Genomic DNA, 72,089 nt, shown 5'->3' on the forward strand with positions numbered 1-72,089 from the left:
TTAATAAAATGGGGGCTTTTTAATAAGTTTGTTATACAATCCAGAAAATCTTTAGGACTTGAACTTGGGGGTCTATAAACAATACCAATCATAATATTTTTACTTTGCGGAATGAAAATTTCCACAAACAGGGACTCTAAAATATCATTCATGATATTAAATTCATCACAAACACCATATTCAAATTTTTGAGATAAATATAACGCAACCCCACCACCCGCCCTGTTCACTCTGTTATTAACAATAAAATCATAACCATTTAATGCATACGGCAAATTATCATCAGATGATAACCATGTTTCAGTTAAGCCTATTACTGAAATTTGATGTTTATTTTGGTTATCTAATAATATCTGTAATTCATCAAAATGTTTATTAATAGTCCTTATATTCAGATGTAATATAGAAAAAGTGCATTGTGAAAAACTCTTTGTAAAATCTTTGAATTGATCAACAGTGACATACTTAGAAGGAGTTTGAGTTAAGTCATGTTCAAAATCAAAAGCATTATATAAATCTTTTGAAGATGCGTTAACATTGTTGGCAATAAAATCATCAAAAAAGCAGACGAATGTAACTTATTACGACTTAATTCCGAAGGGAAGCGTCTAAACAAATCAAAGAGTTCATCATCATCAAGGGAATCAAATGCTGTATTGAGTCGATTAGCCATAAGGAGAGTCATAAAGTATATGAAGGCATGTCAACTGACGAGTTTGTAAAGGAATGAAATATAATGGCACAAGGGAAGCACTAACAGCCCCGGGTTCACGGATAGTACAGCGAGTAGGCAAATTCACATAGAGATAGATTTCTGGCAACATAAACAAAAACATAAAATACATAAACAGCATAGGAAAAGAACATAAATTACATAAACAATATAGGTAGAAAGCGTACACACAATCAGTCAAAGTCTGTAGGAAAACTTTGACTGGACCAGTACAAAGCATGTAAACGGACATAGAAATAGCTCCCGAATTTGGACAGATTTGCTGTTTGTAGGAAATAATTATGAATATTGTCTAAAAAAAAATATTGATTTATAGGATGAAAAAAAAACATCTGTAAATTCATTCTGTATATCCCACCCTCGCTCCCGATTCCACCCTCCCGGTGTTCAACGCACTGATTGCATGTGTATAAAAACTACAGTTTAATTTGTAATGATTGACAAGGTGGGAAAAATAGTGGAATTAAACGCACTCGCGTGTAAAAAGAGCAAAAAATAATCAAACAAACAGAATGTTTTGATGAGGAGGGTGAAGAAGGCAAAGGTGAGATAGACAAGTATTTCATAGGCATGTGTTGAAAAAATCAGCAAGAAAAATGCTAAGGCTGTTTAAGCACACATACAATTCAGTTTTTACTGGGTGGCTGAATTTTCGTGCAACCAAGGCAGACTAACGACCGTCAAGTTACACCCGGCATTGGCTTACAAAATAAGAGAGCTGAGAAAACAAAATGTGAAATCAGTTCATGCGTCATGTTACATGACAGGCAGAAAAATGAGAAAAAAAAATGTGAAAACAGTTCACGTGCACTGTTACAAAACAAGGAGGAGTATAATATACACAGGGATATACACAGGGGTATACAGGACTGGTCGGATCAGAATGTAGATTGAAATTGTAGCTAATCTGAAGGACTGGTAAGTAGCTGAGGTGACTGCCCTCGATTGGCGGGGGGTGCATGGTAAAAAGAACCTACACTTAATGATCCTCTGGTCGTATTGTAGCTCGGGTTGAAACAAATATAATTTTCAAAGAATCCATGGACATTGTGAAAAAGAATACCACTAAAAACATTATGAGTATAACGACAAGTTGAATTCAAATTGGGATACACATGTACCTATATATCATTAAATCATTTCACACTAACAATTTTGTCCGTTTGTATATTGTAAGTTCATCATGGTGTATCATTGTTATTCATGTATACAGCGCTTTGACTATTTTTTTTTATACCACGGTAACGCATAGATACAGACGATGGGGGTCTTGCACACCCACCTGTGATAACGGTCACACATGCCAAATTTGAGGTCAACTGCTAAAAAACTGAGAGTTGCTCGAGCGACAAGTTTTGCAACAGCCCGACCAACCGCACGGCCATCCGACCTCAGTGATTCCTATTATGTAACCCCATACACACGGGGTCATCCCACTAGACCAACACATACGAGTCATACAGCCCACGAGTTCGACATTGAAAACAGGTCCATGAATCATACAGCTCACGAGTCATACAGCCCATGAGTTCGACACTAGGCAATTGAGGCCCATGAGTTCGACACTAGGTAAAAACACCCCACGAGTGCGACATATACAACACGCGGCTTAATGTGTCGGTCTAGTGGGCCTTGTTAGCTAGTGTCGAACTAATGGGCTGTAGGACTCTTGAGCTGTATATCTCATGGGCTGTATGACTTGTGAGCTGTATGACTCGTGGGCTGTATGACTCGTGGGTGTCGGTCTCGTGACGCGCACCCATACACACTGATGTGCGGGTGGGTGTTATTAAAACAGCAAGATGTACAATAAATGCAGGTAATGATTACGTACACTACAACGAAAGGCGGTCTATTGTGTTGGATCTTTCACAACCACTGCATAAGGCTTCTTTTTTTCTTTGCTTAAATTTAAGTGGCATAACTTACTAAACAATATTATTTCATTCGATTCACACTTTCACTCTATTGAATAACAAGCGTATATTTATATTCTAATACCATTATATTTATGTATTGAACCGATAAGGACATGTATCGGTTTAAGTACTAATGGAAGATGACGGTTATTATATTTACTGTACATAGACTTGACTGTGTTACGTCTGTATTGAATAGACATAATGAGTTGTGTGCACATGGGCACATGTATTGTTGAATATTCTACGAATCTGTTTCTGAAGTGAAATAAGCCTGTTGAGTAATGTTCAAGGAGTATTTCTCCATGCTAAAACACCATGATTGGGATAATTATTAAGAGATTAGCATAATTAGCATTCATAGAATTGCTGGTAGTAGGACTACATAATGTCTAAGTTTGACTATGATCCCTTGCTTTTACGGGAGGTCGTTTAACAAAATATTTTCAATAAAAACATTCCCAGAAGATTGCCGTTTTTGAGAGACACGAGGGAATTTAGTGGAAATAACTTACCTTCTATAGGAGTATCAGCTAGTAATATTGGAGCGTGAACCCCCCCCCCCCCACACACACACACACACATACACACACTTTTATGCATTTAACTCAATTACTAACAATTGTTTTATTTACAAGTGCGTCTAAATGCAATGTATTCATTCGTGGATATGAGTCAACACCACTGGGATTTGAGCCACATTGCCGATCATGAAACATTTTTATTGTGTGTTTCGTTGTCAGTGATCGAAACAAAAATACCTGTGGACTTACGCCAGAAAACTAGTACTGGAATTTCCTGGTTGGGTCCATATCAATCCGGTCGATTTAGGCGATTTGCGAACTTGTGAACGTCTATTTGCACGCTATTTTCTAAATCTATTTCATGAGAAATAAGAAAAACAGCGAGACCTTTTTAATTGCATCGACTTATACAATATGTTGGTTTATGCATGGTTAACTGTAGGCCTACTAGCATTGCTATCTTACCAAGAGTCTTCATGGTATTGGTAAGATAGTCAGCTTTGTCAGATGACTGAAGTGACTGTATGCCCCATACTTTTTCATTCAGTGTATTAGGATCATTCTGTAAATCATTCCAATTTTACCACACAGTATCAAACAAACTCACTAGTTACAACAGCAAGTCAGAACCAAACAACGACAGTGATTGTTTGACCTCTTGTTATGCTTGTATATTCAAATCAGCAGCCATACTTCTTCCCTTGACGCACAAAATAATCACAAAATAATCAATAACTGGTTGATTTTCTGATGTAAAATTATATACGTTTATTTGTATTTCAGTGACATATTCATTTCATTGATCCATCTTCGCATTAGGAGAATAGAAAGACAAAGATGTAAATAAACTCAAGTTAATTCAACTATGTTTAATCACAGACATGGACACATGGAACAAAACGATGGACCTAATAATTGTCAACATAATCTGGTGACATAATTTACAATGCATTGCAGCTCGACATCTAAATCTTGTGTGGAAGTTACACGTAATTCTATCCTTTTGTTCTTCTATAGGTCTATTGACTAAACACTTTCTGAGTTAAAGTAGTTTCTTTCGATATATCATAACGATAATAATATCAATTTACAAAAACGCAAAACCTAATATGTAGGCTGCATATACAATTTGCTCTGCTAAAGCTTTTGATATGCTTGACAATAATGTACAGTTAAATGAACAGTTGATGAAAACAAGACAAAAAGAAACTGAATTGGGGGTCACAAATATTACATGGTGTGCTGTTAAAGACAGAGTTCAACTGAAAGTAAACAGAGAGATTGAGGATCCAATCCTTACACTATCGAGTACAACACACGAAACATTATACCTGTCTTCTTACATGCATCGTGCAGTAGGCCTATTCAAATTGATTACACGGTGTGATACATGTAAACCACGGCACATTCACGAGCTTATACTGCAGACAAGATTTGTCTTCCCTTCCTGTTTTTATGTACCATGCTTTGCTTCTATACAGGGGTACTTATACCACGTCGGAAAATCAAACTTTCCTTGTAACAATGGAACAATGCCGTTTGTTTTGTTTTACACAATCATGGCAATGGTATCAATTCAACATTCACATTATGCACTGTATTACTAGAACTCTGCTTGTTGCTACACGTTTGACGCACAGGTCCTAAGCTTCTAGAACATGAGCTTTTAGAACAACATAAACTCAGTATGCGACGTTCCGAAGTCCACAAATTGATCGTATCGAATATCCTCTTGTTTGTTTCCATCCAGTCAATGAGAGCCGCTAAATTATACTTTAACGCAACTGGTCTGACCACGAACACATCTTGTATATATTTCTCGCGCTCATTATAACACAGGTGTTACCCATAAACATGATATACTTTTCATCTATTATACAGGCACTCAGCTGTACGAACAGAAGAGATATTATTAATTCAAACTTAGTTTATAAAACCAAGTCAGGCCCCATATTACAGTATTTCTCATCATTTCCGGGTCGAGACAAAACAATGCAAGAAAATTGTTCTACTCACTGCTTTCAGGAAAATTAGAAATGTTCTACTGCAATAACGTCAAGTATATCAAAGTCCACATACTGTATTGATCGAACTGAACATCATCTCGTTTGTTTCACCCTGTGAAGTAAAGCCACTAAATTTACTTTACCGCAAACGATTTGACAACTGACTTGACGTTAATATTTCTCACGTACATTGTTGTACATGTGTTACTCACAACCATGTATACCATTTATAAAGGCATATAGCTGAAGCAAGTGGCGAACGGAAGAGGCAATATTTCAGATTCTGTTAGTCAAACAAATCAGGTCCCATATATCACGATCACTTTTGGGTCAAGACAATAAACAAGTTTTATTGTATGGAAAAAAAAAGTTACTCTTTGCTCACTGCCTTCAAGAATGTTAAAAAAAAAGATTATATGACATTGATACCATTGAACAAAACAATTGTTTAAAATTTTCAACAAAATCGGGTAGGATTGTTACATCACTCTTAATTCCAGCCTTTAATCTTGGTCTGTTATCAGCTTTAGAGATTTCTATTTGTTGATTCTTCTCGTTGTCTTATGCTGCGTTGCAGAAAACATATCAGGACTTTGATATGTATATAATATGATAAGCACCCTCAAGTTGACATACAATGACGTAGAAACTGCTGGGGCGTGTTCCAATATTTATTAACTCCCCGACAAAAAGATAAAGCCTAATTTAAACGGTGTTGGTTGTTTCTTTTGAATTGATTGCAGAAGAAATTGAATTTTCTCACGCAATTGAGGCTTTGAAAATGCATCAGAATATCTTAGAATGCAACTTTCGCAGCAAATGTCATCCACTGTCGATGCATTGTTAGATTCTTCACAAAGACCCTTGGACTTCATTTCATTATGATCAATAGTTAACACTGAAGTATGAAAATAATTATGTGTAATTTGGAAAGACCTAAAATGTAAAATCCTTTCAACAGTTGTGAGCATGATAATTTATTGAACATTGAATATCTCCCCAAACTCGAAAGCTCCTGTAATTCTGTCATAGCTTGATATTTACAAAATATTTCAGTGATAATTTCCTCATAGACAAAATACCCAAGTAGTCTGGTATTTCAGAGTTTATTCATGTGTTTTGTGTAGTTGCAACCTATATTCGAATTGACTTGTTCCTGAAGATTATGAACTCTGCAATAAACAACTTCTGCATGAAAAGAAAATAGTCTTTCCTCACGACTTCTAAGAACATAAAAAACGTAACAACATGATACCCGTGAAACAAGTTAAAATTTAAAATCAGGTTGAATTGTAATGCAACTCTAATTTCCAGCTAAAAATATAAGTCATCCAAGGTAATTCAATAAAGTGATATTTGCTTATAGTAGGGAATTTGTTAAAAACGACAAAAGTATGCAAACATAGGCATCTATTCATATTCATAACGATATAAAAGTGTGAATATCATTATTGATCAATCCAGTGACCTGCAATCTGGCGATGTTAGTGTCATTGAAGGAGATTACTAAGGGCAAGATGAGATCCAGATTTCAAACAAATTTGAAGTTTCATTATCCAGCTTGTGAAGGTTTTATTTTAGTGAAGAAAAACCAACCAAAAAATTGATCTTTAGCCCTTGTTGAATTCTGAGCCTGCTTTCAGACAGCATTGAGTTGGCATCCATTCGTCTCGAGAAACGAATGGATGCATTGAATGTTGAATATCTCTACTGTAAGAGGACGGTCGATAAGATATTGAAAATGTGAAAAGTGTTATGACTGAAAACAATGACCCGTCTATGGCTTTTTGACACCGCCCTATATAACATAAAGCCCTATGAACAATGTGAATCCAGCGACTTTGCTACACGGAAAATGGCGGGATAAACGATACAACGGTTGTGGACCAAGTCCATCATTTAGAAGGTGCGAAGGTTATGTCTGACGTGAATGCATCAGCAGATGTATCACTCGACAACGTTTTGGGGAATACCCAAACCCTGATTCTCGATGTAAATTGATAATACCCCCCCCCCCCAAAAAAAAAAAAAAAAAAACTAAACTAACAAACAAACAAAACAAAAAACAAATAAGCAAACAAAACATACAAAACTAAAAAACAATATCAGAACGTAACTCTTGTGGTCTCATCAGGGAGGCTAGGAGAACCCATGCACCTTCCTGGTTTGTATCACAGTTGGTGTCGAAAGAGGTCTATTTATCAAAGAAAAATGGAACATGCAATTTGGCCAATGGGAAGCGACCACACCCTGGAGACCAGATCACTTGAATCGAACGTCAAACTTGTTCCGCGGAATAGCCGCCAATTTCTTAAAATGTATGGGCATGTACATACCCGCATTCTCTGTTAATAACGACCTTTTTTTTTGTCTGGCGGATGAATACCAAGTCAAGGCATACGGTATATAAGCTTGGCGAAGGCTTGCTGCAGATGCTGGACAAAACAGTGCCCCACGATTCAGCATGGTCAGGTAAGTGCGAATTATTTGTAATTAAGTGTTCAGACTTCCATCGGATTTTGCATCTTAATTTCTTGAATCAGATTCTTTAATATTGTTTTGAGTTTTGATAACGGCATATTTCTATAATCTTATACTTTGCTAATGGCCTTAATGAGAATTCAGCCCATGTACTTTGTCGATTGAATAAACGAGGAGAGGTCAATAAGACAAATCAGTGAAGTTTTAGTTTTTAAGTTACAAATTTCACCCTCTTTTGCTATGGCTTAACGTACTGTCAGTCATGAGAACAAGATATTAAGGCAAATAAAGTGTTCCTGGCTTCACGATACACTAGTGGAACAATTATGAAATCTAAAACGACGAAAAACTTATCTTTTTTTTTGTGAGCCAGAGATAAAAGTTCAAAACGTTTGACCGTTCTATTACCCATAACCATTTTCCAGTATTCTTGAAAATATTCATATTTTCCCCCCTTTTTTTACCACACGGCTGAGGTTGGATTTTGGATTCTTCCTGACAGAGTAAACTTTCTTTTTATTGCAGCTGATAGACAACTTACTTATCATTGACGTAATAAGCTATGATTCATTTTTATTTTCTAAGTTTTTAGTTGTAGTCATGATAAAAAAAATCACGCAAGAAAGGGCGAGTCAAAGCACTTGAGTCAATCATGTACTTCAATCAAACCTTTTCTTCTCAAAAGAAGCTTGCCTAATTCGTTTAACTGCATGTCATGATTTTTTTTTTCAAAACATACATGAATATATCAACTGGCCTTCTCTTTGGGGAGGCTGCAGTTTGTACTGCAAGTGTACACTTATGCATAGGCAAGAGAAAAACATATATATATATTTTAGTAGCTGCATTGCCAAAGGAGATAATTCTATCTTACACTCCAGTTACTTTCAAAGATGACCATGCTAAAAAAGGAAAGTAATTTGAGTGAGTTAACGGCATGAAAGATAACCGAACCAACAAAAGTAAAAAAAAAAAAAAAAATAACGACCATAGGAAGCAACTTCAAAAACTGTCAGATCCTGTCTTGGTTTGTCAGTAGGCCCTAATCAATTACAATGAATAAAGGTGAAAATAACATAATGATGTATAGGAACAATGAAAAATAACAAAATTTGATGATAATGATATTATGGTTCTATGTACCGATGTCATCTTTATTAGTGCTAACTCTCTACTCTTCCGGACGTCGCTTTTATTATCATTATCAATCCTGGGGATTGCCTAATACATGTAGACATGGATTTGTCCAAGCCTCTGCGTAATATTTATACGTTTCATTTGCATGTCTTCTGGCAACGCCTCGTTCCATTATCTCACTGATTTCTAAGAGGAATATTTTTGGATATCTTATTGGCCAATCGCTTTGAAGCCACCGTACTCTCTAAAAAAATTGAGTAAAAATTTTCACTCCTGAAGGAGTGAATACAAAAAAGAGTGAATTTAGAGTGAAATTGGAGTGAATTTCGAGTGAAAATGTTCATTTTCACTCGTTTTAGAATGACGTCAGGGATCACTCCAAAATCTTCGAGTGATCCCTGAGTTCACTCCAAAATGAGTGAAAATGAACATTTTCACTCGAAATTCACTCCAATTTCACTCTAAATTCACTCTTTTTTGTATTCACTCCTTCAGGAGTGAAAATTTTTACTCGATTTTTTTAGAGAGTACGGTGGCTTCAAAGCGATTGGCCAATAAGATATCCAAAAATATTCCTCTTAGAAATCAGTGAGATAATGGAACGAGGCGTTGCCAGAAGACATGCAAATGAAACGTATAAATATTACGCAGAGGCTTGGACAAATCCATGTCTACATGTATTAGGCAATCCCCAGGATTGATAATGATAATAAAAGCGACGTCCGGAAGAGTAGAGGGATCACTCCAAAATCTTCGAGTGATCCCTGAGTTCACTCCAAAATGAGTGAAAATGAACATTTTCACTCGAAATTCACTCCAATTTCACTCGAAATTTACTCTTTTTTGTATTCACTCCTTCAAGAGTGAATATTTCCACTCGATTTTTTTTTAAGAGAGTACCGCCATCTTATAACGCACATCGCCTTACACTTGTGTAAGAACCTCACAGCCTCACTCGTTCTTGGTGACAGTCTCTGCTGGAAAATATGTCCGCATATCATATCATATCATATCATATCATATCATATCATATCATATCATATCATATCATATCATATCACAATCATATCATATCATATATCATCATATCACATGATATATGATATGATATGATATCACAATCAAAAATCATATCATACAATCATCATAATAGCCATTTCATTTCATTTCCTTTCATTTCATTTCATTTCATTTCACTTCCAACAAAATTATAAAGTACAATGCAACATTTGCTTGTACATACGAAATCAACGCAGTTCATTTTTACAATAGAGAAATATCTAAAAAGTGTGCGTGGTAACATGTCGGCTTGACATCTTTAATAATGTATGCTCAGCGTGAATTGGCCAATGCGATATCCCGATGTTTTACTGTAGCAATCAGTGCATTATCTCCTGTCTCTCTTTTCTCTCCGCAGCGTTCCTTTACCCCATCCCACTCTTCTGTCCATGGAGGGCAGAACTACAACTAGTACCTTGGCAGAGATACATGGTAGTATCATGTCTATGCACGAAAACGTATATAACGTGCTTAAAGGGATACCTGTAAGGTTTCACAAAACGCCTCAGGATGATGACACTGGAGAAGATCAAGTAGTCAGATTGGTCGCCGGTAAACTTGGTCAGTGTGGCAGAATTGAGGCACAATATGAAGACGCTAAGAGTATCCGAGGTATATTTGATTGTGTGATTGATCGTGGGGTTTTGTTTACATTTCATATAAGAGACAAGTTATATGAAGTAATTACAAAGCTTACGGTCATCCATGCTCCTATTGATGATGTTATGTTTCATCGTAAGAATGCGGTGAAATATTATGATGATTACGATGAGAAAGGTTACGAATGTAGCTTTTATTCACGAACCAGAGTGAGAAGAAATCTAGCGGTTTTGTCTGTACTTAACGACAGCGTTTTTTATGGTGATGGAAGGTATATTTACGAAAAGAATTTATGTAAGTCACGCGAGAAAAACATCACTTGGGAATACCATAGTGCAAATCGTTTCTTGACTGGAGAATCCGAAGCTTATTACGGCGATTACGATAAGAAAGGTGACGAATGTAGCTTTTATTCACCAACCAGAGTAAGAAGAAATCCAGCGGTTTTGTCTGTCTTTAGCGAAAGCGATTTTCAAAGCGATGGAAGGCATATCTATGAAAAGAATTTATGTAAGTCACGTGAGAAAAATATCACTTGGGAAAACCTAAGTGAAAATCGTTTTTTGACGGGAAAATCCGAAGCTTATTATGACGACTTCGATGATGAAGGTGACGAGTGTAGCTTTTATTCACCAACCAGAGTAAGAAGAAATCTAGCGGCTTTGTCCGTCCTTAATGACAGCGGTTTTCATAGCGATGGAAGTTATATCTATGAAAAGATAAAAAAACACAGAAACAACAACTCACTGAGTAGTCTTAAGAGATGGATGTTGCTTCTAGAGGGTTTGTATTCCAGGAGCCGGTCGACAAAGACTGGTCGCCTACATTTTATCGAGCAGAAAAGAGTGAGTATCGTTCATTCAGAGTTATATCCACCTGTTGAGAACAAAATCGACGTACCTGATAGTCGAAATTTCGGTCAGATGGTTTATGAAGGGCAACAAGGGCCACTTCCCTCGTTTGCGCGATTGAAAGACAGCCTTCAGTCTACCAAGAATAAGAAAGTAAGCGATAGAATTCTTTACAAAGATTTCAAAATGTCGAATCTATGTGAAGTCCGTGCAATTCCGTGTGGCATGAATGCACCGGAAAGTATATACGCATCATCTAGTAGCGTTGACTTGGTTGCGAAGGGTAGATATCCAAAGTCAGATAATGTGTACGAGAAGTTCCCGAAATTTTGCTGTGATCGTGACGAGAGCTCAAGATTATCAAAAAATGGTACTGGCGTCGAACACGTTAGAGTGCTTGAGAATTGGTACTCGGTCTGTGTCGGGGTTAAATCCCAGTCACGGTCGAGGATACAGCACAACGTGTGATACGCGTCAGTACTGTAAGAGAAGTAGCCTATGTATGGATAGGTGTAGATACTTTCCGTACAAGGGAGGTGGGTGGGTGCTCTTCGAACGATTCATGAAGATGTTATAGTTGATGTCAAAGAAATGAGTCGGGAACAAAATTTACACGATTGAGAGGCAGTGCCGTATCAAGCATTTATAGACACAAAGAAATCCTGCTCAAAGTTTTCGGTCATTTTGTCGTTGTGATTTGATTTTGCGCTTTTAAACAGAATGTCCCCTTTGTACCGCTCATATTTGTGACATCACTATGACATCACATGGATAAGTCCTACCTGCACCTTCCCGTGGTGAAGAGCGTTAAGGTAGTGCGGTAGTGGCAATCTGAAATACAGACAGTCAACTCTGCCTACTGACCGACGCAGGAGGGCGCTGGAAACTCATAAAGTTGAAAACACTATACACTTTAAAATATCACACCCAACAAATGCATTTTCTCTCTCCCCTCCTCTTTCTTTCCCTCTCTGTCTGTCTTTTCAACTCTATTTCTTTTTCCCTCTACAGATTCTACTCTTCATTTCAAATACCTATAAGGCCTCGTCACCCCAAATCCGGTTGCACGATAGGGCCCGTCTACCATTTTGACAGAAGTTGTAATCTATTAAAGCGGGGATATCTAAAAAGCAACAACAAAAACACTTCTTTTGTCATTGAAAATGGATTTAGTAATAAGCAAGGGATCTACATTAGTACTAAATCCATTTTGCATGAAAAAATGAAATCGAGTAGAAAGTACTAAAATTGAACATAAATCTGCACGACAGTTAAAAAAAAACATCTTTACACCTAGAGCTATAAACAGACACACGGACAGACAGACAGATATACAAAGAGAGATGTACCAGGTAAAAGGGGTATAATAGTAATTGTTTTACCTTGTCTTTTTCATGATTAGTGGGAATACCCATTCACTAACATTATGCGTAACAAATAAAACCAATATCCAATGTCTGGGGAAAAGAAACACACGCATACATGTACATACACACACAAACACAAACATACATGATGTCTCGATCATTATTCATTACACAAATGAAGGGACCGGAATATGTCACTGTTGAAATCAATGGTTCTCGACATCTTCACAGCGCCAAATTAAGGTCAAATTGAGTAAGTGATATCAAAATCGAAGAGAATGCAATGCTAGATGCAAATACTGAAAAGAGTATAAGATCAAACGAACGTTGTTCTCAATTTTGAGCATTGTGTAGCGATGGCATCATAGCAAATCAAACAAACTTTTTTTTTAAAAGAAGAAATCGCTTCTACATGTATTGTCATCGTTTAACATGAAAAGATGTAGCAATATCATCATATTTGTACATTAGCACGTACAAATAATACCGATATAGAGAAACAGGGAGAGAATGGGGAGAGGGATGTGGGGGGAAAGATAGAGTGAGGGAGACAATCAGACGGATGTTTTTATTTATATGACAATCAGACGGATGTTGATGTTGAGTGGTGGGAAAAGTAAAACAAAGCAATACTGATTGCAGTCACGTGACTTGTGAATCAAACTTATGAAATAACCTGCTCACAATAACACTTGCGATAACAACAACCAACACTCTAAAAACATCCGGGTCAGTCTGACCCGGAAAAGGGTCTGTTGGGGCCACACTCCGTTCCGGGTCAGAAATGACAAGGAATGGTGTCAGATATGACCCCATTCAGTGTCATGAATAGGGTCAGGGTGACCCCATTCCGGGTCTTCATGACTAAGATCCAAGTCATTTTTTTTTTTGCCTGGAACGGAGTGTGACCCCAACTGACCCTTATCCGGGTCAGTTCTGATCCGGACTTTTTTAGCGTGAACAATGACAAAAGTCACTCACAGATTGTGCTTTTACTTGTTTTTACGATTACGGGTGAGTATTTTCTTTCACTATTATTATGTTTAGCTCTATAAGCTTGGATAAAGAAAGGAATTGCCGAAACAAGTGTCTGATATTTTGATTAAAATAATATGCTTCACACTGTCATGACGATAATTCCAATATGAAGAGGAAGAGAAACACAGACACAGAAATGGATATGTAGTAAGGTACTAAGTAGACGTGGATGGGGGCTGTGGGGGTGGGGAGGACGGGTGGGTAGGGGATCACAGAGATATGGGTAGGAATTATGTTATGTTATTGGCGTAAACACTGTGACCTTCATATAGATGATCATAGAAACTGGATGTTGCCCACAACACAATTTTATCACGTCACGATTTTGTGTAAACATTGGGAATACCCGCTCATTTTTGTGTGACAAATACAGCTTACTAATAAAAGCGAGTTTCATTAGTTCACAATCAGCTATCGCCTACTGTTTTCTGCAGGCTTCCTTAGATTGGCGTTGACTCGCCGTAGGTGGGGTATCGGCAGTCTTACAGTCCGAGAGAATGGGAATGTACGCTGTTCGTAAAAGATAATTTGTATTGCCCCACGTCACGATTCATCATGTGTTCACGCCCCCGATGGATGTGGAAAGCTTCTCATATCCATCGTGTGAATTTTTTACTGTCTTTGAACACAATCTTGCTCTTTTTCCAATTAATGGTGTGGTTTTCCTGAGCCACGCGATCACTTATTGCTGAGTGAGATCTGCATCCTTCTTCTTGGCCCTCGTTAAATATGTCTTCCTCAGTGATCCTGCCTCTTGTTGATGTTCTGACTTTCTGACTCCAAATTTTCTGCCCGTCTCCCCATTGTAAACTTTACACACAATCCTTACAAGGTATTTGGTACACTACTCCTGTGGAGTCTTCAGGTGATCTTTTGTCCTCGGGGTGAACCAACAGTCCTGGTAGTTTGGAGACAGGGCGCATGGTGGTAGCAACATTGTAATTTATTTGTTGAAGATCCTTTGGAGTGCTTCAGACAGACGTGCCCTTTACATATTATGGGATAGTGACCATGCAAATATAAATTATCTTCAGCGTACATTCCCATTCTCTTGGAGTGTTAGACTGCCGATACCCCATCTACGGCGAGTCAACGCCAGTCTGAAGAAGCCTGTAATGCAGAAAACAGTAGGTGAAAGCTCACACAACGTAAAAGATTTTCGCTTACACGTGATCTGATGAAACTCGTTTTTATTAGAGATTGACCAATCAGATGAACCTCTTCGAAAGTACAACTCACGGTTGTCATATGAAAACATCATCATCCATCACGGCATGTGCAATATCATTGATAAAACACGGAAGTGATAGCTAAAAGTGTGTCCCGTGCACTGATTTCTACAGAGATCAATGGTTGCTTGTTCGACGAACTCGCAGGTGGCTGTATAGTCTGGGTGCCAAAATCAGATAATCGAGTTAATCGTGTTTTATCGTTTGCCAAATATTTTTGATGGTTTTTAAACTAGAAATCAAGAAAAATCTGAAATTGATGCATCAACTTTTTCATTATAAATTATGAAAAGAAATCATGATTTTACCCTATTTCGGAGGTGCTGAATCCGAATCTGAAACCTGTGAAGGTTTAGGGAGATTCAAGATGGCCACCAATATTTGATATTTCTATGTGTGGATTTCCTCATTATGATGAAAAAAAGAACGATGACTTTACTTCATTTCCAAGGTGCTACACATAGATGAGTGATAAAGCTAAACCATCCGTTACGGACTTTTTCGAATATATCCGAACCATGCCAGGCTTGCCTTATATGGCACCCCCCAGGCAACATCGGATCTTTACAACGCATGATCAGGCAGGAACAGTATACATAATAACGATGGAGTGAGTTTGTTACGGCACAAACTGTCGCCCCTGCATAATTTCAATAATGTTCAATGCATTGCAATATTTGAAAGAGATGGCTGCTATGGTGGGCAAGCCTGCTTTCTCTTATGATACGGACAGGGTGATGAATGCCGATAAGATGCTGGCAATAAACGACCTCTCAATAAGCAAGGCATAAATGGCTACTGAAGCTCAAATTTCGAATCGATTTTTAGTTGCTGCAGTTTCAGGCAGTGTTTCTAGTAGCTAGGTAATCAGTTTAAGGCATATTTTACCATTTGCAGATGAAACAAAAACCCAGCATTAGTGCTTTAAGATAGTTCTAAAATGTGAGTAAGGGATAGAAACAACCACTGTAAAAATTTAAGTAGGTAAAATCGATAATAAGTATTGTAAAATGTACAAAATGTGAACAATAATTACAATAAAAATGCTTCCAGACTAAACCGCCTACAGTTACGGCTTATTGAGAAAAATACAGATATCTCCTTATATTTTAGGCTTTATCGCGAAAATTTAATATGATAGGATGTTTTGTGGCACAACAGACCTACTTGTAATTATGCGCTAAATGTCATATCTTTATTTTTCTTAATCACTGTTTCCAAAAGGTAAACAAGACCTTTAAGCAGATCAACTGACAAAGGAATGGTAGGGAATAAGAAAGACGTATTTTTGTGTTCCTCAAAAACCTTATTAAGAATCTTGTAGAAGGACCTATAAAATCCCCTCCAGAGTGATATAAAAGATTTATAAGATTCAAGACATTTGCAGGTTTTTTTGTATAGTCATTTTTATTACCTATGGTTATGACTTAAACTAAGACCTATAGAAGAACTTCTTTAATGGAAACAAAGTTGTGCTACATGGAAAAACACACCTTCATTAGATATAGGAATTATTTCAAGTGGATTTATGCCCTTATGAAGAAAAAAAATGTCCATATTAAGTCGAATCGGTTATAATCAAGATAATGCTTCTTCTAATGTTTATATTGCATATTATTCAGCGCATGAAAGAATATCGTTGAACGTTATAGATAATCATCTCCAAATAAGCATGAACGTATCAACAAGGGGAATTGTGTTAAACTGCTGGCCAAGTGCAGTATCTTAGTGGTTATCATGCGACTGTACGTGATTTTAACAAGAAGAAAACAAAATCAATGGGAAACGGGACTACGTTCAGCACATGAAAACATACGTAATAGCATAAGCCACACCAAGACAAATTGGGGGACCCCCCCCCCAAAAAAAAAGAAGCAAACAGGAGGGTATTTCGAAACATAACATGTTAATCGTGATGCCAAGGAGAACAGTTGTGAGGAGATAGTAGAAGCAGAACTGACTCGAAGTCGATGCGAAGAGAAAATTTTCAGATATGGGGGGGGGGGGAGTTAAGCGACTATACCATATGTCTCCCCCCCCCAAAAAAAAAATACAACCGTGCCCTCCGCAAAGATAACTTTAAAAATAGTGAATCAATCAAAATGCAATTTCAGGGTATGAAGCTACTCATTGCCCACATCTTACAGAAAACCCCATTCGATTTGCTTCAGTGGTCAAAGAGAAATGAGGAATTTTGTACAGCATGTCAGAAGTTTGTCCTTTGTGTTCACACATTAATTTGCATTCCAAGAGCAGCCAAGTGCTAAACTTGGAAGAATCATACTCATGACATGCTTTACAACAATCCACATTTCTCTTTGACCGCTTAACCAATTGAATGGGGTTTTCTGCAAAATAGTGCTAAGATGCTATGTTTTAAGACCCTGAAGTAGCATTTAGACGGTTTAGTCATATTGGGTGTTTTAAGTGCGAAAAGTGGATTGTAATCTTTTTGGGGGCATACTGTATATGGTCTAGTTATGTTGGCAGCTTTACAATGCCACATCATTTTCCTCCTCCTATTTTACAATACATTTTTCCTACTCGGTTTAATTGCTGAAACTAAGAACGGACAGACGAGTCCAAGGTTCATTGTGGCCTCAGTCAAAGGCACTAACAGAAATACAAAACTATTACTACATTGACTACAATAATACACGGCAGAAATTTAGATACGAAGAGATAAGCGTAGCATTCGGCAATAATGGGATTGCTGCTCGTATAGTGCAAAATATCAAAATTTCATAAAAAAGGCCTGTTGCCAATATGAACATTCGAAGAAAATTTGTTGTTTACAGAGACATGAGGGAATTTAGAGGGAGTGACTAAATTTCGTTATACTTAAGTTTCAGCTAATAATATTGGAGCATGAGTCATGTTCACGCACACACGCACACACATACACATACATACATACAATACACTTGTATTATGCATTTGACACAATTACACATACATATATTTACAAGTGCATCTGCGTGTAATATATTTATTTACGACTTTGAGTCATCAAAGAAGGGATTTGAAACACATTAATTGCATGCCGATGATGGAACATTCTTCCTGCAGAGTTTCGTTGCCCGCGATCGCAAAGAAAATACTTGACGACTTACGCGAGGCAAGTAGCAAGAAAGCAATCGTGTCGATTTACACCAAGCGTTTCATAAGTAATAAGAGAAATACTTGCCCTGCTATCGATACCAAATGTCTTCATGGATGATCTTGATAACATGCTTAGTTCGGCAAATGGCCAAAATGACTGTGCGCTTTTTTTTTCTTTTTTTTTGTGTAATCCAGATGAGGCAGCATTTCAAATACAGTCAATAAGAATCAGGTCCCGTAGCCTATTGCAATTTTACTCATCATTTCTGATAATAAACTTTTGTTTTTCATCTCATATATCAAAGTTACTCTCTACTCCACTATTTCAAGCCCAAAATGTTACTCTGCGTTAATACCGTTGAGACAGATTTGTCCCAAATCTTCAACAAAGTCAGGTTAAACAATTATTTTGTCTTTTAAATTTCCAGTCTAAAAATTGGTCTATAACTCTTGAAATTGTATTTGCTGTTACCATCTGATTCTTCACTTTGTCTCATGGTGTCTACTGTTGAAACAAACAAACAACATTTAGCAGCAGTTTTATAATTTCGATATTTTAAAAAAAAACCTTATAACAGTTTGACATGCAATAACACAATAGCTGCAGGAGCATACTTCACTCTTCCGTATACATAAATCTCAGACAAAAAACTATAATGGACTATAATGTATCCCAGTGTTAGTTGTCTATCATGAACTGATTAACAGAAGAAATGTAGATTTCTCACTCAACTTAGACCTTGATATTGCAACTGAATAATCATCTTTACATTCAACTTCCGCAGCAAATATTGTCCATCCTCAATTTAAGGTCAGATTCTTTACTATGACTCTATCAATCTTGCGTCTTATTTCATCACGGTCAATGGTGAAGAAAGCGTCATTTGGATGGATGTTAGAGGCTGAATGGTTTTATCGTTGTAAGCACGATAATCCATGGACCATACAATATCTCCAAAATCTCCTAAATTATTGTAAGTCCAACATAACCTGACCTTTAGAAAACACCTCAATCTTAATTTCCTCATGGACAAAATACCTTCGTATTATGGTCTTTGAAAGGTTTTTCGTGTTCTATGTGTACTTTAAATATTTGTTTGATTCATATTACTTTGGGAAGTACCAAACAAATCAATGATCTAAAAAAAAAAAATCTTTTTAAAATTATCCTGCACGGTTTGCCTACTCAGTTGTGGATACAAAACTGCTCTCCAAATGTGCCCTGCTGTCTTACATGGATTCATACAACATGACAATACTTTCGAACTTTATGTACATGAATTACACAAATCAAGAAATACACAACTATCAAAGATAGTAAATCAAACAATATACATGTATCATGCAGATACAAAATCAGGCTATCAAATATCATAGTTGAAGCCTGAAGAAAACAATTTGTCTGTATACACTCAACCAAGAAAAAAAGAAGAAGATAGAAACCCAACTGCATTCACTGAATGAACACAGACTTGCGGATTTACTTCCGTTCAGATCAAGTCAAATTCTTTCTCTCAAAAGCTTTGCAATGTCTTTTGAAATTATTGGGGAACGGCCAATTCTGAAGATTATACAAAGGAATGCATTACAAGACAGCGTCAACTTACGTAAATAACTTTCCTTTGCACTCCTCCCAGGACAGGATATATAGAGGGGACACTTAACTGAATATCGCGTTCTATAGTTTATGCTATACCAGCTACGTTTGTTTTTCAATGATTTCAAATAGGTTGGTATATTAATCTTATCCCTGTACGATTTTACACAGCATCCCCAAGACATGTAAGATGAACGGCAGTAGTCAATCTAAAGCCCGCCGCACACTACACGATTTTGCCCCGATTCACCGGTCTTAAGACCTTAAGACTAGAAGTGTGACGTCACAGTCTTGCCATTTTCTAGTCGTACGACTGGGTCTTAGCGCCAGTCGTAGAGATTTGACATGTTGAATCTCTACGACCAGTCGTGAGCTTTCAGCCATTCACAATGCAGCAAAATGCAAACGCACGCGGTGCGCACTGCGCGCGCTTTACCGTCGGGTCGTATAGTGTGCGGTGTCCGGTCGTACGACCAAATGACGACTGGTCTTAAGACCCAGCTTGGCTTAAGACTTTAAGACCAGTCGGATCGTGTAGTGTGCGGTGGCCTTTAGGTGTAATCATATAAAGAATTCAGTGTTTTATGGAAAAGAAATTGTTTGATTCTCTTGATAGAACCTATCGACTGACATATCTTATCAATCATCAGAGAAAACGCAGTTAATTGGTTTGTCTTATCAAACGCAATATCACAGCGGAAAAAAGACCCAGAATCTACGTGTCTTGATCTGTACTTTATGACAGGAATGAACCATTATAGATCTCGCATATTGCAACGTTTTAGGCAGAAGCATGGTTTCAACCTGTCTGTTTAAATTTTGTGCGTTACAAATGATTGCTACTATACTTTCCTGCGTGTTAATTCAACGGTGTGGTTATAGTCCTTTCCGGCTAGAAACATGGTCTTGAACATGGTTTCAGATAGTGGAAGTGCGACTGAAAACCGTTTTTCAATGCAAAAAAGGCTTTGAAAGTCTTTTAAACGTAACCGCGATCTTAAACGCGGTTTAAAAGATGTCACAGTTGCGGGACCCTGATTGCAGTATAGGGAGACCCCCGCCCCGCATTCTCCTTGTACTGTACAATGTACTCCCTCCCCAATCCTGAAACATTGTCTCGAAGGCCCGCAGGCATATATAGTTCAGGGGTTCAACGCTTCTGTGGAAGAAATAATCGTTCTCATGGGCCTATCTCATAAAGATATTGACGATGGCTCTAATCACTCTGTTAAACCCAGGGAAGCTTCTCAGCAGTGCCATCTTTCGTTTACCTACGTTGATATGCATCTTATACAATTTTCTCAAAATATAGGCCTACGCTAAAGGGAAGATTCGGATCACTGACTTGCTGATTAGTTCAAAGCACTAATTACCATACCTCGATGCTCTTACATGCTTAATAGAATTATTACGCAACTGCAAAGAACATATTTCATACAAAGACCAAGAATACAATTGTCGTTAAAGGGAAAACTTGATCTGCACTCTATGTAAAAGAATTAGTAGATGTAGCATGGTTGTAACGTGTTATGAGCAGAGGCATGTCTGCACCTGACATGATGAAGATTGATTGTTCTTTGCCAATTGTGATTACCAGATGATGTATAAATCTAAGTCTCCAATGGCTATCACCACGTCATGTGAATGCTAGGAAAGATGGTGTAGGTCACCAAAGTGTTGCCTATCATCCTCTATCAGTGACTTACCTGATCGTCCCCTCCATCTCTCTCACTATCGACATCCTAATCGACTTCCCATCACTTTTGCCATCTCCCCCTCAATCGCTTTCAATATTTGATTCAGATCCCCGTTGCTTTCATTAAAATCCTCCCTATCGCTTTAACTAGAATCCCCCCTATCGCTTTCACTATAATCCCCCCTATCGCTTTCACTAGAATCCTCACTATCGATTTCACTAAAATCCTCTCTATCGCTTTCACTATAATCCTCCACATCACTATGGCTAGAATCATCCGTATCGCCATCACGATCACCCTCTCCATCGTTATCAGAGCCATCATTAGTCCTATTTGTATCGTTAGCTCGACTGCCGTCATCTGACAAATGAATCAACTTTTGATATTTGAGTTTACCAAGCGACAGACTCTCCTCGGAGTAGCTTTTCTCAAAACATAATCTCTCAAGACAGTGTATTTTCCTCTCTTTATCAGAAGTTCCTGGGATTTCAATATCCAAGTCCTCTCTCAATGTCCTGGCCCAGTCCTTGTATGACTCAACAACTTCCACTTTGCTCCCTTTGTCCAGTCTGTTCATCGCTTCGATGCGAGCCCTAGATACTCGCGAGGTCAGCATCTCATCGGCGGACAGTGCGTCATCCATGGTCTCCTGCATGCATCTTTCTTTTTCAGCGATCTTATTCAGTAGACGTTTCTTGTCCTCTTTCAGCAGCTTTCGCTTCACCTCATATTCCTTTCTGACATCCTCCTTCAAGCGCTTTAATATTTTATTTCCTCGCCACCTGAATTCATTGAGGGAAGTTTTATACCTGTTGTGCTTATTTTCTCGTTCACGACACTTAGCTATCAAAGATTCCATTTTCGTCGAAACAATCTCAGTCATTTCATCAAGACCCTTCGGAGGCTCGCCGTGACGAAAATGATCTTTGATGACGCAGTCACTGCACACCAGGACTTTACACTGCTCGCAGTAGTAATTCTTTTCATTTCTGGGATGGACGTTGCACATGTTCGAGGCGGCATTGTTCTGTAAGGAGTCTATGACATTGATGACGTTATCCACCATCCAGTTTCTTTGAAATAAACTCCAAGGAGGAGTCGGAACTCGGCACGTTGGGCACTCGATACCAATTGTATACCAGTCCCCTCTTCGCTTTCCGAATTCGATCAAGGAATCTATACATCCATAACAGAACGTATGGCCACAGTTGAGCTGTCTAGCATCCCGAGTCATGTCTTGACAAACGGGACACGTAAGCTGCTCTTTAAACTCGTTGACCAGATCCATAACTATTGCATCTCTCTTCTGTCCGTTCAGCAGAAAAATATTGACCTCTACTACGAACTCATTTAATGCTTGAGCCCATTGACGTACAACCGCGACGCTCGCTGTAGCAATAATGGAGGCTGGCCGTGTACACTAAAGATGATTCTTGGATGTGAGTGTCGCAACCTCGACAGACTAACACGTACCGTACGTAGTCACCGACATAGTTTCCTAAGTACATGTAGTTAACATCCTGTCCCGGATGCGTTTTTTTTTTTTAAGACGGCACAGATTGGGGCATGGCGCGTGTTAAACCTATGGGAAAAACGTTGGGTTATGGTTTTTGGTTATGGTTATGGTTAGGGTTAGGGTTAAGGTTGGGGTTAGGGTTAGGGTTAGGGTTAGGGTTAGGGTTTGATGGTTAGGGTTAGGATTAGGATTAGGCTTAGGTTTAGGGATAGGGTCCCCGATAGATTTTTAGTTTCCCCAATCTGCGCCGTCTAAAAAAAACACGCGTCCCGGATACCCCAACCTATATGTGAGAAATTAGTGTTCAGTACAGACGTATCTCTCGTGGTGGCTTGCAGAAACACTTATCAATACTTATTCTCAACTCTAGTAACTGGGGAAAAAGTAGATATACAACCACTTGCATAGATTGTTAGAAGATATACGGACATAAATTCATAACAGAGTGAACTATGCACGCATGTATGCATCCAACCTTTAGTATTTTTTGTTTATTTCTGTTAGTGCCTATGTCTGAGGCCACGTCGAACTTTTGATTTAACATTCATGTGCGTAGTCTAAGCTGCCAGTAGATCTGAAAAGCGTTTTCTTTGTGTATACCAACTTATAGCTTGCCCTGTGTGTTATACTATTCTCTCGCTATGTTCATGAGCATTAAAATCAAAACGTGAATTCTTTTCCAGAATGTAGTTATCGTGTGTATTTTTTTCTCTGTATGTTATAGTTGACACTGCAGTTATAACCGAAGTAAAAGTGAACGAACAGAATGAAAAACGTTTCATCAACATCGACAAGAAGATTAGGACATGGACAACTTTCACATGTTTTCTGTAAGCAGTGATCTTGGTGTAGTGGTAGTAACCAAATACACAGTTTGGCAGATAATATATCATTACAACTCTTCCGTTAATTTAAACACAAAAATATCATTATAAAATGTTTTTACTCAATAACTAAGCACATACTACTATTACGGAAGGGAGGAAAGTATTGGTGGCACAACAAAATGTCACACATTCTGACAACAAAACAAATCACCACCACCATGATATCAGACTTAAAGTAACAATAAAACTTTATTCTTCCCTTGACTACAAATGCGCCATCGTCCTCAGTCTCGAGCCAGCCTCTCCAATAACGCATGGGCCGAATGGACCACGCCCAATTTGCACAAGCTCATCACTGACTTCGTTATATACACAAAAGAGCAAAGATTCATCTCAACTGTGATTATCTGATGATTGCATTGTAAGGTGTGCGTGTGTGACGTTGCCCGTTGACTGGGAGAAACATTTTCTCGTTTATTGTCGCACAATTTCTTTGTTTTTCTCTTCTTTTTCTTTTCTTTTTGGTCCTTAAAGTATGTCGCAGTGAACGAAATCTTGATAATCTTGAGGTTGACATGTACAATAATGTTTCGATATGCGACGATTTACCTTGTTAAACTTAATAGCATCCAATCTCGCGTAAACCTGATTCCCGATCGAGCGTGTATAGCATAATTCAGTGAAGAGGGTATGTCCTTTTCAATATTTGAAGTCATGCGTGTATAAAACCTTGATAACCGCGAACAGTAATTATTGTGGTGTCGTTCTAACGTGGAATGTCAGTATACACACAGAGAGACACATACCTAATGGCTTTGACACAATCACACGTAGCGCATCCCATACATTCGACATTCAATATACATGTATCTGTTTGTGTGCCTACGTATGCTGTAAAAACTAGTAACAATGTATTTCATGCACGTCGTTGGTGTGATCATCATTGAGGATGAACAATACAACAGGGCAAAGTATGTGAACTATGTGTATATGTATATCAGGGCTCGACACTAACGGTGGCCCGGTGGCCCGGGGCCACCGAAATTGAAAGACGGGCCACCAAATTTCAAAAAAGGGCAAATTTGGTGGCCCGCCTCGGGCCACCAAAATTTTTTGAAAAGTGCGTCAATTAATTCGTAATTTTTTGCGCCGGAAATTAGCAGTTATATTTGTTTAAAGGATGGATCAAAAGGACTGAATGAGTGCCTGAGAGTGAGTGTTGCGAATTTGTTGAGGTTTATTTATGAGTAGATGTATGTCCACCTTCCAATTCTTACTACGACTGGATAAAACTTAAATATTTGACTCATTAATTTTTTTTTTTCGGGGCCACCAACTTTTCTCTCGGGCCACCAAAAATTTGAAATTGAGGATTTTGGTGGCCCCATCAGGCCACCAAACAAAAAAGTTACTGTCGAGCCCTGTGTATATGCAGTCAAGGCGGATCCAGAAGGGACGCACCGGGCGAGCACCCCTCCTTATTTCTGGTTAAAACAAAAGAAATATAAAGAAAAAAATAGGGTTGGTTGCGTGCGCCCTCCATCCCCTTTAATTTGCAAAGACGCCTCCTCTGATATGAACAGAATTCCTGGATCCGCCCCTGATTATGTGAATATGGGATGCTCTGTGGATGTGATGTATACATTTACTTGTGCTCGTGTTGGCCTGCATATGCATGTCACGTGTTCAGAAATACTTCCAAATATCAGGAAATAAAGTAAATTATTCACCATGGGAGAATCACTAACCATTTTCAAATACAATTTTTTTCATGACAACGTTCCAATTGTACTGATTCAGTTACATTGTCATATGAATTTAATTAATATTTGGTCATATTATCTTTTCTTATTTATTTTTTCAGCAATATATATTTTATGTATATATATATATATATATGTATATATATATATATATATAGAGAGAGAGAGATAGAGAGAGAGAGAGAGAGAGAGAGAGAAGCAAACATTGGTAATGTACATGTTTTGCAAGTGACTAGCAATTTAATCAACAGTGTAGTAACATAAGATTCATATCTCATGTATAGCCTCACTGGAAAACACAAGTTTGAATGTTTTTCCCCTTTATTTTAACGGTTTTATTTTAGTAAAGCAAAGCAAAATAAAAGATTGACCTCTAACCCCTGTGCATGTCTCCGGGCCTGCTTTAGACAGCAGTGAATGTGGAATAACTCGACCAATCGGTCGATAAAAGAATGATCCGCCTATCACTTATGTCACCGCTCTGTAACGTACGGCCTTTTAGATAACAGTGTGAATCCAGTGTAATTGCTACACCGAAAACGGCGGATTAATCGACGATATACCAGACCCAGCATTTTAGGAGGTGCGAATGTTATTGCTGACGTAGTCTTTTACTCAGTCCGAAGCAGTAGATATGATCACGTGATGTGTGCGCTTATGCTCGACACAATCGAAACAGTTGGTGTCGAAAAAGTCTATTTATCATATGTTTATCAAAAAATAATGGAACATGCATTTAGGCCAATGGGAGGCGACCGCACCCTGGAGACCATATCACTTGAATCACACGTCAAAATTGTTCCGCGGAATAGATGGGCGCCAATTTCTTCAAACGTATACGCAGGGTTGGCCACATTCTCTGTTGTATGTAGGCCTATAGGACTTTATTTTTAACTGGCGGATGGATACAGAGCCACAGCAATCAGTATATAAGGGAGTCTAAAACTTACTGCAGTTGCCGGACAAACCTGTACTTTCGTACCATAGTTCAGCTATATCGTTTAGTGGGTGAGTGTGAATCATTTTTGTATGTCATCTCTTAAACTTATGTCAATTCTTACATCTCAAATTCTTGAATCAGCAGCTTCTTCGATTTTGATAGATTTCTAAGATATCCATATTTCTCGTACCCTCCCGTGATGGGAAATGTTTGCATTGATAGTGAAATTTTGCTAATGACGCAAAGATAGATTCGATCCAAGTATATCTGTAGACTAAATTACTGTGAAAATATTGATTGAACATACCAGTGACGTTTGACAGAAATTGAACGTGTCTGCCTTGACACACTGATTTTATGGTTAAATTTATGTGCCGTCCTATGAATAAGATTGGATTTTAACTGGAGTGGCTGGAAAGGCTAAGAAAGATTACGTGACGGTACAGTAATGGAACAATATGAAGCATGAAACGATGACTTGTATAGATATTTTGCGGGACCGTTCTACTGTATGTGTCTATAAATTATGTCGTACCCTTTATCATTTTGCATCACAAAACCCATAAAAAGTCGCATGAGTTGATTTTCCAGTATTCTTGAAAAGGCATTTGTGCCAAGTCGATGATGTTTGGTTTGGGCTGCTACCTGACATAATACCTTTTTTTATTTATTTATTCATAAGTGCTGTTATGAAGCATAAATCAAGTGTAGATGATCTCTAGACACTTTTTGTCCATCTGCTTTTTATGTCTAAAGCCTAAATTATCAGCTTCAAAAACAAAATACCGGTAGCTTTAAAATTGTGAAATGATTATGATTAGTACATGTTAAAATGTTTAGGTTGATGTATATGTATAATCCCTATGCAGTGATTGTCTTGCAGTTTTAAACTTTTCTTTTCATTCCTCACACAGTCAAGGTTGATTCAGTGTCCACTTGAATATATTCTCAGTTTTAAAGCCCTTAATAAGAAGCTTGCCTACGTCTTCCTAGTCCTCATTCCAATTAAGTTACTAGGTCAGGAGTTACTTACCACTTTCAGTTTCAAACATAAATGTAATTATCGTCTGGCGTCGTTTTTTGTTCGTTTTTAAGGGTGCATTTTGTAGTGCAAATGCAAAAGAATGGATACGTATGAAAAACAAATACATATTCATGTTTTATTATATACTAGTATATAAAACTAATTCAAGTTCATATTTAATGCTCAACAATGCTCAAAAGATGAATGTATGAATACGTTAACAAAAAAGAAAAATAGGGATGGGAAAGATCCATCTTATTCAGTTCAGAAAGTAACTTTAGGGGATTGTGCCTTCAGCTGTGCTGCTCCAAAACTTTGGAATAAATTACCTGAGAAACTGAGGAAGGCATCATCACTTGTTGTCTTCAAATCTTTATTGAAGACTTATCTTTTTTTCAGAAGCCTTTGATTAATTTGTTATTTATTTTTCGTGTGTCTAATCAGTGACAGGAGCTCTGTTACATCACAGCGCAGTAGAGTATATTTACATAGTAGCTGCGCTATACAAATTTGTCTAATTATTATTATATCTCCTCTCTATCTCCTTTCTCGTCCTCAGCCTCCCTGCAACCATGGCGTTACTATAGCGCCATGGCGCGACCAATCCAACTAGTCTGCCGATGGAGGGCGGTGGAATTTTGATGGAGAGATCTGTGGAGGGCGACAGCGCGACTGACGGGTTGCCCGTCAGGAAAGAAGTCACCTGTCAAGACCAAGTAGCCAGCCTCGTCGCAGTTACACATGAGCATTTTGGCGAAATTGACCGACTCTCTGAAGAAAACACCAAGATTACTCTGAATATATTTGCTTATCTAATTTGTTGCGGACTTGTGAACAATCATACTCCTAATGGTAATGCTGCTATTGCGTTTTATGTTAAGAATACGGTTAAATGTAATAACGGTTCCCCTGAGCATTGTTACAGATATAGTTTTTATTCACCAACCAGAATAAGAAGAAATACAGCGACTTTTTCTGTTCTTAATGATAGCGGTTACAGCGATGGAAGCTCCAAAGATGAAAAGAGTTTATATGACTCATGCGAGAATAAAATTTCTTGGGAAAACGTAATCAATCGTTTCTTGACTAGAGCAACAGGAACTTTCTGGGAGTCTAATGCTACCAAAAATATTACAAAAATTAGTGAAAATAAAAGGGTAAACTATTTAGCAACGCACTACTGTTTTTACAAAGCGAGAAAGAAAATAAAAGACAGCAATGTCTATCAAAAGATTCAACAATTCTGCTCTGACTATGACGAGGTCTCAAGAATGTCAAAAAATGCTGCTTGTGTTGAACACGTTAGAGTGCTTGAGAATCGGTACTCGACCTGTGTCGGGGTTCATTCCCAGATACGGTCGAGGATACAGCACAGCGTGTGATATACTGTACGTGAGTACGAGAAGTACAGGTTACCGGACAAAAAGCGTATGTTCTTCAAGTGATTCATGAGATGTTACAATTTATGTCACAAACAATATTCAAAAGCCTTATTTGATTAAGAATGGTTCAGATCGGTGCCTGCATTCGGCATTCCATTGCAAGTTTGCCATCACTACCTATCGGGTAGCAAACGACTCTGTTTTTTTTTAACTGTTTACTTTAAAATTACGCACGACTGCATCTATATATCGCTCATGTTTGTGACATCACAATAGATAACATCACATGGATAAGTCCTACCTGCACCTTCCCGTGGTGAAGAGTGTTAAGGTAGTGCGGTAGTGGCAGTCTGAAATACAGACAGTCAACTCTGCCTACTGACTGACGCAGGAGGGCGCTGAAATTTCAAAACACTATAAACTTTAAAACATCATGCTCAACAAACATATTCTTCCCCCCTCCCCATTATCTTTGTCCCTTTTCTCTCTGTTGTTTCTACTCTTACTTTCGAATATTTATTCACAATAGAGTTCTGCTCCTCTACTTTTCAATTGAAGTGAAGTTGTACACTATATATGAAATCGAAAAACCGATACTTCTTTTGTCATTGATTGGTTTCAGGGATGATCAATGGACCTGTGATATATCAATAACGCATGAAGAAAAGATATCGAGTATAAAGCACAAAAAATTGAACATAAATCTACTTGACAGTTGAAATACCTTTACACAGAGAGAAATAAAGAGACAGACAGACATAGATACACACAAACAGAGGTATCAGGACCCGGATACCGTGGGAGAAGGGGTAGGGATTCTATTTCCGTGTTTTTTTGCATGAAAAGTGTGAATACCCATTCACTCACAAATCATGCCTAACAACTAAAACCTAAAATCAGATGTATGGGGAAACGAAACACACACATTTTTTGTTTTGTTTTTTTATTGATATTTATTGATTACACTCCAATCATTCATGAATCAACCCATCCTGGGTGTAACATGAACAAAGACAATACAAATACAATTAAAAACACAAACAAATCCATTTTCCATTTATACTGCAAATAATCTTTCTTCAACATGAATAACTCAATTATAAATCAGTCCCTCTGATAATTTCTTTACGAGAAAATATTGACATATATGCCAACAAATTATTCCTTAAATATATTGGGTCATTTAACTCATACTCCACTTATAAGAGCATTATATAGGCTATATTACACACACAAAAAAAGAAACACACGCACACATATATATTACACACACAAACACACATGATAGTTCTAAAATGTGAGTTAGGGTTAGAACCAACCAATGTAAAAATGCTAATCAGTCTAATCAACATCAAGTATTGTTAAATATACACAAGATGTTAAAAATAATCATAGTAAAATTTTTTCTAGAATAAACCATCTACAGTTATGGTCTATTGAGAAAATAGTGATATATCCCTATGTTCCTAGGCTTTATTGCAATATTTCATACGGTAGGATGTTTTGTGATACAACGGACCTACACATATGCATCAAAATGTGATAACATATTTTTTGAATTACTGCTCCCAATGGTAAACAGTACCTTTAACTTGTGAAACAACCAAACCCACTCAGAGAATATGCAGGTACTGGTAACACACACGGCAGATAATGACCAGTTTGTTCCACTACTCTTGTCAACTTTTGCTCTATAAGATTTGATAAAGACATTACTAAATAAAATACATGCTAAACGCAACTGAGCGATCTTTTGATTGTAAAACCCTAACATTGTCGTCACTAACTACAATAGTAAAAGGAAGAGAAACACAATATTATAGGCAGATAGACGTGGGTGGTGGCAGTTGGGGCGAGGATTGGATGATCACAAAGAAAAGGAAGGAATTTTTCTCGTGTTTTTGGTGTAAACACTGTGACCTTCATAATGATTAATGAACTGGATGCTACTAACGATATATACAGTGTATATACATACATATATATCGCATGACGATTTTGGGTAAACATTGGGAAAACCACGAATGCCCACTCATTTTTGTGCGTGAAAATACAGGTTAACGTTGTCAGATAAAATCAATATAACTTTTGTAACAAAATGACATTATGTTGCTCCAAACCCACTTTGTAGAGTGCTCACAGGGCAAACATACTATCAATACCCCGGTCGCAGGATACATTATTTTCAACCAATAGTGCTCACCCTCCACTCCCTGGGAGCATTCCAGCCAGTCGCAGCCACTTTCCAGGCGAGCACATGCTGATCAACTAACACTATAAGCCATCACGCCATGATGTGTGATATGATTGACCCGTACAAAAGGGGCCAAGTTTTTCCTAGTGTTTGCTTTTTTCACTCACAACATCTTCAGTATCATTTAAAGTTATTTTTCTGCTATTCTTCTTCAGATTACTTGCATCTGCCCGTAACAACAACACTCCCCCCCCCAAAAAAACCTTCCAAAACAAAGATTTTTGCCGATGACATAATTTGTCAATCTGTGAGCAAACAAAAATTCCGTGTATACAGACTTTGAATAATATTCATGATTCAGAATACATTTAAATCAGTGTAGAATAGACCTATACGTCACATTTATATTGGACAATTGATATACGTCGGGGGTACCTACAAAAAAGCAGATGCTTGTGGGGGTAGGTCCGCAGAAAAAAAAAGGTCAAACATGATCACTCACACACACACACACACACACACACACACACACACACACACACAACACACATACGCAAGTGCACCTAGAGAAGTGTGCGTGCACACGCACATACACATACACAACAACAAAGATAAAGAGAGAAAAAAAGCAACAAGACTATCATAGGAACATCATTAAGTAGAAAATAATGAGCCACAGGAGGGCATATACCTTCAGTTGTGAGAGAAAAGAATATTATAAGATAAAATTTGGAAATTCCAAATTTGACTATCTAAACATACACTATTTTAGGGAATATTCCAACCATGAACTTCCTGTATAGTTCGAAGTCCTAATTACCACACCTCAATGCCCTTACATGCTTAATATCTCGCTACTGCAAAGAACATATTTAGTACAAAGACCAAGAATATGATTGTCGTTGAAAGAAAAACTTGATCTCTACTCTATAGGTAAAAGAACTATTGTAGATACAGTACTCTCCGCGTAATCGGGTATCGCTTAAACGGGTACTCCGTTTAATTGAGTAGTAATGTCAAAATCAGTTCCGATGCACATTAAAATTACCTGATAATCGGGTTGCCTCTCCGCATAAATGGGTAAAGAATTTTCTTCCAATATAATTTTACCAACATTTTATCGCAGATATAACACTTTAAGAAATCACGAATGTCAACTTTTCCACGGCTAATTGCATTCTATGCTTGATTTGCAAAGATAACCGGTCATTTGTGGAGTGATTAAAAATGAAAACACATGTACCAGTACTGACTTGCCACACGTATAAACGAACATTACACATGTTGCTGCCACTCACAATTGCATAGACAGACAGGAGTTGAACACATTTGCGCTCCTCCCTTGCTCCGCAACAACATTCACAATAGAAGTTTGCAACGAAAATCAGGCCATGCACCAGCTCCATAATTTTGCTTTCCCCCAGTCACTTCTCGAAAAGTAATCCGACGTTCTATGTGACTAATGCACGCAAAGAGACGAGTTCATTACGGAAAACGCCTGCTTGTTAGCTGGAGTCTATAGTCAATTGACAAAGTTTTCTGAAAACATAATTCTATCACGTAATACTTCGTACAAGCTTCAGAGGGTTGCATATTCCTCGTGCTTTAGGCAGGAGCTTCACACAGGTGGAAGATTCAAAGTCTATTGTCATGATAATGAGTTTGAGTCTTCGAGTGTATATAAAGGAAGTGGATATTCAACGCCTCTCATCTTTTTCTTGTGTGAACGGCAGGAGGTTACGTCTTCGTCTTATCATACGCAGTTTCTCAACTATGGATATGTCGGAAGTCGGGGGACAGTCGACGGGCCCAGTCCCGTCCACAGCTGCTGTGCCGTCGATGGCGGGTTTCGAACTGTTAAAAACGCAGTTAGCAGCTTTAATGGACAACCAACCATCTGACGCTCAACATCCCGCCGGGCAGCATGCGAAGCATGTGCCCCAAACTGCCGGCGGGCATCCTCGGCGTAGCCGGGTTGATGAAGATGACTTGTTAAGCATCTTTGCGGAAGAGTCTGTTGTATCAGGCGTGTCGTCCCCCAGCCGTCAGGTCAGCTATGACCCAGAAGCGGACCTTGAGATTTTCTCCACTGCACAAGTGAACAAAAACACTGGCTTTGACTCTGACGACGAATTATATGGTCATGGCCCCGAGGTGCTTGGAAAGCCCGTTTTCGACGCACTTTCTACCCGGCTAACAAAAGCCGTGACCATGCCGCCAAAGACCGAGTGTCTTGAAAAACTGGATAAGCAATATCTAACGCCTGCAAACGCCCCGGCGCACAGTGGGCCAGAGAGATACCAAAGTGCGCCAAAAGTCATTTTGGGCACTTGGGATTTTTTAATTTTTGACATGCGCTCTTGAGAGGAAATACTTTGAAGAATATTTCATTGAAATATTTAAATCAGATATGTACATTAAAGGGATATATTTCCTACCTGAAGTAGCAAAATACAACATTTTAAGAGTTTCAAAGCAAATTGTAACCTCTTTAATGAATACGTAATTTCGACATATAGTTTTTGAGATGTCAACCTGTGATTTCTCCCACATAATTTCTCAGAGTTTATCTTACGTTATGAATGCCGTGAAAATGCAAAGAAACCTAATCTTCATGAACATTTTCCGGTAAATATCCTTGAAAAGAGGGTAATTATTTGTCTTTTTTAATATATCCAAATGAAAAGTTTAGATTGCCACGGATTTCCAACTAAATTCTATTACCACAACATTCCCTGATGTCTCAGCTTTAAGCTGATACCAGATTTGGCTGCCACCTTTTGCCACTTTTTGTGTTAGAGCCGATTTTCCGCGGCACATTACGTATATTTTGGACCTGGCAGCCGCTTAAGAATTCTGTTATCATATGGCGCCGCATGAGGGCGGCATTATTATTTAATTCATTTTTTTTCTTGCACGTTAAAGGCCCGCAAACATGATTAACACTGAATAAGAGGTAAACAGAGTTATGAATATATGAATAGGGCTAGTTCCGGCACCTAAAAGACCCTTCTTTCAAAGATAAAAGAGTAGGCCCTACATAATTGCACATAACCAAGGTCATAGCCATATTATTGTCCATATTGTCATAGCCACTGCTGTAAACAAGCTATTCCCTCTGCGATACATACTGCATGGACACCTAAATACTTCGATCCTACTCTTGACATACGCAGATAGAACGTTATACACCTAAACACAGATATTTTATTCTCATTGGTTACTCTTTGGAAGCAAAGTCTGTTGCTATCCGGCTGCTCACCAAAGTGTATCGGATCGCAGTCTGATGAATCCGACTGTGTCGGTCGACTATCAGGTCAATGTCAGACATTGCTCGCGTGATCCTCATCGGACGATCTTGCCTCATGGGATTATGCTCGACCTGTCTGACATTGACCTGATAGGCGACAAATACAAGTCGGATTCATCAGACTGTGATCCCATATACCTAGGTGGGTTGCCGGAAGCAAAAAAAAAAAAAAAAAAAGAAAATGCTTCCGACGACTGACCGATGAGAAAAAAAAAATCCTTGTGGAATGGGGATGAATTCATAATTTCACATGATAATGATTCCGATAGATTTTTCATTTAAAAAATCTTTTATTATAGCTTTTTCAAGTAAACCTTCATACACGGCAGACTCATTCTTAGTTGTTAAGTGATAACCTTTCATTCTCCTGATTACTGACTTCACAATTAATTATCTTTCCAGTAGAATTAGACAAAATGGTTTTTCGAGTGTTGCGCTTGTATAAATTGATATGGCATAGGCCTAAGGTTATAAAGCAGAGAGATTGATTTGATATCACACATTTATGTCCTGCTAGAATAGAGTGAAGAAATTCACCCAAAAGTACAACGTACATTATAAACTTATTCTAATTTACACGGACAACAGTATTATTTTGCAGTACGTGTGTATAACATGGAACTTCCAGCGCAGCATGAATTCGATCGCAGAATGTTTATACACTTTTTGTGGCCAATTATGTAAGCATCTTGTATTTAATGATAGTAGATAAGCAGTGTCAGTGAATGTGAAAAGATAAATGAACCCCTTTTCAAATTAACCTTTAAAGAAAATAAAACAGCCTAAGATTTTGCACTGCTTTATTCGTCATTTACAGACCGATTTTTGGTAGCCAATGAAAAATCAGCATCACAGTGACGTCATATGAGTTTGAAATTATGTTCAATCAATTCTACGCCCCAAATTACCCTTAGACACCAAATTTGGGTTAAAAGAAATCATGGGATATAATTTTGGCGCACTTTGAGCTCATTCTGGCCCACTGTGCGGCGCTGTGCGCCCCCCGTGTCGATGAACAGCTATGGGCGTCCATTCCTACCAAAGCTAGAGCGGCCGACTCTCGAGCCCAAAAACTTCAAAAAGCCGTAGTACGGGGAATGATCCCTTACGCCCATATCCTGGCAGAACTTCATGATGCCGCCGACGACAAGAGGGCAGTTGATGTGAGCCGCGTCAAACGATTGGCGCTGGATGGGATAACGCTGGCGGGACATGCCACGTATGAAATCTCGATGAAGCGCCGAGAAGATTTAAAGCCATCTTTCAACCCAAAGTATCGGGGAATTTGCAGCCGAACCGTGCCAGTAGGTCAGACACTTTTCGGTGGTGACCTTTCGGCGACATTGAAATCAGTGGGAGATACCTATTTGGTGGGGCAGAAGATCGCCCCGTCAGTAGGAAGATACCGCCGCCGTTTCGGCAACCTCACGAGTGGCAGACGTCCGGCGTTTCGCCCGTATGACAACTACCGCGATACGCGGTCAGGCAACCGTCACGGACCTCCACAGAGATCGTTCCGGCATGCCACGATCTCTCGTCCTCCCCCTCCGAGATTTCGGGAGACTGCTGGCCAGCAGCGAAATGCCCGTGACGACTCTTCAAAAAACTAGTAAGTTCAAAACATCAACAATTCCAGGCAGGAAGACTCGGGTTCTTCAGACACGCTTGGTCGGCTATAACATCCAATCAGTGGATAATTGATGCCATCACTGGCTACAAAATCAATTTTGATTCTACTCCCAAACAATCACGAAACTCCCTTTCCTTTCCTTTCTCCCACGAGGAGAAAGCTGCCATCGAAAAAGAAGTCAATTTGCTTTGCCAGAAAGGTGCAATTTGCAAAATTGCTAAGGGAGATGTTGCCTTCTTATCCACTGTATTCACAGTTCCTAAAAAATCAGGAGATCTCCGACCAATTATCAATCTGAAGAACCTGAACGCCTTTGTAAAACTGAACATTTTAAAATGGAAACGTTCAGAGTTGTTAAAGAACTGTTATCGCCATTCGATTATTTAACGACAATTGATTTGAAAGACGCTTATTTCACAATTCCAATGGCTGATGAGCATCGAAAGTTTCTATGTTTTTCGTGGAATGGAAAATTCTACTGTTTTAATTGTTTACCTTTCGGCCTATGCTCGGCCCCACGTGTTTTTACTAAAGTCATGAAACCTGTCATTTCGTCCCTTCGATGTAAGGGAATTCGTGCAGTTATTTATTTGGATGACATTCTCATTTTTGCACGTTCCCAAGAAGAGAGCGCACAAAATACTACATGTGCCGTCGAATTGTTGACAAACTTAGGGTTCCTAGTCAACTTCAAGAAGTCAAGTACTACACCAAAGACGGCTTTGATTTATTTGGGTCTTCAGCTAAATTCGGTTGAAATGACAGTTAGTCTACCACTCGAAAAAGTGGTGAAATTAAAGAGTTGCGGTCGAATTCTGTTATCGTCAAACCGAGTTACTATCAGGGACCTGGCAAAGTTTATTGGTTTCATTATTTCCACTTTTGATGCGATCCCTACGGGGCGGCTGCATTTTCGCACATTAGAATGGTTCAAGACAAAAGAGCTTAAGAAATCAAACGGAAATTTCAACACTCATGTCCAGCTGGGGAAAAAGGAGCTCCGGGAGATAGTCTGGTGGGTTTCTCAGCCTATTGAAAGTTTTCAGGCATGCTTAGTTTTGCCCGACATATCCATGACAGTGAGCACTGATGCAAGTAATTCAGGCTGGGGAGCCTTTTGTGAGAATGACGGCTCCTTTGTTCAAGCTAGGTGGTCGCAAGACGAATCACTTTTGCATATTAATGAGCTTGAACTCCTCCCAGCATATCGAGGAATCCAAGCGCTCTGTGATGTAACTACCAATACACACATTCACGTGAAATCGGATAGTAACACAACAGTGGTTTACGTGAACAAGATGGGAGGAAATACCCCAAATCTAGACTGCATCGCAAGTTAAATTTGGTCGTGGTGCCTTAGTAGGAATGTTTGGCTCTCGGCCTCTTACATACCAGGCATTCATAACATCGAGGCCGACACTCTGTCTCGAAAGGACATGAACAAAGAACTTAGCCTTCGATCACATATTTTTGCGATGGTTCTGTCTAGGTCATTTACACCTGATGTTGATTTGTTCGCTACTAGACACAATGCCAAATTGCAGATGTTCGTGTCATGGAAACACGATCCACTTTCATGCGCTGTTAACGCATTTTCTTTATCATGGAGTTCGCTAACCCCATATCTATTTCCACCTATTTGCATTCTTTCTAGAGTCCTGCACAAGTTACATCAGGACAGCTGCCAGATGGCGCTGCTCATCGCTCCATTGTGGAGAGCCCATCCCTGGTACCCCATCCTCCTCGAGTCATTAATAGCCCCGTCCATTCTCCTCCCACGAGGATGTCTAGAGCCCCTCCCCACGACGTTGCCAGACACCAGGCTAGTCGCCTGGACCATCTCGGCGAACAGTGGGAAGCAGAAGGCTTTTCGGAGGACGCTAGACGTCTTCTCTCCCGCTCATGGAGGGAAAATACCAACAAACAGTACGAGTCTGCTTGGTCCCAGTGGCTACATTGGTGTAATAGACGATCGTTTGATCCGTTTAACCCAACTATAGTTCATGTTGTTAATTTTTTTGTCTTCCCAAAGTTTGGGGAAGAGCTATTCTACAGTGAACTGTTATCGTTCAGCGCTATCATCTGCGCTACCACCTATTAATGGTTATTCTGTTGGAAAGCATCCGCTTATCATACGATTGATGACGGGAATATTTAATGAGAAACCTCCGAAAGCGAGGTACACGAGCACTTGGGAAGTCTCCAAGGTTTTGGACTATTTAAGTTCCTTAGATGTTAATGAAAATCTCGATTTACTCCAGTTGAGTGAAAAGCTTATTTCTCTTACTGCTCTTGTTTCAGCTCAAAGAGTTCAGACGTTAGGTCTTCTTGATACATCGTACATGACTGTAAATGATGAATGTGCAAGTTTTCAAATTATGGGTTTGTTAAAGACAACGTCACCCAAGGCGAAGATCGCTTCCCAGTCGGTTGAATTACCAGCTTACACTCCAAATGAAAAAATTTGTGTTTTGTCTACTCTAAAGGAATATCTCAAACGAACGGAAGTGGCTCGTCAGGCTAATAAGGAGACAAAGCTTTTTCTTTCGACGAGGAAACCACACAACAAGGCGTCGAACGCCACAATAGCAAGATGGTTAAAGAACGTTCTAGTCAAAGCAAAGATAGATGCATCAATTTTCTCGGCCCACAGCTATCGTAGTGCGGCCAGTTCAGCTGCCTTTTGCCACGGTGTTTCGATCCATGAAATAATGGCTAGAGCAAACTGGTCAAAACTCCAGAACCTTTAGGGAGTTCTACTTTAAGCCTTCTACAGAACAAAATTTTGCGTCCACTATCCTAAATCTTGGGACCTAGACGATCGTGAATGACGTTTGTGTATAAACTTGAATGTGGCGATATGTGTTCTGTTTAACATTGTATACAACAAGTGCCTTCATGTATAACCTCTGACATATATACAGCGACTTAATGTTATTACCAAGATTATTGTAACAGCCTTGTATTGCCGCATTGCTATCCAACTTGTCAACTGATGTTATTATTTTTGGTCGTGGTTCTCACTGAACGAAAGTGCGAGTATCAAAACTGCTCAGAAATACACATGAATGCTACTTCGCCAGCTGTGTTTTCTTTCATAGTTGCCATCTGTACTGTATGACATACAAAACAGTTCCCGTGATGCTCTTTGAATTGTTATGCAACCCTCTGAAGCTTGTACAAAGTATTACGTGATAGAATTCCTAAATAATGCGAATAAATGAAGTATAATTGGAATTCTATCAGTAATAATGAAGTACAATATGAGGAGGGTCCCGCCCACACGCTGCATACACACAGCATTGATAACAACAGGTCTTATTCCCTCCCCTTGTTCCGCACGGAAACTGTTTTATCATTCTGTTGAGATTGTGATTGATGAGTGATAATGGCATATAAACGCAAGGCCCCTTTAGGGCGAACATAATACACAGTGCATGTGCCTGTTGAATTGAATGACTGTGGTGTCTTTGTTTTCACGTACGTAGTCGTGATGTTGGAAAGGTCCTTTGTTCACACTTCGAAAGATGAGAGGCGTGGAATATCCACCTCCTTTATATACACTCGAAGACTCAAACTCATTATCATGACAATAGACTTTGAATCTTCCACCTGTGTGAAGCTCCTGCCTAAAGCACGAGGAATATGCAACCCTCCTCATCTTGTACTTCATTATTACTGATAGAATTCCAATTATACTTCATTTATTCGCATAATTTAGGAATTATATGTCCATGAAAAGAATGTAAATTATTGCTCGTGACTGAGCAAGTGTAAGGTATGTATAATGCGCCGTGCAAGCACGCGCGTTAAATACAGTGTAGGTGTTTGGTGCAGTGTACAATGCATGTACATACACATTGTGTGTGCCAATTGTGAATGCAAAGTTTTATTCTGTTAATCGGGTACTCCGCTAAATCGGGTAAGGAACGCTCTGCTCGAGCCTACCCGATTATGCAGAGAGTACTGTATAGCAAAATAGTCGCGACGTGTTCAGCAGACGCATACCTGCACCCATGGGCGTAAATCCCGGGGAAGGGGTGGGGGATGGGGGTAAGCGTCGATTTTAACTCGGACGGGGGAGGGGGGGGGGGGGGAGGCAGAGGGGCATTTGCCCCGCCCCTACGGAAATGTTTGGGGCAGACAAATCATTTTTTCCCCCAAGCAATTCCCAAGATGAGGACAAATTTCGAACTTTCTTCATGGAAAAGTGTCCAAATAAGGCCAGAATTATGCACTAGATCGTTGAATTGCAATCATAAACATGCAAAAGCTCCACTACTTGGTCCCTTTGTCACTTTGCACAATTTTGAGATTGACGTATTTCCTAATATTTCATCAAAGAGCGTGCAGCAGAGTTTTCACTTACAAAATTTCCCTCATAATTATGCAGAGGCGTCGAAGGGGGGGGGGGGTTCCCCCATATAAGTATTGGGGAGAAACATATCATTTTGTTCCTCCTCGTAACTCCCGAGGTGTGGAAATTTCTGACTTTTTTGATAGGAAACTGTGTAAATGTTTCACCTAGAGATGACTATATTTCAATTCTGAAAATACAAAATCTCTCTCGCGTGAGAGGGGAATAGGCCTAAACCCCCTCCCATTCTCTCCCCGTTTAGTCCATTGTACTTAATACACTTTTAGATTGACAGATTTCCGATGTTTAATCTAAAGGGTGCACCAGGTATGTTACTTCAGTTTAAAAAAAAATGCAAAAGTTCCGTGGGTCGGAGGAGATCTCTACATACTTTCAATTAACGGAGGGTTCCTCCCCCCCCCCCCAAAAAAAAACAACAACAACAACAGAATAGTACACTATTGGGATTGACATTTTCCCACATTGCAATATAAAAGTGTTTACGAGATATTTTCCTCTGAATTCTAAAAATGCAAAAGCATCCTCGTATGCAGGTGCGTCGATCCTGGACGACGGGGGGACGGGAGGAGGGGGGACAATTAACACATCATTTTGATCCCCAATGATTCCCGAAATGAGATTTTTTTTTGCGTTTTTTATAGAAAAATGTCCTAATATCCTACCCAAAGTGTGCACCAGATTGCAGAATTTAAATTCTGAAAATGCAAAAAAAAAAAAAAATAAAAAATAAAAAAATAAAAATAGATGAAAAAATAAATAAATCTCTCTCGCGTGGGAGGGAGATACCTATTCGCACCCCTTCACCCCTCCGGTCCTTTTCCTCTTTTTTTTTTCTTTTTAGATTGACAGATTTCAAAATGTTTCACCCTAAGTGTGCACCAGGTCTGTCTCTTCACTTACAAAAAAAAAAGAACACAAAAGATCCACCGCGGGTGGGAGTGGATATCTTCTCTCAATCAACCTTTCCCCTCTTGGTTTCAACCATTCATCTCGCAAGATCATAGTTTTGTCAATATCTTACTCAAAGTGTGCACCAGATCGTTGAATTTCAATCGTGAAAATGCAAAATCTCTCGTGTTTGGGAGGGGGATACCCCCTTCCAAACCCTCCCCCTCTGTGCCCCTTTCCCTAGCCTTCGTACACTTTTCACATTTACAAAAAAAAAAAATCTGAATAATTCTGAATGCACAAGCCTTATCACTTACATTACGATAAAAAACATGTACAATGGGAATACAGTATCCCCTTGATTTTTTTTTTATAATTTCCCAAATATTCCATGCGTATACGATAGATTTCAATTTCAACTTTAAAAGGGCAAAATCTCCCTCGTACGGGAAGGGTGGTGAAAGCCTTCTCCCTGTTCCCCCCCCCCTTGCATACAAGTAGACTGTGGCTACACTCTGAACATAGACAGTTTTCCAAATATGCCACAAAATGTATGCGCCAAAACGTTTAAATGCAATCAGAAAGTGAAGAGCTTCCTTCTAAAAGGCGCCAAACCCGTTGAAAAATGATGGATTTATCATTTTTTTGGAAGCGAGCTCTTCAAATGGAATCTCCCTCGTGTAGGAGGGGGAATAAGACTTATCCCCTCCCACCTTTTCTGATTGACAAATTTCCAGATATTCCAACAACAGTGTGCACCAGATTGTTGAATTACAGTTCTAAAACTGGGGAAAAAAAGCTCCCTTGAATCTGGGAATGGTATCTTGCCACCCCCCCCCCCCCCCCCCAATTGCTTGGTCCTTTCTATAGACTTAGTACACTTTGAGAAATGACAATTTCTGAATTTTCCACAAAAAGTGTGCTTCAGATCGCTTTATTTCAATTCTAATAACGCAAAAGCTCCGTCGTGCGGGAGGGAGACTCCCCCTCCCACCCCACCCCCCAGCTCTTCCTCAATATCATAGACTTTGTACATAAACACAGATGATGCACACTCGGAATAAGAGCTAAATTCCCTGATTTCAACACTTTCCTGAAAAAGCCCTGTTCATTCCATTATCATTTTTTTTTGCACCAAAAGTTTGCACCAGGTCGCTGAATTTCAGGTCGGAAAATGCAAAATCACCTTTGTGTGGGAGGAGAAATTCCCCTAAACTACACTCTCGTGTGCTTGCTTTTACTGTTTGATGCTTAACAGACAGTGTGCTTGGTATTCATTGTAAGAATTAATACAATAAGTTTAAAAAGTAAAAAAGTGTGACTCTGTCAAGTACATAAAACAAGCAAAAACATGCAGCAAATTGCATCAAAGTGCAAAACGTTCTCAACGTTGGAGGTGGACACCACCTCCCCCTCCCCCCTCGCTCCTTCCGCCCGCTCGGGCTCGATCGCGTTCATGAATGATACAATTTTACAGGCAAGATAAGTTATCGTTCCATATTTATCTACATCAAAATGAATTGCTATCTTAAACATGTAGGACTGTTTTAATTCGATAAAACACTAAAAAAGAGGCATCAAATTGAAGCATGCAAAAAAAAAATACCCCCTCCCACACCCTCCCCCATTCAGGGCGACACTACGTTCTTGAAAGGGGGGGGGGGGGGGTCAAAATCACCTGTCAGTCAAGAAGAAAGAAAATAAAAAAGACAAGAGAAAAAACATCAAAAAAGTCTAAATACTTTTATGGTCTGGTTTTCCGCCGAAAGTGGGCTGACACAAAGCAAAAAGCAAACAAACAAACAAACAAACAAACAAACAAAAACAAGAACAAAACTTCTTCCTATCTTTGCTGCCACTCCCCCCACTTTATATTTGGTGCAAAAGAGTGGGGGTGCAAACATTTGATCCCTGTAAAGTGTGTGTTTGTGGGGGGGGGGGGACAGAACCCCTCCCCCCAACTCCCCCCCCCCCCCCCAAGGCTGCATCGGTCTGGTTATGGGCTTGTAATCGTGGTGATAGTGACTATCGCCGATCACCCCCCCCCCCCATTCCTCAGTACGAATATACGCCGTTGCCTGCACCTGATATGATGAACAAAAATGTTCTTCCCAAAATCATGATTTGTATACGACATGATGTCTAAATCTTAGTCTCCAAAGTCTATCACCACGTCATGTACAGGAAAGATGGTTGTGGTCACCAAATTGTTGCACATCATCTTTCAATGACTTTCCTGATCGTCCCCTCTATCTCTTAGTACGGTCTGCTATGTCGAAATATTGGGTCCCGTGAGATTTTCGTGCCAAAATTGATTTTTTTTAGCTAACTTGGTCAACTTGGGGGTGCTGAATCCAAAAAACTTTGGTTCCATTTTTTCCGACCATGTCTTCAGCCGCCATTTTGAATTTCAAAATGGCCGCCATAGCAAACTGTATTTTGACCCAATTCTCATAATGTGAGCATCATAAAAGGTTCAAATTTGATGCAAAAAGCATGTTTATGATGGCAGACATTCTGATGCACCATTTTCTGATACCGTAGATAGGTTTGATACAGTTTTTAGGCAGCCATTTTCAAATTCAAAATGGCCGCCATTGCTCAATATATTTTACCCATATCTAAGGTTGTAAACATTATGGAAAGTATAAATTTGGGGCAAAAAGCTTGCTTGTGATGTCAGACATGCTAATATATACATTTTTTTAAAATGATGGATCATTTTCATTGGCGGCCATCTTGAAATTCAAAATGGCCACAATAACAAATGTAATTGGGCCTGTATCTCATATCGTATACATTGTGTAAGGTTCTAATTTGGGGCAAAGAGCATGCGTATGCTATCAGACATTCTGAAACATCTTTTTCTGAAACGATGGTTCATTTTGATATTGAAGGTGGCCATCTTGAAATTCAAAATGGCCACCATACCAGAACATATTTTTTGACCCATATCTCATGTTGTAAGCAATAAAGAAAGTTCACATTTCGGGCATAAACCGGGCTCATGATGTTGAACATTCAGATGCACTTTTCCCCTCCCTTAAATTGCAGATCACTTTCGAGGCGGCCATCTTAACATTCAAAATGGCTGCTTTTCAGCTAATATCTGTGGTTACAAGCAACTTTTAGACATATGAATGTTTATGGTGACGTACAGTATACATTCTTTTAAAAAACACGCATAGGGCCTATACATTCTGTAATCATAATGGATTATTCGCATTGGCCGCCACTCTTGAAATTCAAGATCTTTAAACTGCAAACCCAAGCATGCTTGAACACTCATGTGTAAGTCAATCACTTCAGTGAATTGCGTAGGCGGGACTACTTCCTGTCCTGTAGGTGCACTGCCATGTTGAAATGCAAAATGGCTGCCATGGGAAACATTCCTTTAAAAGCATTGCGTTTGGGTAAAAATTGTGAATGGGAAATCATATGATTCTGACGTCAAAACAAATGAATTTCAAAAGAACCTCTTAATAACTGTGTCTGAGTGACTAAATGCCCCATTTAGACGATTTGGTTGTAGAGTTTACAACATTAGCCCTACATTCTAAAAATTCATGGGATAGTCACTTTAATAGATAATGTCTTCTAGGCTAATTCCCTGCATATGTTTTTGAAGTCACAGCACTTTAAGGCTGTACACAAGGGAGAATTGGTTCTATAAAATTCTTCCAGAAACAGTGACTTTTGCATTTATTGCTATATGAGCATGATAATGAATTCTGTGGCCACCATTAGTGTATGAAGCTCAAAGCATTTAATTGAACATTTTATGCATAACCTCTGGAAATAACTACAATGTAATATATCATATTTCCCTGTAGTAGAGGCACAAATTAGGTTGTGAGAGTTAACGAGCTTTGTATCTCTGGATTTGTTGTATCAAGACTCTACGAGGGTAAAGCGGGAGATTGTCCTGGTTGGACGCCAAACTTCTGGGAGGCATGGACTGTGTCATTGCACATTCTGCATGATTCCAGGTTTAGATACTTCTTGGTCCATCTGCTCTTTGAGACATCCTCAAATTTTCAACTTCAGCCAGCACCATAAAAGGCATGAAAAAGCAGCAACGAACTGCAGAAGATAATCTCTCAATAATGTCAATTGTACTTTTATCATTTCCTTTTCCAGTGATGGAGCAAATAATACATCATGCAATGCAGTAAGTAAAGCAAACTTACAAGATCCATGAGGAGAATTGAGATGTCAGTGTCTACGTAATAATCATCAATATCTCTGATTTTCCCGTTGCTCTTGAAGTAGCATCTACATACAATGGAATGAGGCTATCTGTTTCCTGGTTGTGAGTGACGGGTGACAGCTCCCATGGCATCTTTGATGAACCCTTTGTTTCTTTTCTTTCCGTGATGTGGTCTCTGTGTCAGATGGAAATGACTGCTCAGTATTTCAACTTTCAGGCTGATTATATGGCTCAGTTTTGTGGGTTTCCAAGGCATGGGTATGAAAAATGAACCTTTGATAGTGAGAATGAGGAGAAGGCCATGAAATTATGAGATGAAGAGTGATCGTGGAATTACTTAGAACTTATACCTTCCGATAATTGTATCGTTCAGCAATGACTGGATAATGACGGGTCTATCAGACTGTAGAGCCAGTAGAAATGCTATGAGAAGTTGGTGATCCTCTTAAGCTTAATGACTTTGGATCCAATCTTACATGGTGTATTTTAATCGCACGAGTTGAATGTCTGCCCTTTTTCATACTATCCCAGATATTAATATATTTTAATTCTCCTAGATACAAATTCTTAGTACAGAACATGAAAACTTCCCTTTTCATCTCTTTCTAGAAATATCCCCCTTGAATGTTTCCGATAGCTGATCACTGATTGCCAAACACCACATTCATCAGCTTCAAGGCAGTGACAATTTTTGAGATTACCCTCATGTGATGGTCTTCTAAATTGTGGAGGAATTCTGATGCATGCAAAGCGCCACAGAACTGAGCTATTATTGCTCCTTTGTTGTTTTAGAAACATTGGCTGTACAGCAGTAAGCATTTTGGAAGTCTTAATAACTGAAGATGACCCACTCAAGGGCAATTTTTCAAGGGAAAAGCCTACTCATTCCTTATTCATTCTGTATTATTCCAAAAATATATCTAGTGTCCAGCAAATCTTGTTTCAGTTTGTGGCCAACAAACAAGCTTGTGAATGGGATGCCTGGTAGGGTGACCTTGGCCTTTCTTGCCATTGGCCATTGCGAGACTTTCCCTTGTTTGTCTTCATTCTCTCGAGGCAGCATCAAGTTTTTGAAGATCACCTTCAGTTGTATCAATGCTTGCTTTTGTACAAATATTTCACTGACTGGGCTTAAATATAATCATTAACGAGGTTCCACGATGCAAAATAATGTGTTCCCTGAGAGGCAAAAACAAACCGCTTTAGCGTGCAGTTCGCGAACCGCATATACCCGCCTGGCTATTAGTATATGGGATGTAACGCTTACACGCTTGCCCACATGTATGGGACAGTGGTATGCCCCCTCCCCCCCCCCCCCATACGCAGTTTTTGCCCATCAGCATGGCTTGATGACGTCATTGGAACCTCGTCCTTACATTTTGAATTTACGGCCCATTTTGAATTGAGCGATGGCTGTCATTCTGCTTGACCTGGAAATGAATTCGGTCTATCTATAACAATTTTGGCAAATTCATCTAAGGCGCTTACAACAGTATAATATGTTTTCTATGGCAGCCATCTTGAATTTCAATATGGTGGCCTGTCTAATGATCCACAATTAGGAAACAGCTGTACTGGAATGTTGGACACCACAAGCATGTGCATTCTTGAAAATTTGATGCTTCTACAATAATTGCAACCTGAGATATGGGTAAAAACGTGGCGGCCATTTTGAAATTCAATATGGCAGCCTACAAACTGTACAAAACAATCCACAATATCAGAAAAAGATATATCAGAGTGTCTGATATCACAACGATGCATTTTGCACCAAATTTGAAGCTTCTACAATGCTCACTTTATGAAATATGGGTCAAAATACAGTTTGCTATGGCGGCCATTTTGAAATTCAAAATGGCGGCTGAAGACGCGGTTGGAAAAAATGGAACCAAAGTTTTTTGGATTCAGCACCCCCAAATTGACAAAGTTAGCTAATAAAATCAATTTTGGCACAAAAATCTCACGGGATTACATAGTAGCCTCTACTATCTCTCAAAATCGACATCCCAATCGGATTCATAGTCGTCCTTCCCAATTGTCCCATCAATCACTTTCACTAAGGAGATTCTCTACATCGATTTCATCAGAATAATCCTCTTCGTTTTCACCAATACCCCCCCCCCCTCATTGATTTCACCATAATCCTCCTCTTCGTTTTCACCAATCATTTACTCATTGATTTCACCATAATCCTCCTCTTCGCTTTCACCAATATCCTCCTCACTGTTTTCACCATAATCCTCCTCTTCGTTTTCACCAATATCTTCCTCATTAATGTCACCGGAATTCTCCTCTTCGTTTTGACGAGTATCCGCCTCACTGTTTTCACCATTATCCTCCTCTTCGTTTTCACAAATATCTTCCTCATTAATTTCACCGGAATCTTCCTCTTCGCTTTCACCAGAATCTTCATCATCGCTTTCGCAATCATCCTCTCCATCAGTATTAGAATTATCATAAGACCCACTTGCATCGTCAGCTTGACTGTCGTCATATAAACAGTCAATTAAAGTAGCCAATCTTTTACAACCTTTTTTACATTGTAATTTACCAAGTAACCGATTTTCTTCTGAGCTTGGCTCGAAACGTAAGTTCTCAAGACGTTTTTCCCCATCAGAAGTTCCTGGGAGTTCAATATCCAAGTCCTCTCTCAATTTCTTGGCCCAGGCCTTGTATGACTCGACAACTTCTATTTTGCTTCCTTTGCTCAGTCTGTCCATCGCTTCGATACGAGCCCCAGATACGCGCGAGGCCACCATCTCATCGACGGACAATGCGTCATCAACGAGTAATTGCAGATAGTTTTCCTCGCAAGCAATCTTAGAGAGCAGACGTTTCTTCTCCTTTTTCAGCTGCAACATCTTCACCTCATATTCCTTACTGACATCCTTCTTCAAGCGCTTTAATATCTTATTTCCTTTCGTCTTCAATTCATAAAGGGAAGTCTTATTCCTGTTGTGCTCATTCTCCCGTTCACGACACTTTCTTATCCAAGATTCCATTTTCTTGGAAACTGTCAGAGTCATCTCCTCAAGACTCTTTGGCTCTCCATGACGAAAATGATCTTTGATGACGCAGTCACCGCACACCACTACTTCACATTTCTTGCAACAATATTTCCTTTCGTTTCTTGGATGATGAACGCACAAGTTTTCATTGTTCTCGTACGAGTCTATAACATCAATGATGCTTTCCACTATCCAATTCTTTTTAAGTGAACTCCCAGGAAGAGTCGCATCTCGGCAGCATGGACACTCAATACCTTTTGTATACCAGTCCCCCGTTCGTTTCATGCAGGCGATCATGGCATTTATACAGACAAGGCAGAACGTGTGGCCACATTTAAGCTGTCTGGAGTCCCGAATCGTGTCTTGACAAATTGCACACGTAAGCTGCTCACCAACCTTCTTGACTAGATCCATAATTCTCTCTTCTGCGAGCTCAGAACGAAAATTTACTCCACACACTAGACCTTTATGGTGACAATGTGCAAAGTCTCCGAGAAAAAAAAAGAAGAAGCAGGTAGTAAAAATGTCACCTGGTTAGAGTCCCGACAGTATCGATATTTTGGCGTAGATGTGAAAGTCCTCCCCTGCGACTTATGGAGTAGACCTTGATGTTTTACTCTGTTTGAAAGAAGATGAAATAGCATAAAGATTAATACCTATATAGCTTGAACGGATTAACTGCAGAAAAGCAGAAAAACGACGTGAATAACTATTGGTTGTTAGGATGAGAAAACAGGAAACCTTGGAGAATTTACCTTAAGACGTCTCACAATGGTTTGTAACGACAAAAAAGTCATGTACTCGTCATAAACTTAAGATTACAAGAACATTAAGAAGAAGCACAGAAGAAACACAAGAATCTTACCTTTAACCTTGTAAGAAAAGTCCTGATCCACCAGGAAAGTCCCGCATTCCTTACTCCCAAGATAGTTAATAACCGCAGGAAATCTTAAGTCTTTATGCTTTGCTTGTCATCCGAGTAATGCTTGTTGGGCTGAGGAAGCAGAACAATCAACAAAACCTCTCATGAGTGTGCGGCACAGTGAACTATCTTACCTTTGTTTTGATATGTTATATACAATTCAATTCAATTCAATCATAGTTTATTTCCAATCAACGAAAATCAAAAACATAGTACAAAGTATAATGTCATGAAAGAATATTGTTCAAACGTTTGCAAAAGATTCATGTAGTATATGACATAAATGATAGAACAACATATATATACAATAATTAGGAGGAACACTGTATAAATACTTCGTGGGCGAGCGAAAAATAAATTCGATTATGGAAAATAGTGATCCACTAAAAAGCAAAGCTTGTCGGACGTGGATCGCTAGAGACTTGTCGGACGTGGATCGCTAGAGATTATTGTGATTACTGAGATTCTCATCACTGATTATTCAAAAGTATCATATGACAGGGTGTAGTTCCATCTATCCTATCATTGCTAGTCAGCGATAGAAAGCCACAACTCTCTTGAAAGAAAGTCAAAACCCTCGGGATAGAAAGCCAAAACCCTCTGAGAGAAAACGTAACCCCTCCGCGAATTTTGCACACAATACTGTACACGTTATTGCGCTCGGCGTCCGCCTACACCTCAATTCGCTTCGGATCGATTTCCCAATGACGTTTAAGGATATCGGTTACGTCCACTCTACGCGCATCGTACTTATTCATACGTAGGCTGGAATATTTCAAGATGGTGAAATCAAAGAAACTCCGAGATTTAGAGCATTTACAAGAGGAGACAGACACCAAACGTACAAAGAGGCAAATCAACTATAACGTGTCCATCTTCATGAATTATTGTCTAACAGCCAATGTTGGAGATGTCAAAGATCTGAGCAACGTGGACTTAGATAGTCTGCTGGCAAGGTTTTATGGAGCTCAAAATCGGGCTGGTGAGCTGTACAGTATTAAAGAAAACGACGCAAGCGATTCGCTATGGCCTGCAAAGACACTTTCAAACCACTCGCAACGTTGACATTGTGAAAGCCATTGAGTTCAAGGGTTCTAACAAGATCTTCAAAGCCTTCTTGGAAAAGTTGAAGAAAAGTGGAAAGGGTAACGTGAAACGACACCCACCAGTGCACCCAAGTGACGTGGAACGCATTCAGCAAAGCCTCAATCTGAATACTGCGGAATTAGGGCTACAACGGAGGGTATTCATTGGTGTCATGATCTCTTTTACCAACCGTGGTCAGAGAAATGACACCGGATAGATTTGAGCTGCACATGGAAGAAAGTGGTCGCTAATTTTCTGTTAGAGATAAACTGAAAAAAAAAATCAGAGAGATGATGATGAGCACTCACAAGCTGGACATATGTTTGAGGTACCGGGACACCCAAGATGCCCAGTGAGTAATTTGATGAACTACAAGAGTAAGTTGCACCCTCGTTGTCCATGGATGTGGCAAAGACCAAGGCAGTGTAAGAAAAGCCAGAGACCTCGTGAAGAGTGAAACAGAAGCAGAAGTCATGAAGACGCACATTACATAGTTAGAGTCGGAAGAACAGAAGCTAACTCAAATTCACGATGAATTACGTAGACTTGAAACACCCATTCAAGAAGTCCGAAAAAAAAAATGATCGCACAAACGAAATGGTACGGAATGCCCTGAACCCCTAGAGGAAGTACTAGGTTCTCTGAGGGGTCCCTTTGACAGCAAAAATAAATAGGAATTGTCACAGGTTACGCTAAGTCTGTTTTGGCTCCTGTGCACCAACAAACATCAAATGCGACGAGAACTCCCTCACAAGTGAAGTAATAAGATTTGAGGCTAAACTAGCAGCAAAGGCGTTGCAGGCAAAGCAGAACGCCCAGAAAGAAGAAGAGCGCTTGAAAATGACACGACTGGAGGAAGCACGAGACGTGGAAGAAATCAAGGCTCAATTGGATGTGTATCGGAAGGCAGAAACTGACGAAAAGAAAAGTCATAGCTTCACCATTCAGTCGGATATAGAGAGTATATCTACAGGAAGTGAAGATGCGGATACACCAGGTGGTCCAGCCAAAATGTCCTCCAGCTATGAACGGTAACTTGAGTCGCTACAACACAGCGTTGGACATGTTTTTTTTTATGCAAACAGCTTCGCGCGAGTGAATATAGATAGTATTATAGAGATAGCATGCAGCTGAGCAGACTGCCTGTGCCACGAATATTCAGCGGGAATCCACTTGAGTACATCGACTTCAAAAGAATTTTCAAGACGTTAACTGAAAACCGTGGAATCCCAGCAAAGGAAAGTCTGTATTAATGAAGCAATACCTCACCGGGTCTGCGAAGGATACTATTGAAGGTTTTTTTTTTTTTTTTTTGGCAATACAGAATAGGCATATGACGGCACTTGGAAAACCCTCCAAGACAGGTACGGCCGGCCCCTTCAAAGTGCAGCTGGCATTCAGGGAAATGCTAAATCAATGGCCGAAGATCAGCCCTATGGATGCTCCAGCTCTGTCTCGACTGTCTCGAAAACCAGAAACTTTTGAACAGTCTGCCAGATTGAATTATTGCCAGGTGGAATTGGTTGGTCATTGATTCTCTCGAGGAATATGGCAATTACCCGACTTTTGCAGACTTCGCTACATTTGTGTCTAAGGAGGCCCGAATTGCTAACAACCCAATCTCATCATTTGGAGCCTTGAGAGGGAGTGAGGTGCTCGAGAAAAGAGACTCTACGAGAAAAGAGAGTGTCCTCAGAAGTAAGGACTCTACCTTTGTCACCAAGGGCAAGGAAAACTGGTCGGAGCAAACCCAGCCCTTTGTGCAGGGTCAATCCAAGGAAATTTCCCAGAAGAAATGCAGTCTCTGCTCTGCCAGTGAACATCGGTTGGAGTTATGCCCACATTTTGCGGCTAAATCCATGGTCAACCGCAAAGAGTTCAATGGAAAGAACCAGATCTGCTTTGGATGTTTGAGCAAAAATCATTTCTCCAAAAAGGGTGATGTGTGCGGTAAGCGATGCCCTACGGTCCTGCACGAATATCGTCCTGAAACAAGTAATAGCAGTGCAGAGCCCAGAGTCTGGAGCCCAATGAAGTTGAGGGATCTGGTCAAGCTACAGCCACGTCTTGCCAAGTACAATTTGACAAGCATACAACTACTTTGATGATCATACCGGATTTCCACTGAAGAAGCACCCGCTGCAGAGATTTTGATTTATGCTCTCTTGGATACTCAAAGTGATTCATCATTTATTTTAGATGATGTGGCTCAAACCTTGAATTCAAAGCTGCAACCGGTACACCTTAAGCTTACGACATGACGTCATTATCAACCATTGAGAGCAACATTGTTTCAAACCTACTGGTGAGAGGCATGACAATGCCAACGAAGTTAAAGATAGGGAAGGCACACACACGAAACTTCATTCCCGCAGACAGGCAACGTATATCAACGCGGACGACTGCAGAGAAATGGTCTCACCTTCAAGACGTTGCCAAGAACTTGTTGAATCTTCAAGACTGTGAGGTTGGCGTGCTGCTCGGTTTCAACTGCCCGCGAGCTCTGGTACCAAGAGAAGTGATAACAGGCACGGAGATACAGCCGTATGTGACTAGAACGGACTTGGGCTGGAGTGTAGTAGGCTCTTCAGATCTAGGACCAGCCAGTGTCATAAAACCGCCACTCGAGAGATACCAGGAATCACACGGAGAGATGTACTGCAGACACTTGAAGCGGACTTCGTCGAAACATATCACGGAGAGAAGATGTATTCGCACCAGGACATACAATTCATGACTCATCTAGAGTCGAGTATCTCGCAGTGCGAAGATGAGCATTTGCAAATGCCTCTTCCTTTCAAGTGTTAACCAAAGCTCCCTAACAACAGGCGGTTTGCATCGATCCGATTTTGCGTTCATGTCAGACATTATCAACGGTGGTTTCGCCAAACGGGCAAGTGAGGAAGCTCTTGAAGGCGCAGTCAATTATACATACCCCATGACGATGTGTTACATTCAAAGAAGAACAAGCTGAGGATCGTGTTCGACTGCTCTGCAAAGTTTGCTGGAACGTGCCTCAATGATCATCTGCTGAAAGGCCCAGACGTGGCAAATGACTTGAGTATAATCCTGATGAGATTCCGGAAGCATTAAATAGCAATACTATGTGACATCGAGAAGATTTTTTTTTTCAGTTCAGAATTGAAGAACATGATCGTAACTTCTTACGGTTCCTATGGTGGGAGGTAAACTGCATCCAAAGGGCTCCAGTCGACTACAGAATGACGGTGCACCTTTTTGAAGTAGCCTCCTCGCCAGGATGCGCCAACTATGGATTGAAATACCTTGCCAGCCAAGAACTATCCTGACGCATCCCGATTTCTAGAGACGAATTTCTATGTCGACGATGGCGCAGTGAGTGTACGATCCACCAAGGAAGCGACAAAGTTGGCCAGAGAAGCAAGAGAGATCAACAAAGATCAACCAATGACTCGCCGTGGAATTCTCCCTACAGTGGCATTTCTCTATGATCCCTTGGGACTCGTGGCTCCTGTAATACTGAACGAAAAAGAATTCTTCAGGAGATGTGTCGATGGGGAGTTGGGATGACACCTTGAAAGACAATTTGAAACCAGCATGGGAGCAATGATGCAGAGAACTCCCACTCCTGCAGGAACTCAAGATTCCAAGGTATCACCATCCCTTGAATTTTTGCGAACCGCTAATTGTGCAACTCCACCACTTCTCGGACGCCAGCATGTCGAGCTATGGCCAGTGCTCGTATGTGCGGCTCGTCAATCAAGAAGAAAGGGTCCACTGCACTCTGATCTTTGCAAAGTCGAGAGTTGCTCCTACCAAAGTGATCACTGTACCCAGGTTGGAGTTAACAGCTGCAGTGGTGCCGGCAAAGGTTGGCGCAATGCTGAGAGAGGAGCTGGAGTACAAAGAGGTCTAGGAGTTTTATTGGACAGACTCACAAGTGGTGTTCGACTATATCAACAATGAAGCTCCGACGTTTCACATTTTCGTTGCAAACAGAGTGCAACAGATCAGGGAAAGAACCTTTACAGACCAGTGGCACTACATAAGTACAGACCAAGACCCTGCCCCGTACACATCAAGAGGACTCGCAGCAGACCAGTTACAGAATGTCCGATGGTTTCAAAGTCCAAGCTTTCTCTGGAAAACGAACCTGGAGGTGAAGGACATCACCTGTGACCTGACAGTTGGAGATCCAGAGGTCAAAGCGATCAACCTGACAGCAAGGTCAATTCCTGAACCATTGGATTTGTTACAACGGTTGGCAAGGATCTCCGATTGGTCTATGATGATCAGAGTGCTGGCCAGACTGAGGATGGCGGTGAAAGGGAACCGAGCGTCGTTAGTGCGAGAAAGAAAGGATGTTGATACTCATACTACAACTGACTCAAAGGAAGGCTTTACATGACGAGTTTCAGCGGCTGACCCGCGGCAAACAGTTGAAGAGCACTGGCCGGATCCATGACCTTGAGCCATACGTGGATGAAACAGGAATGCTGCATGTAGGTGGCAGACTTTTAAAGGACTTGCCAAAGGTACAGCTCATTCCATAATCTTGCCAAAACACAGTCCAGTCACTCGAGCAACTGTACGGCATTTCTACCAGAAGGAAGGAAGCATCAAAGTAGAGGAATCACCCAGAACGAGGTCAGGTCCAATGGTTACTGGATTGTGAATGGATCCAAGGTGGTTACCGATCTGGTGAGAAACTGTGTACCATGCAGACGACTACGCCAACCTGGAGAAGAGCAGAAAATGGCAAACTTACCAGGAGATCGCATGCAACCGACACCCCTTTCACGAACGTTGGCATGGATTTTTTTTTGTCCATTCACAGTCAAGCGAGGGCAATCAGAAATCAAACGGTATGGCCATAATGGGTTGGTTTTTACTTGCTTCTGTTCAAGGGGGATCCACATCGAAATGCTGGATGATATGTCCACAGACTCCTTAATCAATGCTCTACGTTGCTTCATTGCCATCAGGGTAGCAGTGCGTCAAAGATGCGATCAAGGCACAAACTTCATCGCAGCGAGAAACGAATTCCAAGCGGCTTTAAACGAACTAGACAACAAGAAAATCGAAATGTATCTCGCAGACCGTCAATGCGAATCCGTCTTCAATGTTCCCCAATCTAGTCATGTCGGCGGAGTGTGGGAGAGGCAGATTCGTACGATCAGAAGCATTTTGAAAGCCACGATAGACATGTGCCCCGGAAGACTCACTGACTCCACCCTGCGCACGTTTCTCTATGAAGCAATGGACATCGTTAACGGTGGTCAACATGAATGACCCAAGAACAGATGTACCACTGACGCCGAACAACTTGCTCACCATGAAAGGCAAGGTTCCACTGCCGCCGCCTGGTCAATTTCCATCAGTTAACATGTACACCAAGGAGGCTTGGAGAACAGTGCAGTCTCTGTTGGAGCAGTTCTGGTCCCGCTGGAAAAGGGATTATCTCCTCAGTCTGCAACAGAGGAAAAAATGGACCAAGCCACGCCGGAATTTGCAACTCGGAGACATCGTCCTGGTTGCCAACCACGAAACGCCTCGTATGCAGTGGCCACTTGCGATGGTTACATCGGCAAATCCCGATGATGACTGTCTAGTGAGGCAGGTGCAGGTCCGAGTAGGAGCCAAGAGCCTCGACAGACGTGGTTGCCCTAGCTGACAAGAAGCTATCCAAGCTCAAGAGACCAATACAGAAGTTGTTTCTCCTGTTGGAATATACCCCAACTAGGCCCTACCTAGTAAGTTAAGTGAAATTGATGGGACCATTTAATATTAGGTTTGATCTTTCATGAGGTTAGTCCAAATACACGCTCACCCTTGGAAGTGTAATTATGTTTAATGATGTTCAACTGATTGTTTATTCAAGATGAGTGAGGAAACAGCTGTAAATGAAACGATAATGTGTATTGCTGATCTGAGCTGTGTAGTGATTGGTTTAAGGATAGCTAATCCACCTAGGAGTTACCCTTAACTGCATGTATGGATCATTATAGCTCTGGGAAATTACATTTTTGTTGATTTTTTTTTTGCATTAGCCATTGTAGTTGCAAGAAAATGGTGATTTTTGTGTACTCACATCCCCCTTAGCTAGGGCTACACACTTTAGCACTTGCTTGGCTGTAGCTGTGCGTACAGGACATTGAAGAAGTTAACAGCTATGGCAGGTAGTTTGGAGAAACTTCCCTGGATTTGGACATCCCTTCGTCGAGAAGGAAGTTGAATTAACTGAGCAATCTGTTCCAAAGGGGACAGTTGCTATTCTAGATTGTCCCTTGGCAAGTGTAAAGCTCCAAACTACAAGTATAGTTGGTCTGCCTTTGAAAGATTTGATGAACAGGCACAGTGGTGAGTGAGCAACGGGGCAATTTTGGTTGTTCAGTCTACACAGTAGTGTGTTGTGTGTATAGGGTAGAACGATGCTACTCTATTGTGCACATTCATTGATTAGTGAATTTGTGTTAGATAAAGAATGATACACTCATTACTGTTTGTTAGACTAATGCTATTAAGTTTAGTATTATTGCAAATTATCAAGAAAATACATAACAGCAAGGATGTAGTATTGTAAAAATGCAATTCTTCTGCAAACTTGGCTCGACATGATAGAAGATAGAGCTAATGACAGTAACAGAAATTTGAGTTGTTTTCTGATTATTCAGGAACTTGTCAGTCATAGCAGATGAAAGAAAATATGCTGTCCTTCTTGCTTTTATCTTCGATGACATACATAGTGACTCAGTTACTATATAGTATAGTAGTCTATGTTTCTGCATGATCATAGCTGTCTATTATATACATCTCAAAATAAGTTTCATGATAAGTGAATATACTATACAGACTGTAGTCTCACTTGCTGGTAGATGTCTATGCGTTTCAAGGTTTCGCTATACGGTGTGAATTGAGATGTACGATATTTGCATCAGTGTTAACGTACTTTGTACAAGTGGAACTATAGGTTGTTATAACAAGTTCAAACGAAGAATACATTATTTGCTAGTTTTTTATGATGCGTTTTGTTTGTTCATTGTTGTTCTATAGTTCTTACGGCTTTTGCTGCGGTTCTGGTTTCAACTCTGGAGTCAGCTTTGGATTGGTTTTGGTCACGGCTTTTGCATCGGTTTTGGCATCGATGATGTATACGGAGAGTCATATAGCACGCAGAGTAGAGTGTAGCGCATGAAAGGTCATTGTATGTCATACTGTGAACGTCATTAAGAACATGTGTACGACAAAAGAGTTTGTGAAAATTTGCATGATGTGAGAGGCATATGTAACTAATAAAGACTCCAACAAAGCCCGTATATGAGAACTTGTCGTCATTTTAACATTACGGTTTATTCAGAGGCAGGCTCATCCCTGTTACCTCGACGACCTTTACGTTACTTTGACGACATCCTCGTCACTTCAATGACCTCCTCATTACCTGCATCGTCACCATTCTCGTCGGACAGTGTACTGAAACCAAACACGTACGTTCGGACATTAAAGTACTGAACAACAGATATTCTGTGAAACCCGGGTCTAGGGTCTAAATTATCAATTACCTTATTTGCTCATTTTGCTCCTGAGCATTCCTATATTTGTACTTTTTTGCCCGTAAAATCATTGTAAACACACACACACACACACACACACACATATATATATATATATATATATATATATATTAGATATTCCTTGAAAAAACAGCATAATGAGTTCATGTATGTACATATTTTGTTGCATGTTTTGTTAAGTTAAACTCACTGAATGTTATAGAGTATCGTTTACGATGTGTCTCGTCGAGGAATCTGACTGTTGTCAGTAGTAGATAGTATATCTTCATGTAGATAGTATGTCTTCATGTCGCGTTTTTAGACGTTTGCAAACTTGACATGAAGATATTTGACATCAACACCAACACCTGTGACACTGTCAGAGAGGGCGTCAAGATGGCTGAAGCTGCAAGAAACGCACAGCAGACCGACAAGAGAGCCAGGAGGAAGGCAAGGGCAGCCTCAATATCAGCCCAGACGAACTTCACCTGCTGGATGTACTCCAGAGATTGTCCCTCAAGAGTGGGACTGTACAGCCACTCAAGGCGGTGCAAACTTCCTGCCTAGTGCTACGCCTTTGTTTCTCGAGACAAATGGGTGCCAGCAAAATAGTACACATCTTAGAGCTGACATGCGCTTAAAAAGTAATAAAACGAAAATGTATATATATACTGTATATATCATTTTCGTTTTCATACTTTTTAAGCGCATGTCAGCTCTAAGATTAGGCAAGAAGTTTGCACCGCCTTGAGTGGCTGTATAGTACCACTCTTGAGCGACAATCTTCCCGTCGATGATTGCATACTTCTCTGTCAACATTTCACCCTTCACCAAATAAAGACTGGTCCCATCTGGTTGTTCCACCCTTACAGACACCTCCATTTCCTGCGGTTCCATCTCCACGGATACATACTCCGCTCCTTCCTTCATTGCTGATTTGGAAGGCATGCTGACAGGTTCTGTTTCTTGCTGTTTGTCACCGCATTCCTTTTTCCACTTTTCATTTTCTCTTTCCCTGTCCATCCTCACTTTCTTTTCAACCCTTCCCTCCAGGACTTCATGCTTCCTCTTCTCACCGTACTTGTTTTCTTCGGAATTTCTCTCATTTTCATTCCTCTCTTTGTCCTTTTCCTTTCCCTCCTTACTGTTGCTCTGAGTTTGACGTTGCTTGTCAAAATATCTCTGGGAGGCAGGCTCCGGCGTAACAAAATTTGCCTCATCGCTGCAATATGAGTGCTGACGCTTGTAATGCCGACCAAACAATGAACGATTTTCGGTTTCGTAATCACATCTTTGGCATTTCCAAGTCATTGAATATTTATGTGCAGTAGTCTTGTGGACCATCATGGCAGCATTATTGGGTTCCTGATGCTGGCAAAGATCGCATTGAAGCATCTATAAAAAAAATCAACGAAAGAGATGTATACATGTTTAAGTCACTTTACATTTCTGTGTATCGTTTTGCATGACTCTATTGTAGGTCAAACAAAACTCTCTTTGCCTTACAGCATGTCTAACCAACTTTTTAGTTGAACAACAACAGTAACAGTAGAGCTTCATCTTGTCTATGTGTACCACCTTGGACATCTATTGAACTCGATATAATACATCTGATAATTTGGTTATGACCAAATTTGAACTAGTCAGTTCAGATCGTAGTTAGTTATTCATGGTCAGCGGAGAGTGTCAATTGCTCTCGTGCTTGGTGTTATACATGTTACCATGAGAGTATCATCTGAAGAGATAAGTGCCTTACGATGGGTTACGTCCGCCGCCGATAGATAAGGATGAGTGGACGCAGGTGGACGCAGCGTGCATCCGAGGGTCGTATGTAGACGTAACCTTCTGTAACTATAATCCGTACAGAAACGCAAAATGACGGCGCCAATCCTGCGAAATTTTGAAATGTTCAAAATTTCGCAGAGGGACTCCACGGATGCAGCCTTACGCAAGTAACCGTAACTAAGCGTAACTATCCGTAACTGAACGTAACTATCCATAGCTTGGACGCAGACCATCCGCAAAAATGTTTACCTCCCGTCCATTTGCGTTCATTTGCGTCCACTGTAAGTATCCGAAATTAACCGCAAGTTAACGTATCACAACACTTACGTCCGCTTACGGACTGTTACGGACAGTTACGGATGCTGCGGGCGATTGCGTCCCTTGACGTTTTCCGTTTTCCACTCCCATGGGAAAAAAGAGTCGTGGGAAGAGTTTTGGACGTAACTCCGGACGCAGAGCAGTATGTGACTGGGGCCTTAGAGAGTTTGATGAAGCGGATATTGATTAATTTTATCGAGTTGATCAAGATACTTTTCTTTGAGTTATGCTTAATTTGATATATTTTTTGTATATTTAGCGTGTGCTCTGAAAAAAAAAGCTATGTAAAAAAAAGGTGAATAATTTTAGCAACCAATCTTATTCTGTTTGTGTGTGCAATAAGGAAAAGGGCAGATATGGAGTGGCTTCATTAGGTTAATCAAGGTAGCTTTTTCTGGGAGTTACGCAGAATTTCATGTCATTTCTCTTTTATAGATATGGTATGATATAAAAAAGAATATATAATATTGTATTGTATGTTGAAAACAAATTATTTAGCAGCACAAGAAAGAAGAATACAGCTGCTTTTTGTTGTTCATATTAATTTCATTGTAAACATGGTCGTGATATTGAATGAAACTCAAATAGAGAATATCATAAAACAAAAAATATCTACGATCAGACAAGAGTGCACAATATGAAATTTGCGTATAAACAAAGTAGAGTATAATGTGACTTTTGCATATTCAAGTGAGATTTAAAAGCAGGTCTTTTTTTACAATGACACAAAGCACACTTTTAGATTAAGAAATGCATTGACAAACTGTAACTGAATCATGACAAAGAAAACAAGTTGGAAATGGAGGGAACTGCTAAAAAACCTGGCTTGTAGAATGCATTCCCCTCGTGAGTAGTTAATTGTAGTGATAATCAAACGAAACAATAAGAGAGGGAACATAAGACCTAAATACGCTATATATATATATATATATATATATATATATATATATATATATATAAAGATAAGTAACAAAGCTGCAACAAAGTTCATGCTGTATTCACCAACGGTTTATTTCAAAAGAAGAAATAAACCGTTGGTGAAAGAAGAAATAAACCGTTGGTGAATACAGCATGAACTTTGTTGCAGCTTTGTTACTTATCTTTTTATCTTGCCAACACGTGGACTACCTTATCAACATATATATATATATATATATATATATATATATATATATATACATATATAATTATATATATTTGCCCCATTGTTGTAGCCTAGCTTTTTCTGTGTGTAATTCTCTTATAACATTGTACTAACCTATCCCCTTTAAAGGAGGGCAGCTTCAGCCCACTGGGTGATTGTTGAAAAGACCAGTGCTTGAATAAGACCAAAGGAGACTCCTTGGGAAAAAGCCTGTGTTTGGCCTAAGAGTGAAGAGGACATTAAATGTTACTTCAAGCAACGAAATGATCAGAATAATGTCTGTGTGATTGATTCCCGTCTCCATGTTTAACGAGCATAACAATAAATAACAAACTTTCAAACTTAACATAACTTTCAACATTACAACTTTTCGACATCCAACCATTGATCAGTACAGAGCTACATTTACACTCGTATCCATGTAAATAGCCCAAAACTGCTCATAATGGATTTTGTAATCACAGCTGAATTAAGTAAAAGGTCTCTGGTACTTCAACTCTCGACTTTCACCCTTATTAGATAACGATATGATCAGAATTTTTTTAGGGGGGGGGGGGGTATATGAAATACTTCCAGATAAATAATTTTCATTCAAGGTTTCTACGAGAAAATCTTTATGCTCTGCCAGAAAAGTGTCCTGATAAAGTTCGGCAGCAATCCCATTTTAAACCGGGTACTTTACTTTTTGCATTGCAGACATAGCTGTTTACGTTCTACTTCTTTCGCTGCTCGTATCATCTTTAGCACTATAAGGTTTAATAAAAAAAATACTGAAGAAAATACATACTGAACATGATGACATTTGTACCTGATCTTTTTATTATGACAAGGTGTAATCACTTTAATTCCGGTAGAAAGAGGAATAGAAACACAGACCGAGATCTGTAGACAGATCTGGGCCAGGTGGTTGCTCGTGTGTGTGTGTGTGTGTGTGTGTGTGTGTGTGTGTGTGTGTGTGTGTGTGTGTATGTGGGGGTTAGAGTATCACAAAGAAAGGGGCATGAATTCCGTCTTGTTTTGGCGTATATACTGTGACCTTCGTTCTGATAGATGGTACTTACAACACATTTTTTTTTCAGGCGACAATTTTGTGTAGATATTGGAAATACCCGCTCATTTGTACGTGGAAAATATAGGCTAACGTTGTCAAATGAAAGCATCTAATTCACCATGGCATGTGCAATATTATTGACCTAAGTGTTTATAGTTTGCCTCACAACATCTTTAGTATCATTTTAAGATACTTTCTATTCTACTCTAGATTATGTACTTGGATCTGCCCAGGGTACGACAACCCTCCCCCACAAAAACAAACAGGGTACGACAACCCTCCCCCACAAAAACAAAGAAAGAAAGAAACAAACAAACAAAGATTTTGTCGATGACTGTCGATGACATCATATGTCAATGATACGAGGAAACAGTGTATAGAGACTTTAAATCATATTCTATGATTCAGAATAGATTTGAATCAGTCTAGAATAAGCCTATACGTCACATTCCTAATGGAAAATTAATACCGTGTGTGTGTGTGTGTGTGTGTGTGTGTGTGTGTGTGTGTGTGTATGGGGGCTACAAAAAGCAGATGCTTGTGTGGTAGGTCCCTCAATGACCTAGAAAAAAAGTCAAATAATCACTCTCACACACATACACACACTGCACGCACGCAAGTACACCTATAGACAAGCATGCGTGCATACACACACGCACATACACGCACACACACACACACACAATTGAGACTATAGGGACCTGTCCATAATTTTGCCGAAAAGTCTAAATCAATGTTGATTGTATTAAAACCATCTATTCATTTGAGTGATCACCAGATTTATACTGCAAAAGAAAAATATATGTACTAGGTGTTACGCAAAAAACATTTCCCACTTTTGATCATTATAATAATATTATATAGTTAAAAAACTATATATCAGATAGCACTGACATTTATATGAGCAATAGCTGAATAGTGTACAATTTTGTTGGAGGTAATTTGCAAATGAAAACATGATTCAAATTCATTAAATTCAAGATTTATTTTGAAGTTAGGGTTTAGATCAACAGTGCCCATCAAGGCAATCCATCATCTATTATTCATAAACGATTCGTGTGCCTTGGAGAAAGAGACCAGAAGCCTTGTCAGGAGAGCTCTGAAAAGGTGTCATTTGTGGTATTCATGTCTGTTTTTCAGGGTTATTGCAAGCACACACTCACAATTGACTCACATACACATGATTGGTTCCTGCGTAAAACGAGAAAGTTCAATTTTGTACAGATGGTTCAAATTTCACCACAATCTGGACTTTTACTTTAAAATTAAACAGGGATTTAATGAAACTAATTCATGCTTTCATGTTAAAATCAGCTTCAACTGAATTGTACACCATCCAGCTATTACTTATCTCAGTGTTATCTAAAATAAATATAGTTTTCGATCAATTAAGGATCAAAAGTGGGAAACGTTTTTGTAACACCTAGTATTTTCATGCTTGGGTTTGAATGTGTAACATCCGAATGATTGCTATTTGATTATTTTTATTTAGTTACTATCAATATCACTGTTCATGTAAAACATGTGGAGGTTAATGCCCTAACCTTAACAATAATAACTCATTTTAATTCTTATCTTACATCCCGCCCTTGTGAAACGTCCGTCATTCTGTTTGTTTGACTAAACTCTGGTTCATAGTGTCAACCAGAATACGTTGGAAGAATGGCACTGTATGTATAACCATTATCGTTCAGAACAAAAAAAAAAAATCACTTTTTAATCAAGACGCTCACGAAAAAAATTGAGAGGAGTGGTACATTAGGATTCGGTAGAAAGAGAACACTTTTCAGATGGTAGTATTTTGAAGCATTCCTTCTTGTCATGCTGAGACTGTTACTGAGACTGAGCAGACGAGTCTAAAACACGAGGTACAAATTGTACAGAGATTCGATCCACACATGCATACATCGTCCATTCTGTCCATCGAACCCATGTCTTTGTATCTCCTATCGATCTATGTGAGGAAGCTGGTTGTCTACCTTTGTTTTGATTACTCGAGTTTAAAATGGGTAATGACTAGCTGCCTTAGGAGCAAGTAAAAGAAAGCTATATCGGTAGTGAACAATGATTTCTCACGCGTAGGGTAGCTAGGGCAGAAACCACTGGCGTAGCCAGGGGGGGGGGGGGGCGATGGGGGCGGTCGCCCCCCCCCCCCCCCTAAGATTTGGACCGGGGATTTGGTAGGCGGAAAAAAAAAATGCGTGTATATTGTATGCATGCACATGAAGCGGGTCTCCTTTGCAACCTTTCATCAAATAAGATATTTTTTTTGAATATTTCACTCAAAGTGTGCACCAGATCGTTGAATTTCAATTCAAAATATGCAAAATCTCTCGTGCATGGGAGGGGGTATCCCCCTCCCAAACCCTCCCCCTCTGTGCCTCTTTCCCTAGCTTAGTACACTTTTTAGATTTACAAAAAAAAAAAAAAATTATGAATAATTCTGAGTACACAAGACTTATCACATACCTTCCAAAAACTCAAGGTTCCCTCATGTATAAGGGGAATTTCCCCTTTTAATCGACCCTTTCCTCCCTCAGTCCCCTCCCCCCATCAGTTTTTTTTTTTTTTTTTTGATTTCCCAAATGTTGATTCCATCAAATATGCGTATACGAGATATCTCAATTTCAACCTTAAAAAGGCAAAAGCTCCATCGGAATGGAAAGGTGGAGATAACACTAGCCCACGCCTTCTCCCTGCTCACCCGCCCCTCCCCCCCCCCCCCCCCCCCCTTCCGCCATGCATAGAAGTAGACTGTGGCTATACCCAGATCGCTTTTTTTCAATTCTAAAAACGCAAAAGCTCCGCGAGCGGGAGGCGGAATTCCCCTTCCCCTAAGCTCTACCTCACTAGACTTTATACACTGACACACAGATGGTGCACATTCGGAATAAGAGCTAAATTCCGTGATTTTAACACTTCGATGAAAAAGTATTGCACCAAAAATTTGCACCAGATCGCTGAATTTCAGGTCTGAAAACGCAAAATCCCCTTCGTGTGGGAGGGGATATGCCCCTATCTACAACCTCGTGTGCATGCTTTTTCTGTTTGATTCCTGAACAGACAGCGTTCATGATATTCAGGGTAAGAATTAATACAAGAAGTGTATTTAAATATAGGCAAATTGTTCTATAATAATCTACACTAAAATATACTGCAACCTCAAACAAGTGGGACTGCTTCAACTCGTTAAAATACGCAAAAACATGCATCAAATTGCACCATTTTGCAACATCAATATGCAAAAAGTTCTCACCGTGGGAGGGGGACACCCCCCTCCCACACCCTCCCCCTCCCCCTCCACTCGCTCCGCTCGCTCGGGTTCAGTCGCTTTCATGATATTCAGTGAAAAGAATTAATACAAGAAGATTATTCAAAATGATACCATTTTATATGCAAATTGTTCAATAATAATCTACATCAAAATATACTGCTACCTTACACTAATGTTACTGTTTCACGTCGATAAAACGCGCAAAAACATGCATCAAATTGCATCATTTGCAACATCAAAATGCAAAAAGTTCTCACCGTGGGAGGGGGGGACACCCCCTCCCACACCCTCCCCTCTCCCTTCGCTCGCTCCGCTTGCTCGGGTTCAGTCGCGTTCATGATATTCAGTGAAAAGAATTAATACAAGAAGTGTATTTAAATCATACCATATTATAGGCAAATTGTTCAATGATAATCTACATCAAAATATACTGCTGCCTAACACTAATGTTACTGTTTCACGTCGATAAAACGCGCAAAAACATGCATCAAATTGCACCATTGCAACATCAAAATGCAAAAAGTTCTCACCGTGGGAGGGGGTACACCCCCTCCCACACCCTCCCCCTCCCCCTTCGCTCGCTCCGCTCGCTCGGGTTCAGTCGCGTTCATGATATCAGTGAAAAGAATTAATACAAGAAGATTATTTTAATGATACCATTTTATAGGCAAATTGTTCAATAATAATCTACATCAAAATATACTGCTACCTTACACTAATGTTACTGTTTCACGTCGATAAAACGCGCAAAAACATGCATCAAATTGCATCATTTGCAACATCAAAATGCAAAAAGTTCTCACCGTGGGAGGGGGGGCACCCCCTCCCACACCCTCCCCTCTCCCTTCGCTCGCTCCGCTTGCTCGGGTTCAGTCGCGTTCATGATATTCAGTGAAAAGAATTAATACAAGAAGTGTATTTAAATCATACCATATTATAGGCAAATTGTTCAATGATAATCTACATCAAAATATACTGGAACCTTAATCAAGTGGGACTGTTTCAACTCGTTAAAACACGCAAAAACATGCATCAAGTTGCACCATTTGCAACATCAAAATGCAAAAAGTTCTCACCGTGGGAGGGGGTACACCCCCTCCCACACCCTCCCCCTCCTCCTTCGCTCGCTCCGCTCGCTCGGGTTCAGTCGCGTTCATGATATCAGTGAAAAGAATTAATACAAGAAGATTATTTTAATGATACCATTTTATAGGCAAATTGTTCAATAATAATCTACATCAAAATATACTGCTACCTTACACTAATGTTACTGTTTCACGTCGATAAAACGCGCAAAAACATGCATCAAATTGCATCATTTGCAACATCAAAATGCAAAAAGTTCTCACCGTGGGAGGGGGGACACCCCCTCCCACACCCTCCCCTCTCCCTTCGCTCGCTCCGCTTGCTCGGGTTCAGTCGCGTTCATGATATTCAGTGAAAAGAATTAATAAAAGAAGTGTATTTAAATCATACCATATTATAGGCAAATTGTTCAATGATAATCTACATCTAAATATACTGGAACCTTAAACAAGTGGGACTGTTTCAACTCGTTAAAACACGCAAAAACATGCATCAAGTTGCACCATTTGCAACATCAAAATGCAAAAAGTTCTCACCGTGGGAGGGGGTACACCCCCTCCCACACCCTCCCCCTCCTCCTTCGCTCGCTCCGCTCGCTCGGGTTCAGTCGCGTTCATGATATCAGTGAAAAGAATTAATACAAGAAGATTATTTTAATGATACCATTTTATAGGCAAATTGTTCAATAATAATCTACATCAAAATATACTGCTACCTTACACTAATGTTACTGTTTCACGTCGATAAAACGCGCAAAAACATGCATCAAATTGCACCATTTGCAACATCAAAATGCAAAAAGTTCTTACCGTCGGAGGGGGGACACCCCCCTCCCACACCCTCCCCCCCCCCCCTCGGTCGCTCCGCTCGCTCGGGCTCGGTCGCTTCGCTCCCTCACAGACTAACCGCCCCCCCCCCCCCCCAAGATGAAATCCTGGCTACGCCGTTGGCAGAAACAGGAGGTATGTTGGCTAATATCATGAATATGGCGCGTCACAGTCTATCCATATTGCGACACTCTTTCCTTCCGGCGTTCCCGATTTCACTTGGAAGGCACCGTGCACACAACCTACCTCCATCACTGAAACACCAAGTGTAGTGGTTACAAGTCAACGAATCATGCATCAAATTGTCAAATTTGCACTAGAGGTCTAGGTTGTGTGAAGCATTCTCGTTATAAACAGACAGAAGAGGAATCATGGATTTGGTCAAGGAGTTGAATGAGGAGCTTATGTGTCCAATTTGTCATGACGTAATTCAGGACGCCAAAATGCTCGAATGTGGGCACACGTTCTGCAATGTATGCATTGACCGCACGATCGAAATCACGCAGCAGAGAGATGAGGACTGGGAGATAAACGGTATCGCCTGTCCATGCTGCCGACTTCCTTCTCTTCCTGGGGAATTACTTCCAAAAAACTGGATGGTCGATAACATCATCAGTGTCATCGACTCCTTTCAGAACAATGCCGCGTCAAACATGTGCAGTCGCCATCGAATGAACGAAATGAAATACTACTGCGAGCGGTGTGAAGTGTTAGTGTGCAGTGACTGCGTCATCGAAGATCATTATAACCATCGGAAGAGGCCGAAGAGTCTCGATGAGATGACTGAGATCATCTCCAAGAAAATGGAAGCTTTAATGGAGCGGTGTCGAGAACGGGAAGCTGTGCTTGATGAGTTTAAGGGTGCGTTTATAAGATTTTTCTTCTGGCCAGAAACAGTGTTTTGAAACACTGTTTCTGGCCAAACAGTGATTCTAGCTCGAAAAAAAATCTTATAAACGCTCGCCGTGATTTGAAACAGTGTTTTGAAACACTGTTTGTAAACGCACAAAATAGTGCGTTTACAAACAGTGTTTCTGTAGAATCAGTGTTTCAAAAATCTTATAAACGCAACCGCGATCGCAAACACTGTTTATAATGACGTCACAATGCCTTGCGCGCACCCTGTTTGATCTTTTGCCGAGGAAAAAATGCGCAGAGTGAATTGCGCAATGGCACAGTCTGAGCGAGAGCCCCAACACGCTCGGAGAAAAAATCTTATAAACGCTCTCCTGACGAAAGTGTGATTTGAATCAGTGTTTCAAAACAGTGTTTCAAAACAGTGATTCTAGGACCGCAAAATCTTATAAACGCACCCTGAGATCTCTGGATGACACCTGGTCGGAAGGGAGCCGATTCCTTGATACCATGGTGACGGATATCAATATGAAGCAATAGGAATGCGGCTGGGTGGAGAGAAGAGTCCTCTACTCGACATTGCCACAAAGAAAAGCCAACTGCGAAGTTTCGTGGATAAGAGAATGTCTGTCGTCAAGAAGGTGACCTTGCGCCTAACGCAGACTCGTATCGAAGCGACGAACAGGCTCAGCGAAGGAAGCAAAGCCGAAATTGTCACGTCATACAAGAACTGGGCCAAGAAATTAAAAAAGGACATGAAAAATCAAAATCCAAGTAACTTCTGACGAAGAGAGGGAACTACAAAAAGATAAAACGTTGTATTTTGAGAAATCAGAATGTAGTCCAACCATAGGAGAAATACGTTCTGAGTTGAATCCTGATGACAGTGCACCAGTCTCAGCTGATGATGGTTATGATGGTGATGATGAAGGTTATAATCTTTACCGTTAGGGACCGCTTAACGGGTTCATCGACATCGACAACGAGTACAGTAGCACAATTAAGAGCTCGCCATTGAAGAAACGTCACAGCCCGCAAAATCGACACAGGCATACAAGGCCCAAAAGCTCGGCAATACGTCAAAAAGAGGGGATGGTAGAAAAGGCCCACTAGACCATCACCATGCGTATAGGCCTACATAATGTCAGTCCTTTTTAGAGGCTATTATATTTTCAGGCGCAAGTCCAGTCAGTGTCGAATAATAGTCGATCACGTCACTCCGATCTTGTGCCGATTCAATCCGATGTGTGTTAGTCTGGTGTTAGTATGTTACTATCGGGTCTGGTGCAAGAGCTGTAACATTAGGACTACAGACCTGGACCCCGTCTTATAAAGCCTTCAAATCAATCACAAGTCCCCAAGTCAATCGCAACTTGCATTGCAGATCTCAAAAAACTTGTGATTGATTTCTATCACAAGTCTTTATAAGGCAGGCCCCTGGCCCTGGTCCAGGTCCTGCGCTAGTCCAAGTAGCATGTGAACACTAGAAATAAACTTACTCAGTTCAGGCGCTAACAAGTATTATAAAATGGGTTCAAGAATGTAGCCAATAGGAAGCGCTGAAATGAGACACACCTCCTTCCTTTACTTCAGTACAACTGCACTGCCTGTAATCCTATGGTAGATTGCCGATCGTCTGTGCGCGCGGCGGCTCCTTTGATGAATTGCATGCATACGCGTACGCGCTGTCAATCCTGTAAACAACTTCTAGTTCGGGCTGCCGGCCGGCCGGCCTGTCTTCCCTTTTGTGCATAACATATGTGGCGTACGTACGTATACTGTACTATACGTACACTTTGTACAGTACAGTAGACCAAGCGTTATGGGACCGGACGCGTACATGGAGTCACTTTGAAGAGCAAATCCAACGATTTAGCAGGTTAATTCTCACGCCGTTTTCAGAGTATGTTGTCTAGTAGGCCTATATGAGGAGTCTATATCAAGTCTTTAAGGTAAAGGGTGCATATTCTATGTAAAATAAGTAAGTTTTCATGCGGGTGTCCGGAAACCCAACCCCCCATTATACTTATACTGTATGTGCGGGACTTCCGCGAATGCGACGTGCGTAAAAGTTTGGGACGAACATCTTCGGACGTCTTGACCCACAAAGGTACGTGAAAAACGCTGAAAAATGATGTTAGTTTTCGAATTTTCGACCCACTTTATAAAACAAATGATGCACAGGATTATTTCGTGGCGTTAGACGTGCATGTTTCACAATTGTAAATACCCTCGAGTGCACTACGCCTACACTAACGCACTCTATCCTGTGCATCATTTGTATACTATAGTAATGTAATGGGAAATCCTTTGGCTTTCCTGTCACGACTGTCTAACATGACAGGCTCTCTTCCAGGACATTCTCCAATTCCTTTTCTCTCAAAGCCACCATACTAACGTTAGTTTGACCATAATCTGTTGCAATTTCGTTATTCGCGCTTAAATATTTGTAGCGTTCGTCATGACTATGTGCGATGCTCATCACCCTGGGACCGCTATAGTAGCTAGCGCACTACTGTCAGCTGTATTGTTATGATCAAAGATAGTAGAGATAACAGTTGATGCGCGCATAATAACAATTGGTTCTTTATTACGTCACCCCGGTCAAGAATTGCTGTTATTATACTAATGATGCACAGGATAGAGTGCGTTAACGCCACGAAATAATCCTGTGCATCATTTGTTTTATAAAATGGGTCGAAAATTCGAAAACTAACATCATTTTTCAGCGTTTTTCACGTACCTTTGTGGGTCAAGACGTCCGAAGATGTTCGTCCCAAACTTTTACGCACGTCGCACTCGCGGAAGTCCCGCACATACAGTATAATGGGGGGTTGGGTTTCCGGACACCCGCATGAAAACTTACTTATTTTACATAGAATATGCACCCTTTACCTTAAAGACTTGATATAGACTCCTCATATAGGCCTACTAGACAACATACTCTGAAAACGGCGTGAGAATTAACCTGCTAAATCGTTGGATTTGCTCTTCAAAGTGACTCCATGTACGCGTCCGGTCCCATAACGCTTGGTCTACTGTACTGTACAAAGTGTACGTATAGTACAGTATACGTACGTACGCCACATATGTTATGCACAAGGGAAGACAGGCCGGCCGGCCGGCAGCCCGAACTAGAAGTTGTTTACAGGATTGACAGCGCGTACGCGTATGCATGCAATTCATCAAAGGAGCCGCCGCGCGCACAGACGATCGGCAATCTACCATAGGATTACAGGCAGTGCAGTTGTACTGAAGTAAAGGAAGGAGGTGTGTCTCATTTCAGCGCTTCCTATTGGCTACATTCTTGAACCCATTTTATAAACGTAATTTACGAGATGTTGTATGAATATGCTTCTCATCCTTGTGACCATGGTCACGTGACAGCATCTTGACCAATCACACATTGGTATCTGTACAGGCCATATAATATTGTGTTTCATCGCACATAATGTATGTATGGAAAACATAATGTTTAAATGTACAATAGCAACGTCGAAGAGATGAAAACAAATCCAGCCCCAATTCACTTTCAGAAGATGGAGAAATTTTCTTAAATGGTTGGTCAGACCGTTAAACCTGCCATATATTTTTGAAATGCCAAACTGCACTGGAACGTCTTATTTCAAGTTGTTGTTGTTGTTGTTGTTGTTGTTGTTTTGGTCTATTTTTCCCTACTGTAACATTTCCAAGTGTCCCATCTTTTGGTGCATCAGGAGATTAATGAAATAATGGTAAATATAAATACTTTATTTCTGTTTGAAAGAAAAATGGGAACACATATATGTGATGGTGTCATTGC

General features: G+C 40.0%; 2 protein-coding genes and 1 pseudogene across 2 annotated transcripts; all 3 read left to right on the forward strand.

Annotated features, from left to right (window-relative positions):
• Positions 1-32,759: 32,759 nt before the first annotated feature.
• On the forward strand, positions 32,760-35,906 carry LOC139713668 (uncharacterized). Its single transcript, XM_071625369.1, has 2 exons — positions 32,760-33,261; positions 35,284-35,906. The coding sequence occupies exons 1-2, from the start codon at positions 32,760-32,762 to the stop codon at positions 35,904-35,906; spliced, it is 1,125 nt and encodes a 374-aa protein (XP_071481470.1).
• A 1,803-nt stretch (positions 35,907-37,709) lies between these two features.
• Positions 37,710-38,743, forward strand: LOC139713669 (uncharacterized; annotated as a pseudogene).
• A 29,060-nt stretch (positions 38,744-67,803) lies between these two features.
• Positions 67,804-69,072, forward strand: LOC139713670 (tripartite motif-containing protein 10-like). Its single transcript, XM_071625371.1, has 2 exons — positions 67,804-68,293; positions 68,822-69,072. Exons 1-2 carry the CDS (start codon positions 67,804-67,806, stop codon positions 69,070-69,072), a joined length of 741 nt encoding a protein of 246 aa, XP_071481472.1.
• Positions 69,073-72,089: the final 3,017 nt, after the last annotated feature.

The sequence above is a fragment of the Diadema antillarum genome, unplaced genomic scaffold (assembly GCF_040938485.1).
Source record: "Diadema antillarum isolate AM-2024a unplaced genomic scaffold, OU_Dant_1.0 seq00002028_RagTag, whole genome shotgun sequence".
NCBI lineage: Eukaryota > Metazoa > Echinodermata > Echinoidea > Diadematoida > Diadematidae > Diadema > Diadema antillarum.

Bases quoted from the DNA above. Each gene is read 5' to 3' on its own strand.
- LOC139713670 (XM_071625371.1), top strand. From the start codon at position 67,804: ATGGATTTGGTCAAGGAGTTGAATGAGGAGCTTATGTGTCCAATTTGT. The intron at 68,294-68,821 runs GTGCGTTTATAA...ATCAATATGAAG, and splicing joins TGTGCTTGATGAGTTTAAGG to CAATAGGAATGCGGCTGGGT.
- LOC139713668 (XM_071625369.1), top strand. From the start codon at position 32,760: ATGGATATGTCGGAAGTCGGGGGACAGTCGACGGGCCCAGTCCCGTCC. The intron at 33,262-35,283 runs CGGCGCACAGTG...TGGCCCACTGTG, and splicing joins TCTAACGCCTGCAAACGCCC to CGGCGCTGTGCGCCCCCCGT.